This window comes from Podarcis bocagei, assembly GCF_964188305.1.
Source record: "Podarcis bocagei genome assembly, chromosome: 2".
In the NCBI taxonomy this organism is placed as follows: Eukaryota; Metazoa; Chordata; class Lepidosauria; order Squamata; family Lacertidae; genus Podarcis; species Podarcis bocagei.
Window position 1 is genome coordinate 55,806,552 of NC_138126.1, and position 72,089 is coordinate 55,878,640.

A 72,089-nucleotide genomic window follows, 5' to 3' on the forward strand; every position below is an offset into this window, starting at 1 on the left:
AAGAGGCTTGAGGATTGTGGCAATAGTTTAGAATGTGGGGAGGACTTTCAGGCAATCACATTTTGTGAGACTCATTTCCTGAGCCAACGCAGAACTCTGCAAATCTCAGATTCCGAGAATGGCAATCCACTGGGACCAATTACTCCCAGCCACCTTACCATTCATATCCACATAGTTGTGTCACTGGCTTAATAGCTCCTTCCCTTGCCATACGCATGCTGCTTTGTTTGATTTAGCATACAGGCTTTATCAAACAGATAATCTGTTTGTTTTAGCAAGGCTATTGTTCAGGAAGCTGCAGAAATAAAGGAAGGCTTCGGGGGTGTCAACTTTATCAGATACAGGTAGGTAGCCGTGTTGGTCTGCCATACTCAAAATAAAAAAATTCCTTCCAGTAGCACCTTAAAGACCAACTAAGTTAGTTCTTGGTATGAGCTTTCGTGTGCATGCACACGAATGGTATCTGAAGAAGTGTGCATGCACACGAAAGCTCATACCAAGAACTTAGTTGGTCTTTAAGGTGCTACTGGAAGGAATTTTTTTTATTTTAACTTTATCAGAGAAAAACTAGTCCAGCTTGAATTATGGGTTTTCTTATTTAATCAAACCCACTTCAAGTGACATGCTTGAAACCACCTCCCAACCCAACCCCAACCCCCAAATCTTGGAACAAACCTCATTCTGTACATCAGAGCATTTCTGTATCCATTAACTGGGAAATCAGAACAGAACATCGCATAGACATCCAGCAGGATTTACTTACTACTGGCATTATATTACTGTGGTGTTAACTCCTGTAACTGAAGAGAAGCAGATGTTGTTTGTTTAGCAATGCTGGACATGATGAGACATTGCCCTGAAAGCTTTAAACAGGGTAGAAAAGTCTGCACAGCACGACACTGGAGCATTGTAAAACTACCCATGTGTAAAGTCTGCTATTGCTTTCCCAGGACACTTATTTCTGGACTCCTCCTCCCTCCTTTCAATTCGAAGAACAAATTGGACTTTTCTTTTTCCATTCAACCTCATAAATTTGTTTTCGTGAAACAGTTTAACCGAGCTTCAACAGCATTGTTTTAGAAGTATATAGTTTAATAAATGGCTGGCACATTTATTTCTGGTGTGCTGCTGTGGCCCAGCCGCTTCTTCTGAATCTGAATGGCTTCCAGGCAGCAGCTGGTTTCATTTTTAGCTGGGTCAGTGTGAGCCTAATTCACAAGTAACTGTATAAATGTTTTTTATAATTGTTTAGCTTTGGATTCTTTAGGAATACTGTGGGGTGTGGTTGCTGTTTTTTAGCTGCACGGTAATATTTAAAAGTGATGTGTATTTGTGTAATAGGATTATGTGACGGGAAAAGGGTTTTCCATTATTCTAATTTATGGGATTCATCACTGGGAGATTAGCACACATGCCCTCCTTTCCCCTTTGCCTGGATACCTTCAGAGGAAGAAGATCCAGTCAAGATACCCTCCCTGGTTGCATATGCTGCTCCACCCTTCTCCTCTTGAATAATGACATATACCATATACATGTCCATTAAAAAGCAGGTCTTCAAAATTTGCTCGACACAGTTCAATGAATATTATTACTCTAATGACTAGAGAACACAAATGCAAGGTCAAAGAGAAAGAAAACAGAAAGAACTGATTTCTAATCCTAAGTATTAAAATAAAATGACAAAACGTCACAAAGTCTGTTCCTGAGCCCATGTTTGCCAAGGTAACTTAGAGGTTCAGGGGAGGATTTGGGTGGGGGGGGGGCAGCTGTTTAACTTCTGATCCTAAATCTATTTATGTTGCTGTGGGTTAAACCACAGAGCCTAGGACTTGCCGATCAGAAGGTCGGCGGTTCGAATCCCCGTGACGAGGTGAGCTCCCGTTGCTCGGTCCCTGCTCCTGCCAACCTAGCAGTTCAAAAGCACATCAAAGTGCAAGTAGATAAATAGGTACCACTCCGGCGGGAAGGTAAATGGCGTTTCCGTGCACTGCTCTGGTTCGTCAGAAGCGGCTTAGTCATGCTGGCCAGATGACCCGGAAGCCGTATGCTGGCTCCCTCGGCCAATAAAGCAAGATGAGCGCCACAACCCCAGAATCGGCCACGACTGGACCTAATGGTCAGGGGTCCCTTTACCATCTTTTACTGGTTTCAAGTTAAGTATGCTTAACACATAGTCACTACTAGGAGCTTTTGTACCCTCCACCAACTACAACTCCCATCAGCCCTAGACAGCACCACCATAGGAGCCCAAAATGTTTGGAAGACACCCAGTTGGAGAAAACAGATTTAGTAATTCTGAAAAGAATCTGTAGAGCTCACAGATTTCAACCCCTGTGTCTACCTGCCTGAAGTATTTATCTTCCTTGTTTTTAATTTCAGCATTTCCCACAAAGTTTGCCTCATTCCAAATTGTAAATATTGTCTGGTTGGCAGCCTAAGAACACACATTTCTGTGCTTTTTTGTGTAATCCATAAATGTATGGGTTGCACAGTGAAATGACACATGTTTGGCCAAGCACGACAGTAACAGTATACATTGGGAGCCTGTGAAAATCCAAAGCACAGATACAGTTCTTCTGTTACACACTCTCACTTTCCAATAATTCAAACATGGGACTGAATAGATGAGACAGTTTGTTTGATTTGGCCTCATGCTAAGCAATTTCTGCCATGCCAGAACTCATATAGAGCGAGAAACAACAAAGTATAACTCCCAGACGGGTAGCCATGTTGGTCTGTGGCAGGAAAAACAACAGTTCTGTAACATTTAAAAGATTTCTGAGACAAAGAATCTTTTTTATCCATTTGGAATTCTTTTAAGCATGACTAAAGAGGTCGTATGAATGACTTACCAGCAGGAGTGGGGACTTCTTTGAGCCTGGGGGCTGCTGTACCTTCCGGGCAACATTCCAGGGGTCATGCCCTAGCAGTGTGTAGGGCCAGAGACAAAAGCTAGCAGGCAACAAGTGTATATTTTACCTTTGTGCAATAGCCTGTTTTGATGAGCCTCTGTAGAGCTTGCTCAGAGTGCGCTTTCAAGGCATACAACTTCTCTTGGATAAGGACCAGCCACACTTTTTCCTTGGTGTGTAGACGTGTCAGGTTGAGCAGACCCCTTTGCTCTCTGGAATGGAGATACACTTAGTCTTCAGGCGTAGGACAGGGAGAAGAACATGCCAAAGAGAGTTGGGGTAAGAACACAGCCCTGTTTTACATCATTGAGAGTTATGAATGCCAAGTAAACAAGGCTGGGAGGCTACCTATGATCCCTGGGTCTAAGGTCCCCCTGCCCATTTAGAGATACACCAGTCAGGATGTTATACAAGAACTTTATCATCTCTCTCTTATATAAGATTGGAGAAGCACCATGCTGCATCTACAGGAGGCACTGCCGATCTCCTCCTACCCTTGCCCCCAGTGGAGATCTTAGCTCACCCTTCTTCCCTGGTCTGTGTGCCATTTCATGGTTCACCTCAGGTGCCAAAATGTATTGGATCAGCTCTGTGCATAAGCATATTTAATCATGTTCCTATATACAGGATTCCTATTGCATAGTTAAAAGGGATTTAGAGTCCTCTCATGCTACCAAAAGCAACCTGAAGAATGAAGTTGCTTTTTCCCTTCACTTCCTGTGTTTCATGTTATTCATTTAAAGAGGAGAGGGCTTTTCCCAGAACATGCTCTCCAGGACGAGCGTCAGGCCTCATTGCCGTTAGAAATGTTGCAAAGCCTTTGAAAAAGGTTCTTCGTTTTCACCCTTTTGTTGGGGCAAAAGGCTCTTGTTGAATAAATCCGATCATCCCATTCAATTAGGCTGTTGCTGGCTATCTATTATTCATAAAGTGCTTGATTGCCTTTTCATTGTTGACTGTGTAAGGTTGGATTAGATACGATTTCTGACTGTATTCTTAGTCTAACATTGCCCGACTTCTCGGAGTGATACAAAAAAGTCCCCTAGCTGGCTCCACATTAAGCTGTCATCACCTGCCTGCCCACTCACCGGTGATAATAGATACTGGATCATAGGAATGTTCACCATGTGCCATCAAACAAGTTCATCAAAAGCTTATCAGGTGGGAGCTTTCTCTCCTTGCTAATTTTGTGCTAAATCTGAATTAGGAAAGAAATTACTATGAGATATCAAGCAGAATAGGTTTTATGTGCACCTAATAGTGTTCCTTTGAGGTTCAGCCACCTGTTCTGACACTGAGAGTTGCTGTCTACCATTTGCCCTTCAGACGTGGAGCACAGACCCAGCAGTGCTGCAGGAGTTAAATGTACAGTGAATCACCATGTCTGACACTGAAAATCTTGAAAAGTGTGGCCCTCAAAATACACTGAAGACCAGTTTAGATGTCACACTTGCCACACCCAAAGCACACATTTAATGGGTGCCATTTTGTCTGAACGCACCAGCCACTTGCACTCAGGGCTGGCCCTCCCATGAGGCATGGAGAGGCACACACCCATCTATTTTATTTGCCACATATTTTGAACACACATTCTACATGCTAGCCTTCAGAATGATTTTTCAATGCATGACACTATATATACACGTTGGCCAGCATATTCCCAAAATAAAGGTTTTCCCTGGAGATGAAAAGTTTACAAGCAAGCATCAAGACTGAGACAGAGAAAAATGCCTTATTGGGAAAGAAAATAGCTGCAGTCATCAGATACATTAAGATAATATGTTTTTCTTCTTCAGGGACCTTTTCTGGATTTTATATCTGGAATTAAAGAGAAAAGCCTTAAGCTGCAGCTTCACCACTAATAAACACTAGTGTAATCATATTCAAGTCAATAGAACAGCTCTACAGTAAGATGACTCTATTTTCTTATCCTCCAACAGGCTTCAAAGAGATATTAACTGGGTCAGAGTTCAGCAGAGAAGTAATGTGGAGTATTAGCATAAAAAAATGAGAGACACAAGCTTCATGGGTTTGCTGAGTGGCATTCAATTTGTGGCAAGCTGTCCAGTTTTTCCAAACATGCTGAAAGGTGAGCCTTAGTTTGGAACAAACCATTGAGCTGTCCCTCTTGAACTACTAGCTGCAGTTCACCAAATTGTCTAAATCCTTAACAAAATGCTTGCCTTAGTTTTCGAGTGAAGTATAGCTGAGCTTCCCAAGTAAAATCATGTGCAAGGCTTCATTCAAGCAAGCCTAGAACTGAGGATGTAAATCTGCTTGCAAATGTTTTAGATCCAGAACAGCTGCTCCTGCTCGTACATGGCCCTTCTCATTTGCTCTGCTTCACAAGAGGAGCGGTGGGTGTAATCAAGATATTTTGCTTCTAGGGGTGATGGACAAGATAGCAGCCCACCCCATACCACAAAGAGAAGCTGATTTGACTGGCAGTTGAATCTTATCTCCTTGGTAGTGATGGGCCAGCATTGTCCACTGCTCCTGAGGGTAGCAAGCGAGTTTTAGGGGTGCAGGGCAGTCTACGTTACCCACACAGCACTGTCCTCACCTCAGTGCTAAGTCCCCACAATACCCAATGCCTGAGGTGGCTGCTTGACACTAGGTTCTTTCCCTGAAATTCCTTTTTTAGGGAGCCCCATTTGACCATTTATGAATTTTTAGAAAGGTTGTTATGGCCTTTAAAAAAAAACCAACAGCAACAAACCAATACCATTTAGGACTCTGGGTTGTTTTATTGCACTGTTCATTTTCCTTTCAGCAGCTGACTTTAAACAATAATCTTAGTGTTTAATTGTGTTTTTTATTGTACTGAAGTTATCTGATATATGCTGCTTTGAGAGATCCCATGGGCTAGTTAAGTGGGATGAAAATGGTTTAATGAACAAATAAAGAGAACATTGCCCTGAAAATGAGAGAGAAAAGAATGTATTTTTCTAGTCTTAGGGCTGGTTCACATATTCATATCAATTCCTTTGGTGACTTCAGAATCATGTGAAGAAATTTGACTCTGGAGTTCTTACACATAGGGTGGCTCTCAACCGGGATTGTACTTCTGTGTTCAAAGTAGGAAGACAATAGAGCAAGGATAGGAGAATACGTGGCTCCTCCCACTGTTGTTGGACTACAACTTCCATCATTCCTGATCTTTGGTCATGTTGGAGTCTTAATAACATTTGAAGGCCCCAGGTTCCCCATACTTGCACTAGAGATACAAACGAAAGGAACATTTCACTGACTGGTGGGTCTGCTTATTATATTGCAGTCACTGTGTTCCTCTAACTACAATACTAAAACTCCCATCATCATTGACTATGGACCATGTTGGCTAAGGCTGATGGGAGATGTAGTCCAAGAATATCTGGAGGACACCTCAGCTAACCAAGCTGTACTACTCTTAGAAAGCCATGACACAATGCTCGCTGCAATGAAATGGGAGTTTTCCAGTAGATTTTGAGGGAATCTTCATAATACACATGTCCTAAAGACAATAACTTGAAAAAATCATACTTAAAAAAATTACGAATGAGAACCTTTATATGAAGGATATACAGATGAAATAGGCATTAAGTGGTGGAAGACATCGAGTAATTGAAGTTACAAAAATAACTACCAGAATAGAATTCAACTGAGCAGTTCAACAAGGGAACAGGAGAGCATCTGAGAAGGAGGGTAATTGGCAGGCATTCAAGCATTCCATTCCTTTCAAACAACCACCAGTCCCAGCATGCCTTTTTTGGAAAATGAAGTGTTTTTTGTTTCCTTATTTGCATGAATTGATCCATTCCCATCATTTTCTGTAAATGCTGAACCAATGGTGTTGACATTGCAAATGTGCCATGAATCAAAATACATATTTTTCTCACAAAAATATAGATACTAGAAACAAATTATATTTTATTTTTCCCTTTACACAGATTGAAGTCTGATTCACAAAATTGCTTCTTGGGCCAAATCTATGACCACACAGTATGTATGTATTTCTATATTTCGGTGTGCATAGATAACTAATCTGTGTTCAGGAACCTAAACGAATCATACAACCACTGGAGCACAGTAGTCCAGAATGGACTGTGGCTCTGTACACATTAAAGGCATAAAACACAGCGAGTTTGCTCCAACCCCACCCCCATTGCATTTTAACTTGAATTTGCAGTGTTGTGCACATCAGAGAGGAGCAGGGATGTCTTTACCCAATGCTCATGGCCTGTTTTGTTTCCCTGCCCCACCAATGCTCCAGAACACATACCAGTACTCATGAAGTTCTTGTCTGTGCATGTGCCCTCCTCTGCACATGTGTGGCAGCTGTCTCAAATGTACACGTTCAGCTTAAGTACAAAGTGAATGTGACTTACGTTTTCTAGTCAGATTGAAGCTCCCTTGAGGGGAAAAAACATCAAAGAGCAAGAAACTATAGGATAAATGTGGATTGGGGCTAACCTTGTGTGTATGTGGCTTCAAAAACTAGCAGTTGAAGTGCGCTGGAGTAAGCAATGATGTATACGAGGCCTGAAAATAAGCCCCAGAGCTGCTTGAGTGAATTATCCCTAAGTTATGATTTCATTTGTGTGGTGCGTAAAAATATTAAGCTTTAGAATAAGTATCAATCTTCTCTAGGACCTGAAAACTTGACTACAGCATAGTTTAGGGTCAAAACACAAAAGGCACCCCCCAATTTTCCTGTTCAGATTAATGATTTTCTTGGGGGTGGGAGGGATGACTAATAATTTCCAAACTTTGTGCTTGGAAACATTACTAGCTATCCATTGCAGAAATGAACTTGGCTCAGTTATTATCCAGCTGCTACAGACTGGAGATTGAACAAAGGGGAAGGCTTTTGCATCTAGTATTTCAAGAACAGAATAGCTGGCCTAAAGTCAGCTCTCTTGGGGAGAATCTTTCTGCTCCCCTTTGGAACTAAAACCCCTCAAACAAAGAACTGTTCTCTCATGTAGTTTTTTTCCTTCTTGACGGAGAAATGAAACCTCTTGGATCTTTTGCCTGCTTCTTTTTATGCCTCTTTATGCACCAGCAGTTTCTTACTAAATATTTTAGTCCAATTTCTGTACAAGTCACTTATTATTAATTGTATTATTAATTGCAAATTTAATTGCATATATGTATAGCCCACATTTTGAACTAAAAGTGATCTCCATTCCAAGATTCTCCACAAATTTAAAGTCCAAATACATACATACATACATACATACATACATACATACAGAAACTACCACAAAAAATGATAGCAAAACAGAAACAGACTTCTTCTTTGGCGATCCCTTGAGACTAAATTACTGCAATGCACTTAGAATCATAGAATCATAGAATCCTAGAGTTGGAAGAGACCACAAGGGCCATCGAGTCCAACCCCCTGCCAAGCAGGAAACACCATCTGAGCACTCCTGACATATGGTTGTCAAGCCTCTGCTTAAAGACCTCCAAAGTAGGAGACTCCACCACACTCCTTGGCAGCAAATTCCACTGTCGAACAGCTCTTACTGTCAGGAAGTTCTTCCTAATGTTTAGGTGGAATCTTCTTTCTTGTAGTTTGGATCCATTGCTCCGTGTCCGCTTCTCATAGCACTTACTATGGGGCTGCCCTTTGTTCTGGTTCAGAAGCTTCACCTGGTGCAGAATACGATGCCTAGGTAGCTGACAGCATGTGACACCTCTGCTAAAATATCTGTGACGGAAAGGAAATTTACATACCAAGTTTATTCAGTGTCATTTCACTATAAATGATTACCTGAGCTCTTTTAAGTTTGACTCAACATAAAATTAGACACTGTAGAATGCAAATAAGTCAAATTAGGGAAGACATATTTATGGTGTCTTTGTTGATTATTTTTCATCCTAGTCATATAGTTCAGGGATGGCAGAACCACCATCTGAAAGCAGATCTTATTTTTAAATCTCTCTAGTTTGAATAAAGACACAGGTTTGAATAGATGATCTGCATCAAGAAAAAAGGGTATATCTTTTTTCCCTGAGCTGGCAAATTCACCTATCTGTCAAAGAGAATTTTTTACTTTTATCATTTAGCAATCTGGACTACTTACCACGTGAAATAGTTCCCTGTTATTTGAGCTGCGTGATCTAACCAAAGAAAGAGTCATCGCTGACTTATCATTTTTATTTGTTCATGTACTACCTAAGAAAGTACAGTATTGGAAACAAATTTATTGTGCCATGGCACCATGAGCATTTTCCAAAGGGGTATTATACATTTGCTGCTGATTAAACTCACTGAGCATGGCTACTTTAAAAAGAAAAGAAAAAGACCAGTGTTTTGATATCCAGTGCCCCAAGAGCTTCAAAAGATTACACCGTAGTTAAATGGAGGTACAGAACTCAAACAAAGGCAATGTTTGTTTGACTACATTCAAACTGGCTCAGTTTCAGCTCCTGTTCTGGTTCAGCACACTGCATGTTTTCAGTAATTTTCAGAAAATCTATGTAAAAATGAAGAAAGAATGGATGAAGGTTATAGTTAATCATCTTTTTACTCTGGCTTTAGGCACCTGAGGTGTATATTTTTAGGACCCACCTTAGTTTTGTGACTGTAACTTGTTTTTAAACTGTTTATTATTATTTAATGTTGTGACCTGCCCTGGGACCTTAGGGTGAATGGTGGGTAATTAACAACAACAATAAAAAATGCCCAAATGCCTGAACTATCCTGAAGTACATTATGAAGTATATACTCTTAGTATATAATATGCAACTTCTTACTTGTTCCCCCATGAAAAATGGGATACCATCTTTCTTTTGTACATATGGCCAAAATCCCCCACTGCTTCTGTACATTGTCAATCCAAGTATCATAGCTAAACGAGGAAGAAAGGTGCTTCAGAGTGGCGAACAACTCGGCATGAGGCTAGGAGGTGCATTAAGGAGCTAAAGCCTGTGAAATCTCCAGCACAAAAGCGAAGTCCATGCTTCAGAATTATCATGGGTTTTAAATCCAATCTCAGGGCAATGCCCTGATTAGAATGTTTTATAATTAAATATGTCCCCATTAATTGACTAGACTAATGCGCTATTGTGTTCATTACTTTGAGCTGTGAATGGATAAAAGGCCTTTCTGTTTTTGTAATCCAGTAATGCACTTGGATTTATTGTGTACAAAAGCATAAAATGAAGGGATAAAGCACTGCAAAGCAGAATTATGTGCCACTTGCTACAATTTGTTCCACTGATAACCTTCTTTTAATAGGCACTTTACAAAAGAAATTTATTTTATTATCATCCATTTGCTGTGCCAAGCAGGGTTTTTAAAACACTCAGATGTCCTTGCTGAGTACCTTGATGTGTGTTAACCACGAAATAAGATGTGGCTTTTAAATAGGACGTTAATTAGTGCATTTGGAGGAAATCTTCAGCGTTGATAGCTTAGCTGTCAATGATCATTGTCTGTCTCTTGATTCATGTCATCCATTTATATTTTCTAGAGGAAAAAAAGTAGTTTACGGGAAGGATGCTTACAAATATATAGTTTTATAAGTGAATCCTCTGCAGATACTACAATTTGGGAAAATAAACTTTGCCCCCTGTATATAGGGAAATACAGTCTTTAGGCTTTAAGCACAAGACAGAATTTCACAGTGAGGCACATTCAATGAACTTGGCATCAAATGTGAACTGACTCCATCAGAAGGCACTGTGTTGTGAAGAGCTGATGAGACTATTTTGTACCTGGTATGTGAACAAGTTGGTCTTTCTCCCTGTGCTCTGCTTTATTTCCTGTAGAGTTGGACTAAGTCCTGATTCATTCATGACCACAGCAGGTGTACCACGCCTTCAACTCGTTCCCAAGTGACAAGATAGTAATGGCTGTGTGGAGAAACTGTATGGGCAGGATGCGTGATATGGTTTCTTCCCACACAAGCATTACCCATCTGCCCAGAAGAGTGACACTTGCAAGGCAAGGAACTATGTAATTTGCCTGGCTCATGTAGAGATGTTTCCTGGAGCAGTGTGGGAGTAGATCACAGGGAATCAGCTCCCACACTTCTCCAGTGTTGCAGGAATCACATCTAGCATAAAACACTAACACAAACCCTCTATAAATTTACACATTGAACTTAGTAGAATTTATTTTTCAAATAAACAGAGCGTTGGGCTATATGGCTTGCCCCTACAACTTACCATGTGTTGGAACTATTCACCTGACCTGCTGCCCTGTTTAACTGTAAGTCCTTATTCATTTTGAACAATTAAAAAGTAGGACTTCCAGTGATAAGAAGGCATCCCTGTATTTAAGGTTGCAATCCTAAACACACTTACTTAGAATTACTCTCCACAGAAATACAGCGCAGATATATTTGTGTGGCTACCCATGTTCTGTGGAACAGCATTCCTGCTGAGATACAACAAGGGCTCACTATCTGCATTTTATGGAAACTGTAAGACATTTTTTGTTCTGGAAGGTTTTCCCAGTGGGACAAATGAATCTTCACCATGAGGGTCCATTTGTTAGAGTTGTACATGTTTTTTTTCTCTGTTTTTTAACTATTTTAAATTATTTTATGTGTAAATTGCCACAGCAGCAGCAACAACAACAGCTTTCTTCCTTGATACAACCATGAAATTAACATACAACAGGAAGGAAGAGTATGCCATGTATATGTCTGCCCTTTCCATACCATGTTATAAATGTGTATATCTATTTTTGTATCTACAGGCCAGTTGAAGACAATACTTCATCTATGTTTGTGCCCATGCAATCGGATGTAGTGGGTTCTAGTCCACAAAGTCTTATACCACAATGAATCGCTTAGCCTTTTAAGGTGATGCAAAACTCTTAAAACTATAAAAAGGAACTGAGAAAATGATTTGGTTACAAAGTTGACTATTTCTATACTGGGATTAATTTAGCTCAGCAAATAAAGCAAATCCTGACTAGCCCAGTAATTAGACTTCTGGCATGTGATTGTTTGGAGAACATGGTGTCTTCCTTTGCCTTAGCAATGAGATCCTGGCCATGAGTACAGTCCTCCATAATCATCGTCCTGACTGAGGAGGTTGTGGAAGGCGGAATTGCACAGCTGAGGTTTTCCTGATGGGTGGATGTATTTTAGGTTATCTTCATCTTTTATTCTTGAAAAGGCAGCTTCCACTTAGCTCTGCTTTAAAAATAAAACAAGGCATTCTGAACAAGTGTCTCCGACTGCTGACTGCCACAGGGCCTTCTTGAAAGTTCTCAGTAGAGATACCCCAGGCCTAGAGGGAACTATACAAAACCGTGTTAATAATCCTGTATTGGTGAAGAGAAGTCACTTTTCTGCTGTTTGCAAATGTGTCCACAGGCCCAAAAAGTTTGTTGTCAGGGTAGGACGACATCCCCAGAGAACTGTAACACAAGCAATGGTTTTCTATGGTTTTTGAAACTGGGAATATTGTAGAGAACTGGTCTACATAACGGAGGTGGCTATAGATAAGTACAGTGTGGAGCTTCTGGGATTCCAGAGCAGATGCCACCATTATTACTCCAATGGAAGACGAGAAATTTGAGACACCAAAGCCCACCACTGTAGATGAACTCAGCGTATGAAGAGGTTTCAGCTGGTTGCTTAAGCTGCATGGCTCTCACAAACCATGCTTGCGTTCCTATACCAATACAGTGGTACCTCGGGTTACAGATACTTCAGGTTACAGACGCTTCAGGTTACGGACTCCACTAACCCAGAAATCGTATCTCGGGTTAAGAACTTTGCTTCAGAATGAGAACAGAAATCGCGCGGCGGCAGCGGGAGGCCCCATTAGCTAAAGTTGTACCTGAGGTTAAGAGCAGTTTCAGGTTAAGAACGGACCTCCAGAACGAATTAAGTTCTTAACCCAAGATACCACTGTACTTCCATGCTTTACTTTGCTACATATTACATGATTTTAAATCTCTGCTGGGGTTCTCTCACCAAAAGAGTACTTGCAAAACTAGGATCTTGGCACCCAGGAATTCTCCTTTCTATATTTCATTTGCGCCAACAGAAGTAAGCTGGGGCCTGAATCCAGCACATGGCTGCTTGGTCATACACTACTGAGTAATTTGTGAGGGTGAGGTTCAAAAGATAGTGAGTGGACACTTTGGCTCCTGTCTCTGAAAATTTCAGGGGCACCCAGAAACAATTCTGACTCAGGATTGGAGGACTACAGGGGTGGTGGCTGTACTACCAGGCAGAGTTGGTTTTCTTTGGGTTATTATTACCGGTAATTATAAAAATATTTATTTATAGCCTGCCTTTTTCGCTTACAGGCACTCAATGCGGCTTACAGACAAAACAGAAACAGCTAAAAACATGGGGTGTGTGAAAGCATCACACACACACACCATTATATTATATTATATTATATTATATTATATTATATTATATTATATTATATTATATTATATTATATTATACTATAATATTATAGTTATACTATATTATTATATAAAACATAATCCAGGTCACTACAATAAAAAATCACAGTACCATCCCTTTCCTTAAATACCGTCAGTTCCCAAAAGGCTGAAGGAAGGATAACAAAGAAGGAGCCAGTCTAACTTCTCTAGGAAAGGAGTTCCAAAGTCTGGGAGTGGTTACCAAGAAGTGTTATCACACATGGTTTGTAGCCTAAGCAGAATTCTTTATACGTTGGCCATGATGAGATGAAAAAATAAACCACAAACCCTTTACATGGTGTCAGCATGGAATAGCACAGACTGTTCATGCTGCTAGTTTTGGATACGAGGCACAAATTCATTACATGTTGTGGAATGTCCTCTGCTGAAATGCAAAAGGACCCAGCAGTATTGGCATTCTGCCAGCTATTGGAGCCACACATATTTAGGCAAGAATCCCCCTGAATTTCCTAATCTAATTATTTTAACTGCTCTTTCAACTGTTTCAATTATTAGGCTTTTATATGGGCTTGTTTTATTGTAAATTGTAATTATGGATGCTTTTAATGTTTTGATGGAATTGTTTTATTGTGCATTTTAATTATTTATGCTTTTTTACTTTAAAATTGCTTAGAAGTCATCAAATTCTCAAACCTTTATTGACATACAGTCATACCTCGGGTTACAGACGCTTCAGATTATGGTTTTTTGGGGTTATGGACCCACCAAACCCCGGAAGTACCGGAACGGGTTACTTCCGGGTTTTGGGGCTCGCGCATGTACAGAAGCGCTAAATTGTGCATGCGCAGAATTGCGGAATTGCAACCTGTGCGTCCGCAGATGCGCCGCTGTGGGTTGCAAACGTGCATCCCGCACGGATCACGTTCACAACCCAAGCGTCCACTGTATATACATTGGCTCATAGTGGCCAGTTAGATGTCTGCAGGAAGCCAGGAGGCTGGACACAAACCTAACAGCACTCTGCTTACCTGCTCTCCTCACCTGTCCTAAACGGCACTTCATTCACACCTGACCCTAATTAAAGAGGAATAGCAAATACCACAAGAGAAAATCGACTTTTACTAATATATTCTAAATTTTGGGAACCAGTGAAAATATACATATTTTTTTCTTACTGAGTTTAGTTGGCTTCTTCCTATGTAACTGCATAGGAAACTGCTTTATACTAAATTCAGGTAGGTAGCCATGTTGGTCTGACGCAGTCGAAATAAAAATAATAAAAAATAAAAAATTGTCCAGTAGCACCTTATAGACCAACTAAGTTTGTTCTGGTATAAGCTTTCTTGTGCATGCACACTTCTTCAGATACCATTTTGCCTTATACTAAGTTAGGTTATTATCTAGCTTATTACTGTCAACACTGACCAGTAGCAGCACCACAGGATTTCAGGTTGGGGGATATTCCTAGCCCAAGCTGGAGGTGACAGAGATTGAATCTGGGATTTTCTGCAAAGCAGCTGCCCCCCCTATCAAGTAAATAAATAAAAATACTTAACTGACCAATCAAGTTGCAGATAACTTGGTTTTGCCCTCCCCGTTAAAGTCCTGCCCCCTAACATAAATCTGGGCTACATCCGTGCCCCATACTACAACTTTCCCATTTACAGGTTGTTGCATTTAGTTAAAACATAGTTTCAAAATAAAACACAATTACATTGATATGATAGAGAGTCACAAAAGAAAAGATGATGCTAGAATACAGGGTTGAAATAAGGCTGAGGCAGCAATTTTCCCTACTGATTGCCTTGAGGAAGGCTTGCCATCTAGTGGATCCAACAGATAAAAACATGTTGAGGAAAAGTCCCCTTAATGCCAACTGAAAGAAGTGAATTTAAGTTCTTAACTGTTCCAGTTATTCATTTCTCTTATTATACATTTTTCCTGTACTTTTAGAAAGTGTATGATGTGATACAGGACTATAAATCACAATATACATTTACTATAAATGTAAAAAGTACATTTGCTCTTAGCACCAACAGCTTTAGATGTCACAGGTTTTTTTCATTAAACTATCTGTTGTGACCATTTCTACCTGTTACGCTAAGCCAGAAAGTAAGGTTTATTAAGTCATACTGTGTATGAACTAAGTGCTAGTTAATGCAGCCTGAGCACTTCTGCCTTGCTCCCTCCTTTAGCAAGTAGGAAAACAAAACACCAAGTCACCAGTTTAGCATAGTGTGACATCCAAACACACAAAAAGTCCTAACTGCTAAGGTAATTCTTGCTTACCAGTAGATTCTTCCATTCTGTGTATGTGACCAAGCTAGTATGTGTATGTGACCAAAAATATTGATCATTAAAAAACACACAAAAACGGTTACATTGTAGAGATAGCGAGTTAACATGAAGATATCAGTTAACATGGGACCAAGTCTGACTGAACAATTGACTAAACATACATTTATTCTTAAGGAAATCAGCCCTGGAAGGAGGACAGATCCTGAAGCTGAGGCTCCAATACTTTGGCCACCTCATGAGAAGAGAAGACTCCCTGGAAAAGACCCTGATGTTGGGAAATATGCAGGGCACAGGGAGAAGAGGACAACAGAGGGCGGGAGGCAGTGGAAGACAGGAGTGCCTGGCGTGCTCTGGTCCATGGGGTCACGAAGAGTCAGACACGACTAAACGACTAAACAACAACATTTAAGGGTTGCATATGGGGGAAAAAAACAAGAGACTTTTGGGACGTTAATGCTGTGAACTCCTCCCTCGTAGGTTCAGGTTGCATATAGTGTAAATAAATCATGTCTCATAAGGCACCACAGTCGCTGCTGTGCCTCATTTCCAAAAGGAAACATGAACGCTGGGTCTTTCAGCCACATTATCAGGGCACCTTGCAATACTAAACTCCCGACCCTCTCCATAGGGATGACTGGCAGTCACTTGGGGGTGCAAGGCTGTTCAAATAAATCCCTGCTCCTTAACCCGGCTGCACCTGCACTTGTGTGTTCGATAAGGAAATACAGAACGAGCTGGGAACTGGCAAACAACTTGGACCCCCCCCCCCAAACTGTGGTGAGGCAGAGAAAAGTTGCCCAGCCGTCCTCCCGTGCCAGAAAGCACCGGCACAGCGTGGAAGGAGAGGGAGAGGCGCTACTGCAGGGGGCACACGGGCTTTTTGCGCGCCAAGAGCCTTCAGAAAGATGGGGCGGGGGCGGCTCATTTCCAGCTTTGCCAGCGTGGCTCCTCGCATTCCCCAGCTATGGCAGACGAGCAGCAGGCAGAGCATTCCTGCCTCACCCCATCCCGGCTCGTCGTAGCTGCATCTAAGCCGAGCGGCCGCCTCTTTCTCGTCCTCCCACTTTGGGCTGACGCGCTCGGAGCGCGACGGGGAGGAGCCATGTTGGGCTTCGCCCTCTGACTAGGAAGCGGCGCTCACCGGCCAGCAGGACAGGGAGAGAGGAAGAGGAAGGGAGGAAATGAGGCTGGCGGGGCTGCGGGGAGCGCTTTCCCCTTATGCACGCGCCAGCTGAGGCGGCGGCGGCGGAGGGCTCCTCTGTGGCAGGGAGGAGATGGAGGCGGCAAAGGCAAAGATGGGCTCTGAGGACGTGCTTCGGCAGACCAGCCGGCTGGCCTCTTCCAGCGCCCTCTTGCAGGTATCCGTCGTGGCAGAGGACGGAGGCGAGGCGGTGCTCGCTCAACCCTAGCCTCGTCCCTTTCCCTGGCTTCTCTTCGGTGACTCGTTTGCAGAAACGCCCTCTCGACCCAGTCATGGATGAGGCATGAGTTTGAATTGCTTGCCTCCTCTCTGCAAGAGGTTTGCGCAACGGACTCGCTGGCCACCCCTGTGGCTTGGTTGCGTTTGGTTTGCTTGCTTGCTTTTGCACCCTGTCACCTGTGCGTGTGAGAGAGAGACATCCACATATCTTTATTCCCTCGCAGAAAAGACCCTTCGCCGGCGATGAAAACATTACCTTGCTCAGTGGGTAGTCTCAGCTGTTGTTGGACCTCAGCTCCCATCATCCCGGACCGCTGGCGCAGCTAGCTAGGGATGATGGGAGTTGTAGTGCAACAACAGCTGGGTCCTCGAGTTTGAGAAACACTCTGGTAGAGCATGGGACTCTTAATCTCCGGGTCGTGGGTTTGAGCCCCACATTGGGAAGAGAATTGCTGGCAGGGGGTTGGACTAGAAGTCCCTTGTATGATCCTGCATTTGCATTTGTGGTCATGGAAGAATATGAGGCATGAATTTTTTTGGAGCCGGACCCAATTGGTGTAACTCCTCAGATAGTATTGTCTGTATGACATTGTCATACTGATCACACAAGAGTGTTCTTCAGCATATGTGAACAGGACTATTGGCTTCCCAGTAGTCTATTGGACTGTTGGTGTCCCTTTACAAGTACACACATGTATAGTATGGACATGCTCTATACATGGGGTTTGTGCAGCCGCCTTCACATGTATTTTGGAGCATCTTCCACAAAAATGCCTTCTCTAGGGATAAGTCGTATTTGTAAAATGTTCCTGAGCATCAATTTCCCAGCAATGCCCACTATTTGTTGTTAGAATAAATTCAGAAAGCTGTGAGTTCATGCGATTCAGTTAACTGCTTCAAATAATTTGTGACTTGTGGCAGAATATGTGCATAGGACAGAGCTGTTAATCAACAACACAAAATTGTGTAATTCTAGGGCTCTTCCTTATACAGTGGTACCTCGGGTTAAGTACTTATTTCATTCCGGAGGTCTGTACTTAACCTGAAACTGTTCTTAACCTGAAGCACCACTTTAGCTAATGGGGCCTCCTGCTGCTGCCGTGCCGCTGGAGCACAAATTCTGTTCTCATCCTGAAGCAAAGTTCTTAACCCAAGGTACTATTTCTAGGTTTGCGGAGTCTGTAACCTGAAGTGTATGTAACCTGAAGTGTATGTAACCCGAGGTACCACTGTATTCATGTTTGTGTTCTTTGCTTTCTGTATGTCTCAGCATAAATAAACAGATTATTTATTTAGTGTTTGGTTCCTTGTGTCTGAGTAAGACCTAGGTTCAAATTCCCACTAGGCCAATAACGCTCACAGGGTGACCTTGACTTAGTTACCTCTCAGCCAGACCTACTTTACAGGGTTGTTATGATGTTAATAAGGAGAGCCACGTACATCACTTGAACTCCTTGAATAAAAGTTGGGATATGAGTGCAATAATAAAGTGATTTCCATTCCAGGAATGCAGTTTTAGAAGCCTCAGGTCACAACCATATATATGTACACAGTGGAGACCATTTCCCCCCCCCCCCCAGGACTAATGGCATCAGGTAGATTTTCACTGGGATTGCTGCTGGACAGGGAAGGAACAAATTTCTCCCTATACTCTTCAGTCCTGAGGAAAATCTGTCCTTTCCTCACCTGCTCTAAATTAAAATCAAACAAACCTTGATGTGCTTTCAAGTGATGTTCTAAGTGTCCTGCCTAGCTTGGTACTGAGAGGAACATGCATAGGATTTTTGTAGTTGTGTAGTCTACATGGCTGTCCTCCCATGCTCAAAATTATTATACAAGAGAAAAGGTGCCTATGTTTTCCAAAGTTTGAGTTATGCTGCTGGTTATACTCTAGGTTGGAATGTGGGAAGACAGGGCCAAGTTCACACGAAATGCTAAATCATGATTTAAAGTTGCAGATCATGTCCCGCTCCCTCCCATGTGGCTGGGAGGACGAATTTTGATTTTAGTTTGGTTTTGAAGAATCTTCGCTTAGTGTTACCTATGAACCAGAGCTTCAGTGGGCCTAGTATAAATCTATCATATTGCAGCCTTAGTACTTATGGCTGAGGTAAAATTTGTATTCAAGACTTCCAGTTTACATAATTAGTAAGTTGCTCCTTGAATCTGATTTTGTTTACATGAGTTGAAAGCTGGTGTAAATTTATTTCCTGTTTCACTCTATTTATTTATTTATTTTTTACAGATACTGTTCCGCCTAATTACATTTGGGTTAAATGCTTTTACCCTACGATATGTTTCAAAGGAAATCATTGGCATTGTGAATGTAAGGTAATAAATAGTAATCTGTTTCTTTTAAGGTATGAGTGATTCATGATTCCAAATTACAGCAGAACTATATTCTGTTCTATTTGATTTCTTTTTAAACCTGGGCAGTGACAAAGTAAATTACTCCACTTAACGTTTTGCTTGGCAGGGATGCTGCAAAGAGACATTTTGAATGGTTTAGTTGAATTAATGTCTGCTGTGTTGTCTAAATGCAAATTTGAATTTGTGATTCGGTTTCTTGGACAAATGAATTTCCATCCTCTAGTATGCAAATCTATAGTACTATTGAGAGTGCTGTGTTTATGCAGTAGTTTATGACTTGGGTGGAGATTCAGTAATTTTTAGTCTTTCTTGAAATATGATGTGTGGTGTGTACCTCTCTGATTTTTATTATATTCTCATGGTGTTCTTCTGGGGCGGGCATTCCAATTCCACCAAATGTTAGTTTTGAAACATATATCTATTTTTATTGAAAATCTCATCTGTCTTCTGGACAGCAAAGTTCTCTGGTTTTTCTTTTCTTTTTGCTAGCAGTGAATTGAAATATTGAAGTTGTTTGCATGCTGTACTGTTCTTATGTTGTTGCTGCTGTTTTATCTTGAGGGTACTGTTATAACAATGCCAACATATAACAACGTTAACATATAAAAAATAATTGATACAAAATGTACTGCTGAAACATTTGTCTGTCTGAGGCAGCAACATAGTTTTGCATTTGGTGATATGTTACTGTAACTGTTGGCATTCCCTGCCCCCAACCACTTATAAGGGGACAAACAAAATTTGGATTGGTTGGTTAACCCAACCTTCTGTGCTGTTTATTATTGGAATTATTGGAATTTTTTGTCTCGTTGACAGTTAACCTTGTACTGAAATTACTCATTTTCCTTTTTTAAAACGTTTAGGCTGATGCTGCTTTATTCTACAGTTGTTTTCTTAGCCAGAGAGGCATTCCGAAGAGCTTGTCTGAGTGGAAGTACAAGGAGAAACTGGACCAAAACATTTAATCTTTTGTGGACAATGTATGTTTAAATAAGACATTGGAATCCTCAAATTAACTACTCAAATTAGCTCACTCAGTTAACCCTTCCCCCATTTCTCCTCTTATGTCTAAAGTACATAGTAAAAACAAAATACTACCATCCTAATTTATTTTCTCTGGCAAGGGTTTCACCTGTCATCCTGGAGATCATACTTGCATTTTCAAAGATTCAAAGCAGATGTTCCACTTGCTGTAGGGAGCTTTATTCCACAGCAGGCAGTGAAGTATTATAGGATACATTGGCTCATTTGGCTTCCTACATTTTAAGGGAACAGGTAGGATGCCTGGAATGACAGGTGGCCATCCTAGTTTCAGTTTGTAGCACTTCTGATAATCTCAGAAAGGTTAAATCGTTTTGAAGTGCCTGTTTAATTTATCTGAGTTTTACGTGTACTTTTGAAAAGGTAGGGCAGCCTCTTGCTTTCAAACCATGAATGAATCAAAGAGTGAGCAGTTTAGTTTTTTGGTTTAGTTAAGGTAGAAAATGGAATAAAGGTAAAGGTAAAGGGACCCCTGACCATTAGGTCCAGTCGTGGCCGACTCTGGGGTTTCGGCGCTCATCTCGCTTTACTGGCTGAGGTAGCCAGCTTACAGCTTCTGGGTCATGTGGCCAGCATGACTGTGCCGCTTCTGGTGATCCAGAGCAGCGCACGGAAACGCTGTTTACCTTCTCGCCGGAGCGGTACCTATTTATCTACTTGCACTTTGACATGCTTCCGAACTGCTAGGTTAGCAGGAGCCGGGACCGAACAACAGGAGCTCACCCCGTCGTGGGGATTTGAACTGCCGACCTTCTGATCGGCCAGTCCTAGGCTCTGTGGTTTAACCCACAGTGCTACCCGGTCCCCAGAAAATGGAATACTTATCGGTAAATGACTCAGTACCTATCTAAACTGCAAATGAAATATTTGAGCTTATCTGCGGTGCTGTGTTTCTGGGGATTTAACTCTTGTTTCATGAGAATCTAATGTATATATTAACTATCATGTCTACATGAAGCACATCTGGGGGTTGATGTAGCTTCTAAGTCAGTGTGCGGAAAGCTGCCCTAGATCAATGTAGTGGTTGGGGGTTTGTCAAATGGAAAAGTGTAGATTTCTTGAGGAATTGGGTATTTGTATCGGAAAGTTTTTAATGTTTTATGGTGTTTTATGTTTGTTGGAAGCCGGCCAGATTGGCTGGGGCAACCAGCCAGATGGGTGGGGTATAAATAATAAGATGGCTGATGAATGTCCCATGCATTCTAAGGGGTACTGTAAATAACTTAGAAGTAGCCTATAAATACAGATGTACAGAAAACAGATGCACATATTTTTTATGTTGGTTTTATTTGGACTCCTGGCTTGCAAAACCAGCTCATTTATAAAAATTGCAGAGAAAAGGACAACATGTGATACTGTCTAAAGGACTCATCTTTTCAATTTCCATAGAGTCCCCTTGGGCGTGTGTTGGTCTGTATTCCTGGGCTGGGTCTGGCTAGATATACTTGAAGTTCCTGATGAAAATGCTGTTCCTTACTACAACTTTGGAGTGGTTGCCTTTGGTCTTTCCGCTGTAATTGAACTTCTAGGTGAACCTTTTTGGGTTTTAGCCCAAGTACACTTATTTGTAAGGCTAAAGGTTAGTAAAATGTATGCAGCATTGTTCTTGTTTGGGTTTTTATTAATATGACATAACATATATATATATATACAGTGGTGCCTCGCAAGACGAAATTAATTCGTTCTGCGAGTTTTTTCGTCTTGCGAATTTTTCGTCTTGCGAAGCACGGTTTCCCATAGGAATGCATGTATTAACGGTTTTAAGAAAAAGGAAACAAACTTGCAAGACGTTTTCGTCTTGCGAAGCAAGCCCATAGGGAAATTCGTCTTGTGAAGCAACTCAAAAAATGAAAAACTCTTTTGTCTTGCGAGGCATTCGTCTTGCGAGGTACCACTGTGTGTGTGTGTGTGTGTGTGTGTGTGTGTGTGTGTGTATATATATATATATATATATATATATATATATATGGACTGATGAATGAAGCAGTGAATCTTTTTTTTTAAAGCTGTTTAGTGTTTGTTTTTTAAAAAGAGCTAGTTTCACTCTAAATTTGGAGAGCGTGATGTACAATAAAACATTTTTTTCATTGTCTAAGTATTGATTTAGGAGCTGATATAAATAATTTGTCTGACTTGCACACAATGCTAAACCATGGTTTATTTAACCATGGTTTAGTGTTGTATTCAAACCTTGCTCAGCAGCTTAAGTATGGCTTGTACGTGCCATACTAAACTTTACCTCTTATGAAAATAGGCTTAATTGCAGAGACTGTTTGTCACTATTCACAATTAAACATTCTTAAAGATGTTTGAAAGGGAAAATCTGATCACAGGATTTTTGAAGCTAACACATGTAAGAATTGCCATTAGGAACATAGTGTCTATGTCTAACATGCTTTTTGTATATTATTTGTAGGTAATTGCTGAAAGTCTCTCAATCATTTGCAAATGCTTTTTGACAGTTATTTTAGTAGTTACGTATCCTCACTGGGGGCTTTACATCTTTTCTTTGGCCCAGGTATGATTTCTGCCATTTTTACTATTGTCTCTTTGATCTGATATAATAATTTTAGTTGAAGAAATTAACATTATTTTTGCTATAGCTTCCATGCTTTGGTCCCTTCAGTTTTTCATGGATAAAAGCAATGTCCACACAATTAGTACCTCTATCCCAATATTAGGCTAGCTTAAGATAACGTCAGATCAGGGGCATAGTCATACACAAATGCACTTTTATTCAACAAATGTTTACTTAAAATCGACCCCTTATACATGGTTCGTAAGGCTGTTGGGTAGATCAGTTTAGAGTCAGTTGTATTTCAGTTAAGCATATAAAGAAAATAGTATTTTGGACTGTTAGGCTGCAACGCTTTCCTTGCATACTTTGGCGTAAGCCCCAGTGAACTGAGTAGACATATATAGAATTGTGTTGTTAATTTAGGAGGAAAAAACTATAAGAAGTTGACCTTTTTCTCGTCCATTTAAGTCCCCCACAAAAACTGGTGTGGAAAGGATCAGGAATGAACTTGAAAGAGAACTCATGAAAACCCTGGCTCTAATTTTTGAGAATTTTCTTAATTGTATTAATTTGGATTAATGGTGAGGATAAAAATGCAAGAAGTAACTTCAGAGCCTGGATAGCTCAGCTGGTTAGAGCTGGTCAGCTATTGCGCTGATTATGCCAAGGTCGCAGGTTCGATCTCCGTATGGGACAGCTACATATTCTTGCAACACATTGATGTGGACTAGCTGATACTCAGGGTCCCGGCCAACTCTACAATTCTATGAATTGCAATACATAAACTGAGCATCGTAATACCAGATTGTTCATTGAGCATCTTTGTGATAGCAGTCAACAGCATGTTAAGCTCCTCTATAACTGCTTGTATCTCAGTGCTTTGATTTAGGACTGCATGTCCTTAAAGGCCTTGTGAGAACTGCACAATCACCTGTGTTCTGTTGATGAGGTTTCTGCAGTTCCAGCAGTCTGAAAAAGGCCCACTGCAATTGCAGTTTAGGCAATGCCCACATGGAGGCGCTGGTTCATGCAAACAGTGCCAGTGCTGTGAGGCCTTAAGCCTAGGAGCTGCCATCATGTCTGAACTGGAGCTGAGTCCTTGGCAATTGAATTTTACTTGTATTTATTTTGTTGCTGAAGTGGAAATGCTGCAATAAATGGTATGCTGTGTAGCTAATGAGGTTTTGTTCTTGCAGCTTCTATACACCAGCGTTCTGGTTTTGTGTTATATAATGTATTTCATGATGTTTCTGGGTTCTCCTGAAGCAACCAAAAAATCATTTCCAGTTACTCGTATGATATCTGTTTTACCTAATTTTGGACAAGATGAGGTAAGTAAAACAACTTTATGGTAAAAACCAACTATTCATAATTTTGATGCAAGAAAAAATGATGATTATGTACAGCCATTGTCCCAAGTTAATTCTTATAGTGAATCCCATTATAGGTGACTTGCTTAGTGGCCATCAAATCAGTGCCATGCTGCCATTTTCAAAGTCTCTTTAACTGCATTTCCCCTGTTAAATTTTATTGCCTGGAAAAAATAATCCATGCTTTCATTTATACAACAAATACCTTTCTAAAACTTCATACCTCAAATGGTCAATATACAGACTTTGTTGACTGACTTTCATTTAAAAGCTATTATTATTATATTTCTATTTCCAACAGAGTAGCCTCTGTTCACCAGCTACTCACAATTTCCCATATATAATTTAACAAAAACATGTGTGGATTTTTATGAACAGCATATCCCAATATTTCTTGCATTACATTTATAAGTCTCTACATAATTTATATTAGTGTGTATTTTCACTTTGTCCTCTTTTTAGCATAGCATAGCTTTTAAATACATGTATTTATATTTCCAAATTTCTCTAGATATTAAAGTTCCATGTACCGTATTTTTCGCTCTATAACACGCACCCGACCATAACACGCACATAGTTTTTAGAGGAGGAAAATCCGTAGGCATGCCACCTGTAGGCATTTCCTCCATAACACGCACAGACATTTCCCCTTACTTTCTAGGAGGAAAAAAGTGAGTGTTATGGTGCAAAAAATACGGTAGTTTTCGTTTTTAAAATGTTTTCTTAGAATGTTGGATATAGTGGCTATTTTGATTTCCCTACATCTTTTGCTATATCTTGCTGCCATTTTACCACAGGTAGTGTAATTTCTTCTGACAAATTCCATAATAATACATTATTTCTGTGAGTCAAAGCAAAAATGTTTAAAAGAAGCCAACACTCTGGATGAAATAAGGTTTTTCTATATACATGTTTTTACTCCATTACGTTAAGCCAAAATATTATCTCAAAAGGAACTATAAAAATACAGTATCATCCCCAGTATTTTGATTATATGTGCCAGATACATTTATAAAAGACGACTTGCATGAATTGAAGATGCTGACTCGTCTGGTGCACAATACATTCAATAAATTGTGGAGCAGAGATTAAATTTAATATAGTTAAGAAATTCATGCATGAAAAGAAATAAAGGTCGCATTTTTCAGCCTCTGTATCATTGAATATATTAAGGTGAAAGCAGACCTAACTTTAATGGAACTTGACATTGCTCGGTTTGCATAAAGTTTGTAAAACTACTCTGAAATATTTCAGAGAGGAAAGGGCTGAGGTGGAATGAACTACTGTAAACTAGCCTTATTAAGTAAGAATACAGTTTCAGCTACTCTAATATTAGATTTAAATTTTTCCTCCATAGAATTCCTATTTATATAACCAAAGTATTACATTTAAATCTCCAGAGACTATTCTTGTCTCATAGCTCAGTAGATATATTCGACCCTCTTTTGTCTATAGCTGATCCTAGCTAAATCTTCCTTAGTGGGGATGGTATTGCAGGGAAGTGAAAGAAAATATTAACACTGTATTGTGACAAAAAGCAGCACACTTGACTTTTATGAAAAAGCATAAATTAGCTTAAATGGCAGTGAAGTATAGCTGCTTTGGTTGTTCTGTTAGGAATTTTGAAAAACAGCTTACCGACTTGTGAAGGAAACTAACAGTGCAGTAGGCATAACATTAGAAGGAATTTCCATATTCTGTACGGAAATATTTATAATGAGTATTTATAAGAATACATTTCTGAGACCAAGCTGCCTGGATTACTTTACTAGCAAAATATTAATTGCAGTTCAGAATAAGAGAATGAGAGTACAGGTTTACATAGCATATTAGATTGTATTCTTGAATTATATATTTGAGTAATAATAATAATAATAATAATAATTTTTATTTATACCCCGCCCTCCCCAGCCAAGGCCGGGCTCAGAGCGGCTTACAAGCAATAATAAGAACAAGTTGAATGATTACAACTTAAAAACAAAATTAAAATACAACATTAAAATATATTAGTAATTAGTTATAAGATTAATTGTACCTAACCAGATCTATAATATCATGCAGCAGAAAGTTTACCAGTCAAATCTCTAAATAGCAACAATTTGCCTTTTTTCTTTCTGCAAAGAATATTTCTAATAAATGCAAGCTTCATCAAAACTGTTTTTCAGAGTAAAGCTTAATGGTCACAAAAATATTGAGAGTGATCAAATACCAACAAGCAATTATCATTTCAAAAAGCATACTTGGCTAGAAACCACTTTGAGCAGACTTTAATATCAATAATTTTTTGCATCCTGCCATGGCATCAAGGTATAATTAGGCAACTGAAATAATTTAAATACCTTTCACTTCAAAAGGCCTTGTCTTACAAATGTCTGTCTGCTTTGCTTATCAGAAAGCTGAAGCTTGCTGTTCTGAGATATGTGTGTGAGGAGTATGTAATTGTTCCTATCTACAAAGTCAAGTGATTTTTTTGTTTGTATTCTTGGTGCAAAAATGTATGCTTTGTCTGATTTGGATGATGGAGCGCTGGTGTTGGAGCTGAACCAACCATGGCTTTGAGGTGGTTAGCTATCGCCTGCCCTAATTGTGCAGGGAATTTTGTGGCAGCCTGGAGGGCCACCGTGTAACACCCTGTGGGCTACAGGAAACTTGTACAGCCTTGAGCAGAGAACCAAAAGGTTATTGGGTTTGTAATTCTGAGTAGCCATCTCCAGTTACAGAGTTCTCACAGATGATAGTATTGTATGAACCGATGCTCCATGGATGCAGTTCTGCTGCAGTTGCTGTGATGTAGCATCTCCCAAAGTGCTGTGACTGTAGAAATAATGATAGGAGTTTATATGTGAAGCCATTTCAACATACTCCTTGCACCTAGAATGCGTGTCAGGGTGCCATGTCAAGGTTGTTCACCTATGCGAACCAGCAATAGATAGTATTACGTGCATGTTGTACACAATGTACTGGTCATATTGAGGTCTTAGGAGTATTAATTCCTTCAATACTTCACAGTAATTTTATATCTATTTAACTTTCAGGAATTTGTTAACTGGGAAGAGGCTAAATTGACTTGGAGTTTCTTTAAGCAATCATTCTTGAAGCAAGTTTTAACAGAGGGTGAGTATGATAGCCTCTTCAACATCAATTTAGCCCCTCTCTGCAAACACCTACCCCCAATATTTTGCGGTTTCCAGAATTGTTTGTTTTTATAGCTTGGGTTTAGACAGCTAGGAGAAACGTGTTTGTTGTTGAAAGATACCAATTTGGTTTTGCATATTCATTGGAATGTGAAAGTTGTAGATAAAATATTTAGGAAGGCATATACTTACTTTGGGTTTTCTCCTTGGTCCTTCATGCTGTGGTTTCATTGTTAAATATTCCGATATGGACTGAATGCTTAGTGGAATCATGTCCCTATGGTGAAATGATGACAGGGTATGTATATAATATTGCTTTATTCATATGGACAAGAAATTGTACAATTGGCACTTGTAACCTTCGGTAAAAGTTTATTAGCGGCTCATAATCATTATTGGACTTGGCTCTGAGCTGATGTTGAAACAATAATTGATCAGATATCTCTAACAAAAGCTGTCTCCCCCTCCCTTTCCCCTCTCAAGTATCTATCACCTGAGATACCTCTCAGATCATTCCTAGGGTTCTAGTTCCACAGCTTCAGAAGTTTTGTCATAGTAAAGTTGTTACATTATTCACTTTGCTTAGATCTTATTTTTCAACTTCTTTTATTTCCTTACGCGGTTAGCAATACGTTTACAAATATCTATTGCTCCAAAATGCAGGGCTGTAACAAATGCAGGGATGGAACTGCTGAGAAGCAGATTTTGGCAAAGCATTAGAAAAAGTCTGCTAATGGTAAGAGCTCTTTGACAGGGGAACTAACTGCCTTAGGAGGTAGTGAACTCTCCTATACTGGAGATAATTAAGCAGAAACTAGATAGTTATCTTTCAAGGATGCTGCAGTTGCATCCTCCTGAAAAATTCTCCTTTTAAAAACAATGCTCCACCAATTAATAAGAGAAGGAACCACATTTGAAAATTATATTAAGAAGGTTTAGTAAAGTAGATTTGAAAAAAATAAACAAAAGAAAAGAAAAGAAAAGAAAAGAAAAGAAAAGAAAAGGGAGATAAATCCTTACGGGTAGAACACAGGCTTTTTGTTGCAGGTATCTATCTTCTGAGATGGTCAAGGTGTGTTTTATTAGCATCCGTCCTTTCATTCTATATTTTGCAGCCTTCTCAAGTGCCTGTACTTCCTAAAAGTTCATTTGATTTCCACAGCTGGGCTTCCTTCTAAGAGCAAGCGGGTGGGGAGACTGCCTACTGTGTACCTGAAAACTGTTTGTTTGTTTTTAAAGTGATGCCTTTTTTACTTCTAAAGAAATAATCAGTACAGAGAGATTTTTTTTTTAAGATTAGAGGAAGCTCTTCCATTAAAGACAAAATCAGGAAGTGTACTGATCTCTGCAGCTAACTTCCCCAGCTTCACAAGTGTCAGTTAAAAGCTATGGGGAAGATATCATGTGGTAATGTCTCCCATGAGATATTTTGGGGTCAGGAAATGGAGGCTTCAGAATCCTGGATAAATCTGCAAAAATCCTAAAGAAATTCTGAAGTACCTTGAGAACGATGCAGAAAAAAATGGAAGCCTCTTTCGCAGGAGAAAAGAAACTTTTGAGAAATTGGAATACAAGATTCAGCATAGTGCTATCCTGCGCTGTGGATTCTGCATTGAGCAAGCTGGGAGTAAATGACCTCCAAGATGGCTGCCAGTTCTTTGATTTTGTGATACTGAATAGCAGTGACTGGGTCCGACATCTCTTGTGCTCAGGATAAGTTTGAAATGTCTTGTTGTGCAACCGCTTGTAAGTATAATAGAAAGATAAATAAATACTAATAATAAGTATTACTTTTGTAGGTGAACGGTATGTCATGACATTCCTGAACGTGTTAAATTTTGGAGACCAGGGTAAGCAAGACATTTTTTTTTACATTGCCTTGGTTCTTGAAATTGGAAGAAGCATTCTTGGCTTACTTATTGTGATTTGTTTGCACCAACCAGCATGCTTTCATGCTCTCCTTTAAACCACAGTTTATTCATGTGAATAAGGCCAGTAAATGGTAATCTGATTCCACATTCATTTAGAAAGTCCAACATTGGCTGGTGGGCCCCCCTGCTGGCGTCTTTATTTTCTTGGATCGACTCAACGGGTTTACTCCCAGATGGTTGGACTGAGGCAATAATTATCCCAATCTATAAAAAAGGACCCATGACAGATCCGGCGAGTTATAGACCAATCAGCCTTCTGCCTATACCCAGCAAACTATATGCCAAACATCTTTATACCAAGCTAACTAGCTGGCTGGAAACCGAAGCTATTCTAGCGGAAGAGCAAGCGGGTTTCAGGCAAGGCAGATCCACCATAGACCATTGCTTCACCCTAGCCTATTTAATTGACAAATATGCCAAAAAATCCCGTGGGGTGTTATATGCAGCCTTTATCGATCTAAAGGCTGCTTTCGATTCAATTCCACGTGTAAGACTCTGGGACAAATTGAGCACCTCTAGCATAGACAAAAGACTATTATTTCTGATCAGCTGTTTATACAAAGACACGGTGCTGCATGTAAGAACTTCGTTAAATGGCCATCTTATAGGACCAGTTCCTGTCAGTAAGGGGGTCAAGCAAGGTTGCATCCTGGCCCCAGTTCTATTCAACATCTACATCAATGATATGGTTAACTGTTTGTCATCTCCGGACTTCCACGCCCCCAAACTGGCTGACAAAGCAATATCAGTGCTTTTGTACGCTGACGATGCGATACTCCTATCTCGAACAAGAATAGGTTTAAATAGGCTCATAGGTGAATTCTCAGCATACTGTAGAAGAGAGCAACTTGCAATAAACTATCAGAAAACCAAAATTATGGTTTTTGCAAGGAAACACAGACAGTACAGCTGGAGGATGGATAACCAGACAATTGAACAAGTCAAAGCCTTCAAATATCTGGGTATCGTTTTCCAGTCGACCGGGTCCTGGGATGTCCATCAAAAATGTGCCAAAGAAAAAGCTGCTCAAAGCATCAAGATGCTGTCCCGCTTCTTCTATACGAAGGGGGGCAGATACATCCCAGCAGCCCTTGAAGTTTTTCAAGCAAAACCTCTGGCGCAGTTACTGTACGGGGCGCAAATCTGGACGGGGATCCATTGCTCCAGTCTCGAAACTGTCCAGTCCAAATTTCTAAGGCAGATACTCGGTGTCCCCTCCTGTGTTCCAAACGCAGCATTACGACTCGAGGCCTGCCTTCCATCTGTGGAAACTCGGACCTGGCAGAGAACATTTAATTATTGGCTTCGTCTTAATCTGAATCCTCCTGGTCTACTACCGCTAGTAATGCAAGACTCTCACAAAAGCAAGTGGTTTAAAACTGTGCAGCAAAAACTCCTTACATGCGGTCTGCACTCACAGTCCCTACTATCAATGGGCCTCATTAAAGCAAAGAGTCTAATAGGCCAGCGCCTGAAAGACATTGAACGACAAAACAACCTGACTATCTTAAAGAAACTGTGCCCATGGTATACCTATTTTCCCCCTTCTCATTTTGATTCTCCAGCTTCATATTTGTCTAAACTAACCATCCCAAAATACAGACGTGCCTTTACATTGGCTAGATGGGATGTGCTTCCCTCTGCTGTACTCGAAGGTCGTTACCAAAAGACTCCATTTGAAAAACGACTCTGCCCATGTGGAGATGGTAACACGGAAACAGTGTCCCACGTCCTTCTTACTTGCCCCCTTTATAAAGACCTAAGGAATGAGATTATTACTCCACTCATTCTCTCCAACCCCGGCCGTTCACCAGACATTACACTGTATTTTCTATTATCTGATACGGATAGTCAGATAACAGAGAAGGTCGCGAGGTACATCGAGAGAGCTGCGAAATTGAGGGCCACCATCTGAGTGACAGACCTGTTCACCCGACGGACCTCCTTTTGCCTGTTCTTTTCTTCCTTTTATCCCTATTCTCACTTTTAACTCTTGTACAGCTGTGGCCTGTTGGCTTTGCTAATAAAGTTTTGAATTGAATTGAATTCATTTAGAAATGTGGTAAGTCTGCAGATGAATGGCTATAAAATAAGTGCAAAGGCGGCAGCTTTCTTTTTAATTTGAATATGGAAATGCATTTAATTATGTTTGGAACTTTAAAAGTGATTTACCTCTTCTGCTAGTGCAGGGCTGTCCAACTTCTAAGAAACTGGCAGTGATCTACCCATTGTTGAGCTTTTTTTGGAAAAGCTTCATCAAAGTTGTTGAGCTATTTGGGGGGAGGATAAGCCAAAGTTGTTGAATCGACCAAGGGCATCCCGCGATCAACCGGTAGATTGACCTCTTGGACACCCTTGTGCTAGTGGAAGCCAGCACAAGGACTCTTGCTAGTGCAGTAGGACTTTCTACCATTCTACCCCCATGCACCCATCACACCACCCTCAACTCCACTCTGGAGGCCCAGAAGAACCCTCAAAACAATGCATGGGGGGGGGAGATTGGGGGAATTGTTCTGTTGGGCAAGTAGAAATGTTTGCACTGGAACGGTTGCCTTAAGTGCTGCATCCATTGAATTTTTTCCCTTCTTTTAAATCAAGCAATAATTTTACTATTAAACACTTAATTAGATGTTTCTGTTTATTTATAAAGGAGTGTATGACATAGTGAACAACCTTGGTTCTCTGACGGCTCGATTTATATTTTTGCCAATAGAGGAGAGTTTTTATGTTTACTTTGCTAAGGTTCTGGAACGCGGAAAAGATACCAGGTTTCAAAAACAGGTAAATTAGTCTTATTGTTCAGTAGTCTGAAAATGTACATTTAAAGCGAAGGATAAATAATGTTTATTGATTTAAAATTAGTGTATGCCAACTTTCACTGGGCATTTTACATAAATAGAATAATTCCTGGGGTTGGATCCAATGTTGTTGATAGGGAGGAGACTATTTTCACCTGCTTGACCCTTTTCTTCTCTTCCAAAACATCCCACACTGTTCTGATGGGTCCTCTCTACCAGATTTGGGGATGGCTTCAGAGGGGAGGGTGAATATATGGGGGGAAACCTTTTGTTTTCTGCTGACAGAAGCCTACTCTAAACCAAGAAGTTTTCTGTTATCAGGGTACCATTGGATAAAATCCTTTCAAAATACTAGGTTTGACAGATAATTATGGGGGATGAAGTGAGAATAAAAGTTAATTGTGCAGTCATTATCAGAGATAAGTAGATGATAAGGTTATGGCCGTTGTCTTATTTGTTTCAATTTTTAACAATGGCTTTTAATACTTTTTTTTCTTCATAAGTAGCCTTGAGTAAGATTTATCATAGAACGAGTATGCATGTTGAAATAAATAAATAAAAATAATGGGTTGTATTCAGCAAATATCTACTCACAGTAGAACTGTGGAAATTAAATGTTGGTTGAGTACAAACCAGTAAATTTAAATAATGCTGTGGTCCTGGTGTGTATATTTGTCAATCTACTGAAATTATATGGTTGGAGGGGGGTCTACGGTTTAAAAGGACTTGGGGCAACTGAAGAATGTGTATTTGAATGCGACTTACTGTGGTTAGGAGTGAGCTATTAGTGTCTAAAGAGACACTGTGCCTATTTTTAGTAGAGAAGCTAAGGTATGCTCATATATCTCACAGGAGGATATTGTAAATAAAGTATTAGATGAGTTCAGGGTCAAATGCTCTAGTTAAGCATAGTTTTAGTTCAGGAACTATATTCTATATCATACAGTATGATCTCTTATTTTTAATTTTAACTTATTTTCTGCAGAGGTAGAAGTTGCATACTGTTGTGTAATTTACCAGAAGTGTTAGTGTTCTTGGTTTTCTCTGATGCATTAGAAGCTAGTTTTTGTCAACCTGTTTCCTTTGTCACAGCAGATTCTCAGGCATTTCCTGATCTTCTATTTAATGAAGGGTTTTGTGCAGATTAATTAAGTTCTGCCTGGAACTTGCAGCACATTTGATATATAAATATGGCTGCTATTGAATATGTTCATACTTCTATACACAAATAGTCTACAATTATTATTGAAAATTATTATAATTTGCCATTAACTAGCCAAGTAAAAATAGTGAATTGTAAAATCTAATTATTCCACATATAAATTTAACACAGTAATCTGGCATATGTTGTTTTGTTTTGCCTATTAAATGAATGCAATTCTTTTTTAGGATGATATCTCCATGGCAGCAGCTGTATTAGAATCACTGTTGAAACTTGTGCTTCTGATTGGCCTGACTATTACAGTTTTTGGTTATGCATATTCCCAGTTGGCACTGGATCTTTATGGAGGTTCAATGCTCAGTTTGGGATCAGGTAATGTCACATCGCAGCTGCCTTTCTGAAAAGTAGCTTCATAAGCATCAAACATTTTGTGAAAGCTTCCTCACTTTGCTTTTTATATATGAAAATACTATATCCACATGGAAGAACTAACACAGAGAATCCGATCCATTCGCATTGCATGCCCTACGATGTCTGTTTCAGAAATGGTGCTTTTCCTTGTGTTAGGAAATTTCATTATGTATACCTTATGGAAGAGCAATCTAGGATGGTCGCAGTATGACATTTTGCATGTCACTTTTAGTGCTGAGAGAAACAGGACATCTCTTTTCAGCAGTGTTAATCATTGTATTCTTGAGTACTTAGCCCTCTTGAAGATAGTAATTACTACAATATTGGGATATAAATGTTTAAAAGCTCTAAAAAGAAGATAAGATGGATTCCTCAAAAAATTGATCCAATACTGATTAATAGAGGAACGTTCATTTTCTATATTATATGCTGTTGCTCAGCAGAACCCGTCTTAGGTCAGGCTTCCTGGCATGCAGTTTGAACTTTGTGGTTTTAAAAATTATCAGTAGAACAGTTAACTGGAAATAATCAGCAGCTACATTCATTTATTTATCCAGATAAACATGCATAAGATCAATCTGTATTAGCAAAGCTGCTATACTGTCTTCAAAAAGGCCTTTGAAACTGTGTGGCAGAGTTCCTAGTAAGAATTGTTGTCCTGTTCCAGTTAGGGGCGTGAACTCACTTCAGAGAAATTGTGAACCCAGACTGAATCAGGCTGCTTTGGAGAGATTTGGTAGCTGTTTGAAGCAAAGCAGAAGCCCTTCAGATTGGTTTTAAGCTAATCAGACTGTTCCTGAACATCCAGGCCTAATTCAGAGGCACATAGACACTGGGTCTTTTAAAATTCATACTTTCCCCGCAGCTCTCCATATAAGCAAAATGCCAGGGAGGGAAGGAGGAGGAGCTTTGAGATTGATAGCACTATCAAAAAATAGAGAAGTAAATAAAATTTCTATTTCACCCTTATTCCCAATGGAGCAGATCCCATCTTCACTCTTCCAATATCAAATTTAAATGTGACTACTCATCCCCTGTGCATTTCACCAATTTCCCCATGACATATCTCTCCTCTCTCTCTCTCTCTCTCTCTCTCTCTCTCTCTCTCTCTCTCTCTTAAGCAAACTCAAAACTTAAAGTCTACTTGCACAAACATCCCTGCACCTATTTTTTCTGATATTTTGTAGGCTTCATCCACTCACAAACTGCTACTGTTTCTGTCAAGTTCATCCAATTCTGTAAAAAAGCAAATAAGCTGTCACTGCTTATTGATTCTCCCGTTATAGTCAATGGTGTGGCATGAAGCTTCACATTTTCTAAAGTGAAGTTCTGATTCAGTCACAAAGTGAAAAGTGTCCTCCAAAGCAGTCTGAACTGAATTGACTCACTTCTTGAAGTGACATTGAAATTGAATTTTGTATTTGGTGCATGCCCCTAGTTTCAGTCAGAATTGGGTACAGTGGTATCAGATGGAATATACTTTTTGTGCTTCTGTTATTTATTTCAATAAAGTACCCATCTAGAAGTGATAATTCATCATGGTTGAAGTGAAAAGGGAGGAGGCCATGTGTCCATTTGAATTGTGAGACCGGGTGACTGAGTGGAAGGTAACAAAGCAGAAGAAAGAAAGGTCTTCTTCCTCTCTTGAACATATATTGAATTTTGCAGATGCCAAGAGTGATATGGGGTTGGGGAAAGAAATCAAGGAGCTCTCCAACGTATTGTGGTAATAAATTACTCCAGTCTCCCTCATATTGGTTGGATAAATGCAACAAAAACGGGCAACATTTTCTAGACTGGGTCTTAGAACTGCTTGTCATAGACCCACCAGAAGAGTGGCAACAACCCTGGACTAAATTCTAAATGTTGTCCGTGACTTAGTACAAAATGTCGTACTGTGGGTGATTTCTGACTAAGTCATGCTCAGAGTAGTGTCACTGAAACAAATGGACCTTCTCAGAGTATTACTAACATTGGATATTGGCCATTCTGTCTTGCTGCTCAAGAAACAGTAGGGATATATTTTGTTATGAACATATTTTTTTAAAAATAACATGGATTGCAAATTGACAGTCTGATGCTGTTATAATTCATTAATGACATGTTAAATTGCGTTAATGCACAGATCTCAGCAATAAGGGGTTTCATTTTACTAATCCTCTTGTCATAATATTTTCACAGGGCCAAGTCTCCTGCGTTGCTATAGTTTATATGTTTTGCTGCTTGCTGTTAACGGGGTAACAGAATGTTTTACATTTGCTTCAATGTGTAAAGAAGAAGTGGACAGGTGAGTTTAAAAAGGGCATAGTTCCATACTATTATTTAGCTTTTCTTTGATTTCATGTAACTTTGTATGAGGATATTTTATATAATACACACCTCAGAATAATGTGCCTGATAACTGCTTGATGTGTCCCGTTGCTAGAAAATGTAATGATATGAGGAATAAGTGCTTACATTTGAATATCTTACATGGTTGGGAATCCTGGGAACCTTCTGAAGGGTGTGGGTTATAATGACTCTTGAATAGGTATTTCTCTGAAATAGAATACATATATTCTGTTCTTTCTGTTTCAGAGCTACTTATCTTTTTTCTGACTAGACTCTCCCATTCTTGCTTAACTGATAGTTCAGACTTGTCCACTGTCATAGGAAATGGGATTTAAAGTGGTGCATTCTAAAAAAAGCATTGAAATAATTCAGTAGGTACTAAAAAAAAATCCTATGTTCAAATAATAATATACTTTAAAGTATATGTACTTACAGATCTAGATGTGTGCTTATTATTACAAGAGAGAATGCTGTTGCCCTCAGGTCCTGTTTGCCATAGTTGGCCACTGTGAGAACAGAGTGTTGGATTAAATGGGCCTCTGCTCTGATCCAGCGCATTCTCCTTACGTACTTAGATTATTATTATTTATTGAATTTATATACTGCCCTATACCCAGAGGTCTCAGTGCGGTTCACAAAATAAAATCAAAATATAAAACCACAAAATACATAATCAAAATAAAAACAACCAACCCAATTGTAATGATCTCTGGCAGACTCTCTGGCAGTTTTATGTACGTTTATTAACAAAAAGAAACATCCAGAACATAGTTTCTCGCCTGCTCTCATTGATTTTTTTTCCCTTATAAGTGCAGAGCAGGTCATAATCATAGAATCATAGAATTGGAAGGGACCACGCGGGTCATCTAGTCCAACCCCTGCAATGCAGGAATCTTTTACCCAATGTGGGACTCGAACTCACAACCCTGAGATTAAGAGTCGCATGCTCTACTGACTGAGCTATCCCAGATGATAGTTGTTCAGTCATTGCTGCTCCCACAGCAGGAAGGACGCCAAACTCCCACCTTTCCCCTCTTGCCCTTCCGTTGCCCTCTTATCCAGTCTCCTAGAAATGGGACTGAGAGGCTGCCCTCTGCACTTTCACTCGACACAGTCTCAGACTTCTGCTTATCTGCTGATTGCCTAGCAATTCTCTGGCTGCCTTCCAACTCTTCCTCTTCTTGAGAGCTAACAGTGTCTTCCTATGGAAGGGGAGTCGAACTGCCCTTTCTCGACTGTCAGCCAGTTCTCATCTGCAGTCTGTTCCTCTTCCACTTAGCTCAATTTCTGAGTCTGACTCTTCTTCCGTGCACTGGTGACCCACGTTCCTGACACCAATAAAGCCCCCCCCCCCACATTTTAAAAGGGCATAGGATGTCAATCAAATCAACCAAAGGCCTGGTTAAAAAGGAACATTTTTGCCAGGCACTTAAAGGGGTATAATGAAGGCACCAGGTGAACTTCTCTGGGGAGAGCATTCCACAGATGGAGCCACTGCAGAGTAGGCCCATTCTTGTGTTGCCACCTTCTGGACCTCTCGAGGAGGAGGCACACAAATAAGAGCTTCAGAAGATGATCTCAGAGATCCTGGAGAGCCAGTGTGGTGTAGTGGTTAAGAGCGGTGGACTCGTAATCTGGTGAACCGGGTTCGCTTCCCCGCTCCTCCACATGCAGCTGCTGGGTGACCTTGGGCTAGTCACACTTCTCTGAAGTCTCTCAGCCCCACTCACCTCACAGAGTGTTTGTTGTGGGGGAGGAAGGGAAAGGAGATTGTTAGCCACTTTGAAACTCCTTAGGGTAGTGATAAAGCAGTATATCAAATCCAACCTCCTCCTCTTCTTGCGGTTGGCCTCATGGTGAGCCCTCTCTTCAGTGTGTAGATTCTAATGCCATGTACTCTACAGACGTCTGTGTTTGCTTGGGGTACCTTCTGTGCTGCAGTAGCTGAAGGATCTTTTAAGTCCCATCTATCTTTATAGAAATGTCACATTGCTGAAAACAAATGTTGAGCTCCATGCTGTTTTGAGATTTTGAGTTACATATTTAGGGTAATGCAATGTACTTTGCTGGCCACTGTCACTGCAACTGAGAGAGTGAGAGAGAGGTTTTTTTTGTTATTTCATTTTAAATTTGCTTTTTTTCCAAGTACAATGCACTTTTATGGCTGTGGATTTGTAAAATGTGATTAATTGGAAACTACAGCACCAGTAAATGTATCCTCTAGTGAAAGAGAGTATCCTTGAAGATGCTCATTACAGCATTCTAGACGAAGATCAGTACAATGTTGACTTATCCTCATTTATCATTTTCATGAATTAGTTATTAGCTCACATTTCCTTTACATGTGTGTCTTTGTGAACTAATGAAGCCGTCTGACATAGTACAACTGTGTGTCAAGTAGAGATATGAACTCATTTGGAATAAAGTTTGGGATAATATGCAGGGATCTTGTGTCTTGGGAAAATATTTCTGCAAGTTAAATGTAAATGGAGAGGGGGAAGACGATGTTCTGAACTATCATAGAATTGTAGAGTTGGCAGGGACCCTGAGGGGCATCTAGTTCCATCCCCTTGCAATGCAGGAATCTGAACTAAAGCATCCCCGACAGATGGTCATCCAACCTCTGCTTACTTTCGTTTTGGGACATCCCAAGATACCATTATAAGCCTGCAACCACAGAGCAGAAAAATAAATATTGAGAGACAATAATTTTAAGACCCTTGTCCTGCTCTCCAGCATAATCAGTGTTATCTTGATACTAGCTGCTCTAGTTATCACATGTGTAATCTCACCAGTAAACAATGTTCTCAAGAATTTATTAGCACTTCCTTTTAGAAATAAAACTTTGTAGCTATTTAACTGAAGAAACCTTTAATGCTGAGATGAGAAGAGATACCAAATAACCATTTAAATATAAACTTGAGGTGTACATTTTTAGGCTCCAACATATGTATTTATGTGATTAGGAGTTGTTTTAAACTGTTTTTCATATTGGGTTTTTAATGTTGTTCGTGGTGAGTGCTGTGGCCTGGACAGATTCCCAGGAACCTGACAGAGTTCCCTGAAGGGCCACAGACTCCAGGCCTAGGGTTCCACAACCTTGGTTTAGAGTTACAAACCCCAGGTTTATGTGCCTACCCCCCCTTTCTTTCAGGTAGGCAGAAGGAGATCAGAACTTATTGCTTTCTTTTTCAGTTAAAAGTAGTTTGTTTTCTCTAAACTCAAAATCATGTTTAATCTTAACAATGGTATGTTTACCTGTCATTCACCTGATGTCACATAACGTCAAGTGATTCAGCTTGAAAGGAGTGCACAAGCATGTATTCCCAGTTCTTCCTTTTGAGCTATAATGCGGCATTTTTAAAGTTGGCATGTCTTTCTGTGGTAGCAGGTGCCCAAATTTACCTCTGCTCTGAAAGAACAACTACCAAGTTGGGGAGTGCAGTATTAGAAATATATATATATATATATATATATATATATATATATATATATATATATATATATATTCAGTGTAATCATGTTTATAAAGCACATTTTGTAACAACATAATTATATTTAAAAACAGCTTATTGTGTCACTAAAATAAACAAACATGAAGTCCTTTGTAACAATATTAGATGTGTTTTGACCATTACTTTTTAATCTACATCTCCAGTGTCACAATAATCACAATTTCATATATAAAAATATTGAAAGTAATATCCTGCCTCTTTGCCCAATATAGTATAATAACATCAATGGTATAATAGTGGTTATATTTGTAAAGTAGACAGAAACGGAGTGTTCAAGGTATTATGATTATGAAGAGCAGGCGGAAGTGATTGAATCTCTCTCTTTCTCTCTTACTATGTCTGGAGCACTCCTGCTTTTGCTCAGATGGATAAGTTGTCTGGTTAAAGAGGCTAGGGGAGAAAGTGGACAACTTTTGAATGTCATATTAGTTCAGAAAATAAGCCAATCTATTTCTAATTTGGGTGTGGGTGTGGGTGGGAGGTAGCTCGGCTTACTTTCTGAGCCAATGGTTGGGAGTTGATCCATCTCTATTGCTATTCTCATATTACCGATAGGAAGCTGGTATATAGTAGCTCATCTATGGCTATCTATTGAGTTAATAGATACGGGAAGATTTTTATTGGTGACTTGCTGATGAGTCATAAACAAATCTCTTAACTACTAACAATTGAGACTTAACATATATGCTACCAGATATGGGTCTGCAGCACTTTACCATTGATAATGAATTTTCCTCCTCCATCCCATTCATCTTAGAAAGCAACTTGTCAAGCTCGTAAAAGACGAATACTGAAACCATACAAACTGTTCCTTTTTTGTTTTGTTTTTAGGTACAATTTTGTCATGCTCGCTTTGTCCTTGGTTTTTCTGTGCATGTCCTATTTCTTGACCTATTGGCAAGGCAGCATAGGATTCATCTTTGCAAACTGCTTCAACATGGGGATCCGAATCGCACACAGCATCCGCTACATCCACAACTATTTTGCACAGAGCCCTTATAAGCCTTTAAAGGGCCTCCTTATATCACCATTGCTGTTGGTAGTTTATGTCATCTGCGGAGTGACCACGGGCTTTTCTGAGGTGGGTAGTGCTTTTTCTTTGTGCTTTTGTTCTGCCAGAACAAGTGAATAAAGTAGTCCTTTATTTTGCTAGTAAGTAACCGGTTAGTTAGTTCCGGTTTATGATGTACACAGAGCATATCTACAGATATGCATAAGATATTGAAACATACCCACATGTAGAGAATTAATTTTTTTACGCTTTGAAATGTTATTTCTTTCTTTGTGTTATTTATTTATTTAAAAAGTTTCTCACTCAGTTTATCATAGCAGTGCACAACTTATTTTTACGCACACACAAAAATATAAAACTCATAAAGGTGCAGCCTACAGTAGACATGAATGAGTGAGCTGATGATTCAAATGCTTGGGTGAATAAAATTGCTGGTGGAAACACTAATGAAGATGCTAATGAACAGTCTCTGAGGGAACACCGTTCGGTAAAACAGAGTGACAGAAGTTTGTAGCACCTAGACTAGCTTTTATGTGATTGTTTGGCCTACCTAAACTATCTTATAAACACAGGGAGGCTTTACTGGGTTGTAGTTTGGTAAGCATTGGTGCAAAAGTATTACTGTGAAGAGAATTACCAGGTCTGTCTGATATCTGAATCGGAGCATGAACCATAACTTAAAATAATATATTTCTTAAAACAGTAAGTTAACATTCTGCCTTTCTTTCTTCGTAGGTGTTCCTGTGCTGTGATAAAGGGTGGCTGGCCAGGTTAATTCACGTTGCTGTGGGAGCACTGTGTTTTGCAGCAACTCTTGCCACTATATTCTTCACAGAGACCAAGCTGATCCATTTTGTTAGGAAACACATTTTGTCAAGATATACCAAAGAAGTGCTAAAATAATCATGTACAGGCTAATTTCTGTACAGTGGTTCCTCTAGATGTGAATGGGATCCGTTCCGGAGCCCCGTTCGCATCTAGAAGCAAATGTAACCCGTGTCTGCGGGTCACGTTTTGGTGCTTCTGCGCATGTGCGTGACGTCATTTTGAGTGTCTGCGCATGTGCAAGCGGTGAAACCCAGAAGTAACGTGCTCCGTTACTTCCGGGTTGCCGCGGAGTGCAACTCGAACACGCTCATCCCAAAGCACATTCAACCCAAGGTATGCCTGTATATGAAATGTATATATTTGCTATGGAGGAGATATAGGGAGAATTAAATATGTAACTACTATAATATACAGGTGATACTGTCCATGAAACGTACACAACTGGTAACAAGGTAATTCACAGCAATTTAAGCTGATACAGTTGTTCAAAAGTCCAAAATTATACCCGTGGCAAGCAACTTGATAAGTTTACAGTGGAAGGTTACAGCTGCCCGGTATATGAATGCAAATATTACGCTTAATCCTCACTTGCGGAAACCAGTAGCTGGAAAGTACTGGGTGATGCTACACTAATGTCACATTGAACTGTAATATACTTTAGAGACTGGAGGTGCACATCACCTGACTGCTTCTTAACTCTTGACACTTAGTTTACTCCCAAATTTTATTCTAATCCCAAGACAAAAAAATAGTTAAGTACACTGGAGTCCAGCTATTTGCATTGGCCAGGGAGGAAGTGTTTTTTTTGGGGGGGGGGTGGATTTTGCTGTGGCAGCATGAGGCTGGTGCAGCAGAGAGATTGGATTAGGCCTATTTCTGGTAACAAACCAGAATGTCCCATTTGGGAGGTATATGCTGCTGGTATCTTTTGCTTAGGTGGGCCCAGCCAGGAGTTTGAGAGAGGTGGCGGCCCCCATGCCAGGACAGCCGTGCAAAACGTGGTGGATGGGACAGCTCTGCCTCATCAAAACACCCTGCAGTTGGGTGGATTGCTGTCTTTAATAGGTAGTTTGTCTGAAATGTCATGTAGCCATGCAAAATTGTTGTTGGACTATGGCGCATTTAGGTTTGAATTGCTTTATTTTATTGTGCCTGAGCCTGGAAGGCACTATAAAAGAATTTAAATTAATTTTTTTGCTGCCCTTATAAGATTATTGCAATCTAGACAAGCATCTCTGGCCCCTGTAAAAAGTGCTATTTGTAGCACATAGCAGAAAACCCCTTAACTACATTGGGACCTCTGAAGAAAATGAGATTTCCACCCCCCCCCCATGTATTCTATATATCATGATTTACCAGTAATTCTTAAAACAGTTGTTAGTAAAAATGGATGGAAGAGGCATAAAACAAGCACAGGATTTTCATATATTGATGCCTTAACTATTTTAAAAATAGTTTTGAGGGCTTCTGTAAGCTAATGTTTTGCTAGCCTTATAGGGGAACAGGAAGATTGGTAAACACAAAAGCCAGAATACAGTATTACAAGAATATATATGGACAAATAAGGTTTGTTGTCAGTAAAACTGAAACTTGAAAAGTATTAAGTACCTAACTGTTTACTATAAACATCTCTTATTTTGTTTAACACAAACAAATCAAGCCTAAAAGTGACTGTTCCTATTTCCTTCAGCTTGAGGTATTGCAATGTATAGGATTGCACTATAAAGGCCTCATCACACCTAAATTTTTAACAAGACTATAACAAGTGTGTGTGTGTGATGTGGTAAGAGTGTCAGCTGAATCATATTCTGCAGTATAATGAGACTATGGTTGAGGAAATATGTTCTGTGATTTACAATTAGAAAATGGTTCAGCTGTCTGTTTTGAAAACTGGACATGTAGGAGACATAATTTGAGGGGAGTCCATACAAAATTTTGGGGAAATTATTATTATGATGAATGAGTTAAACATTTGCTAAGAGAGTAGCATGTTGACAGATGCTGTGCATTTTTCTTTTATGGACTATGCTAGGGTATTTTTTAAAATAGCCATTTGTACTTCATCTTGTACTGGGGAAATGGTTTGTTGTGTTAGTTTAAGGGGCACATCTAGTATGTGCTGTTTTGACAAATAGTACTCTTGGTATGTAGTTTTTTTTCTTATTGAAGAGACATTTTTCTGCCCAATGTTAGTCAATAGACTTGATTATTCTGCTGTTGCCAGGTAACAGTTTTTGGCCAATCTTAGCCTCAGGAAGTACAGAAGCTTGCTGTTGCTAGGCGAGATTCACACAGGCCAGACCTCAGCCTTGAAGAGTTGTCCAAAATGTTAACAGTTAAACCAACAGGTTGTTAAATTGAATGTATTTTTTATAATATATGTTTTCTAGCATGTTCATGAAATGTTCTTGTGGAATCAGGATTGACTTCTGTTCTCTGCTCATAAGTATGCATACATTGCCAATTCATTGTTTCAAAAAATGTCAGAAACAAATTAAAAGGTTTCTATAGAGGCAACGCCTTTTTTTAGTTAAATGTATAATTTGTCTCCAGAGTTTGCAACTGTTTGTTATCTTGTATGGCAGGGATATACATTTAAGAATGCAGTAAAGTTGTAGGGGGCCAAAACATACCTGTGATTGTAAGCTGTGATTAATGAAAGTGAATGGGTCTGTTCTTCTTTGTTGTTGGTTAAAACTGTATGTCTTTTGGGTTGCTGGATTTTAGAAATTCTGCATTCCTTTCACTGTAATTCTAAACACACTAATGAGCAGGCTTTGTTGAATGCCATGGGACATACCTCTGGAGAAACGTGCTTAAGATTGTAATGCAAGACCCAAAATGAGTAAAAAAAATATTAATGTTAAAATTGAATAAGTCCTTAAATTTGTACTTCTGAAAGAAAAACATCCTTGGTTGCTAACTTGGGTGTGTGTGTGTGTGAATGTAAAAGTGCTAGTGGAAAGCACACTTGGTAGCAAATGTCAATCAACTTGTGAGGCAGTTGCTAAAGGTATGGTGTTGAAAGATGCTTTCTTCATTGCTATCTTTGACCCATTGACTTATTTACAGGCACACTCCTGATTCTGCCTTGTAGGGTCATGTGTAGGCACTGCACGAGTTGTAAATCAAATGTTTAAATTATTTAATTTTGATTAATTTTCCCATGTAATCTTACCTACAAAAATCCATACCACAGCAAATACGTATCCTACAAGATAGACTAAACAACACAAACTGCCTCTCTGGAATTAGTTTTAACATTTCTCCAAAGTTTGATATAATCTGAATACGTATTATTGAAGCTCTGCCTTATAAAACAAAAAGTTGGAATATTTTATATTCTGAAAGTGAAGGCAAGTCTGGTTCTATTTTCTTTCCTGTCTTAATTTTATTATAATAAAAAAGCAAATCTTACTCTGTTTTGATAACTCTTTGTAGTTTATATAGATCTCCTTCTCCAAAGATTCTAACTGTGGTCTATAAAGAAACTGTGGTCTCGTAATTCCTTAAAATGGGAATCAGGCCAGATGTTGTTGAACTACAACTTACATCACCTCTGGCTATAGTTGCTGGGGCTGGTGGGATTGTAGTTCAGCAGCATCTGGAGGGTTACATTTTTCACACTCATGCTATAAACTATGGGAGGCATTCACCCACCACATCCTATTAGCATTAAGGTTTCCAGTTGTGTAGTAGGACTCCCCCCCTCCTCCCCATGCATGTGACTTGCACCCTCTGAAAATCTGCCCCAGAGGGTTGGGGGACCCCAGAAAAGATTTAGGGAGAGGAGATGTGAGAAGAACATGCAATTGCACAAGGAGAAATCCTTGCACTGATGGAAGCAGAGACTATATTGGATCCCCCCCTTTGGAGTGTTGAAAGAAGAAGAGTTTGGATTTGATATCCCGCTTTTTCACTACCCGAAGGAGTCTCAAAGCGGGTAACATTCTCCTTTCCCTTCCTCCCCCACAACAAACACTCTGTGAGGTGAGTGGGGCTGAGAGACTTCAGAGAAGCGTGGCTAGCCCAAGGTCACCCAGCAGCTGCATGTGGAGGAGCAGAGACGCGAACCCGGTTCACCAGATTACAAGTCCACCGCTCTTAACCACTACACCACACTGGCTCTCCAGTGTGAAACTGGCTCTTCAGTTTAAACTGAAAAACAGTTTAAACAGTTTGGGGGAGAGCTGTGAAGTATTTATCCTGTGGGCAGCTATGGAACTGAGGCTAAAGTTCTAAATGGAAAGAACATGAAATAAGACAGAGCAGATACTGGGTTGAAAGGCAAAGAGCTTAGATAAACAAGAGTGAAAGGAAACTGAGGAAAGAGGAAAAGACTGCCTGCAGTCAGGACAATGGAAGTGAGTTGGTAAAGGAGTTGGAAGGCTGCAGACCAAGGAGGGGATGAGGGACGAGCATTGAATTTCATGTATTTTGATTCCAGACCTGTAAAACAGATGATTATCAGACTTTTCTCTGTGCCATATGTCTGAAAAGAAATTTGGGCTTAATAATAATAATTAATATTATTATAAAAATTGAATGTTGGACAGAAGGAAATGTGTTTCATGAAATTGAGAGGTGAGAAGGTTCCTGTGATTAATTTGCTTCATCTGTCACTGTTCAGTTATTTCATGGCCATCAGTTCCATCATTTTATGTAATTTTTCGATCAAAAAGCCATGGAATATGAAGAGGAATGCAGCAATAATTTAGCAAATGGATTAATTAACAAAATGCTCTTCTGATAGGTACGTTAAGAAGTTTGCATTAAAGCCCTTCAAAATGACGGAAATTGGCTCAAATACTGTCCATTGTTTATATGTCTCTGTTTTTACATGGTCAATTCATGAAGATGTTTACATTCTACTGACTTTGCCCTTGGCAAATGTTGTTCTTGGAGCAGTGAGCCGATTTGCAAATAGAAACCATCTGGCTCTGCTTTGTGGATGAATGGGTGTTAAGGAACAACCCCTACCCTTAATTTTAAAAGGCCTTGTGATTTTAAAAGAACTTTCAAGGTAACAATGCCTTTTTGAAAGGCTGATTCTGGACCTGAACTAAAGTTGGTGGAGCGAAAATTGCGCCACCTGGGTAGACTGGTGCTAAGAGATTAGCGATGGGGTTGGGAGAAAGTTATTGATCAGTGTTGGTTTTGTGATCACTCCTGTATTTTCAAGGTTGAGTAGACCTACCAACTAACTGGACTTGTAAAGGCAGGAGGGTACTGGATAGACAGGATCCTACTTGCAAATGGTTTGTATGAGTCCAGCTAACAACAATGAGATCTTAAAGAATTTGAGCTTATGGCAACAAATGGATTAAAATATTAGAGGCCAGAGGCTCAGGTCAAGTCTAAAAGCAACAACAAGATTTGAAAGGGCCAGAGGTAGACACCAAGACAGGCCACTGGTTGAGCTCTTAAGGTAGGGGCCAGACTTTCGTATAAATTATCCTCATGATTATTCTTTCTTGGGCAGTTTTGATGACTAGAAAAGAAAGAGCAACCAGGCTTTTATTCTTGGTGTTGTTGTAAATAAAAATTGCCCTTTTCCCTTATGGGGTATTCAAGAACCCATATAGAGTCCTTACATAGGTTCCCTATCGGTAGGAGAGAATAACAGAGGCCAACCAGAGAATATTGAGAAGCAAAGCAACTAGTAAGCTTGATCTTTATTGATCTGTTGCAACAGGGTGCTCCCCTCACCCGCAGGAGAGAGGAGGAACCCCCCAAAATGGCGTGCAAGGCCTTATAAAGACTTTTGAAATTCCCACCCTGTAGATCAAGACCACCCCCAGAAACATCATACACACATCAGAAGGGGTGTAACCTAAGACCACCCCTCAGATACATCATACCTACATTACAGAAAAGGCGGTCTTAAAACAGAAATTTGAATGTTTTTCTCCTGTCGTTGTTTATCTCCTGTCTGGCAGGTTACTTGATTGGATTGCCTGGGTAGCCTGGCCAGTCTTTTACTTACTAAATACTTAGTTCGTGGGCCAAGTCACAGGCTCACACCCTATTCAAACACAGACGTACTCTTTAGACAAGATTTGTGAAGGAAAAAACAATGGGGAGGCTTTTCCATTTTCCTTTGACCTTGCAGGGAAAACATTTGGTCAGTCTGGGACAGTTTGAAAATCAAAATGGTTCCAAGTCGGTCTTCCTGTGCTGATCTATGTATGTGCTTGGTTGGTACACTTATGAACATTTAACATATATCTAAGACCTCAAAATTCCTATCACAGTGTACAGCTCATGCACTCAGTTTCCAAAACATCATGGACCTTATATTATGGCCATACTTATTTTCCAGTCCTCTTTATGTCAGGCCTAAACGTCAAAACATTGGGATTAGACAATAAAATACGTAACAGCAATTGTGTTGCTATAAGTTATAAATGCCCTTAGAAAGTACATCAAGCCCACTGGAAGTATTCTTCACAAATGTTCCCTGAATATTTTCATGTGCAAATTCTGGTGGATTGTGGAAAGTAGAAATAAAAAATGAATGCTTTTCAAAATTTTAATAAACTTTGCACGGATGGCTTACGTGCTTTCAGTTTTGATGCCAAGTTGAAACCTCTACATTCCAAATTCTGTTTAATTACTCTCTTGTATGTGACGGACTCACTAATCCTTCTGTGTTCTGAAACTGTTCACTAGGAGAAAATGCGTTACAAATGCAGCCCTTTGTTCTGTCGAACTGTCAGCTGAAGTGAGGCTGAGTACAGCTAGAAGCAGAACATGTGCTAGTTGAGAGCTAATTACTAATGAGGACGAGAAGTGGTGTTTTTTTTATAAAGAAATAACAATGAACCTTGCTGCCTGGAAGTGTTAACAAGAGAAAACAAATAATTTCTTACAAGGTGAGAGGAATTGGCTTAATTTGTGGGAAGCAAGGGCCTTTTTTGCTACCCTTATGTAGCAGCATCTGCGCATGTGTGGTCAACATGCAATGTGTTCTTCTACCTGGAGGAAGGAAAAGCCCTGCTGAATCAGACGAAAGGCCCATCCTCTCCAGCATCCTATTCCCAGTTTTCCACACTGGCCAACCAGGTGCCTATGGGAAGCCCCCAAAAGGACATGAGCACATCACCCTCTTTGTTCATGTTCCCCAGCACACACACACACACACATAATATAACTCACTGCCCTTCCATCCTCATCTGAGTCACACACAGACTGCTGTCTCTACAAAGTATCTTGTCTTCTAGCTTGCTCACAGAGGTGAAGAATCACATCTCTCACACAGTATGATGGAAATGGCACCTGAGCAGACTCACAACAGCAGCATTATGCAGCATACAGATCCGTGATAATGTTTATCTATCTGAGTCACGATTCAGGAGTAGGAGGGAAAGTTCAGAACTGGATGGAAATGGAAGATATCCCAACAGTTTCCTCATCCCCCCCCCCGCCCCCCGCTGCCTAGTGGCATGCTCGCTTATGAGACTTGCCTTGTGGGAATGCTGAGATAGCAAGTGCCTGCTCTTGTCAGGACCAGTGAGTTTGCTTCCATCTGAGGAAGCAGTACCTGCTTTTAGGCACCTGGGGACACCCTGCAGTTCTGGCTCTGGTTCAGACATTGCTTTCTGTTCTGCTTCCCCCTCACTTGCTCAAAGGCCTTCCCAAAATACACTGAGGCTCTGTGCTCTGCAGGAAGGTTTGAGGGGCAGCCAGCATCCCTGCTCTCCCCCAAAGCGACTGAAGTCAAGGTGGAAAGGAGAGATCCTTCTTCCTCCAACTTGGGTTTCCACACTTCCATCCCAGTCTGTTTCCTCCTCCTGTAAACCCAAACCCAGTCCCAGTCCCTACAGCGCTGCAGGCTTCTACAGAATTCTGGTTCCAGCGGCCATTTCTAAGGTTTATTGATTTTCAGATTTAGGTCCTGTGTTGCTGCTGTTGTAAGCAGTCAACCAATTTGGCTCTTGCTTTTTTAATTTCTTGCAAGCTGGCGTTGGTCTTGAGGTGCTATCCTTCAACATGAGTGAGCCTGCTTGTTCAGAAAATAGAAGGGAAAATTGAACGAGGCATGTCAATGTCTCACTAGCATTTATCTAATGCTAGTGTGAATTCCAGTGTGTGATTTTTACTTGACATGGTAAAGTTTATATAACGATTGAAACACAGGACATGAAAATGATGTGCTGTGAAATCACAGGGCACTAAGCAAAAACACTCTTCCGGAAACAAATTGCTTCAGCCACCAGAATTGGGGTTGGGATGCTTAAGAATGTTTGCCTAATCATTTTCACCAGTTTCGTAAATTGCTTCAGCGGGTTTGTTTAGGTTTCCCTGCAGCTGTGAATTAGGCTTTAGAGGGCTGGGGAGAGAAATGCAGCAACCAAATATAATGTTGCTTTGTCACTAAAGCACTCATAGCTGCCCATGAATGCGGCTTGGAAAAAGAAGAAGAAAGAAGGCAATGACACCATATCTGGTTTGAGGAGAATATAGATAGCTATATTAGCGCCATGTAATTTGGGAAAACTGGAGTGCAACAATGACTCCCAGACTGATAAGGGTACCTTTCAGAGCACTGATCATCTTGCAGGGTTTTGTTAGCCAACTCAAGTCACGGGAGTGGAGGAAGACCACAGTGCTTCAGGCAATGGATGAAGGGCTGGCAGGACTATTAGGTAGAGTGAGGCAGCCACATCAAGTGTGGATGCTGAGGGGTTGGGAGTAATGGCAAGGTGTTGGAGAATGGAGCTGTGGGGGCCAGGCAGTCACCAAGCCTGCCACCCTCCAGCTATGGAGGATGTCCCCTCTCCAGGATCAAAGTTAGAGTCAGCTGCTGGTCCAGTTAGCCTTAAATGGGGAGCAGGTTGCTGCCTTGACTTTTGTATCAGGCAGCGAAATGTCTTAGGCTGGCTCTGGTTCACACACACACTAGTTCATTACTTGATGGGGTGGGGCAGAGCCAAGGGTGAGGGGGCCTGACTGACTCATTTGCAGGGTTGGTTCATGCAAGGTGTGCCTGTGTGAAACAAAATGCAGAGTGTGTTGGGACCATTCCAGTCAAACACACCCAACTATCCAGGGTTAGATACTGAAGTAAAATATGTCAATTCTCTCAAATATTCAGGCAATATTTTCAGCTGAGGTCAGACAGGCCTGACTGAACTTCTGGTGCCTACCAAAGGCAGCTGCTTCTATTTCAATTACAGCAGTTGAAGTTTAATTTTATATATTTATTTTTAGCATCTTTGTAAATGGCTTAGAGACTATTGCAGTTAAGTGGTATATAAACGGTTTAAATTAAAAACAACAACAATATTCACACATTCACACATTCAGAGAATGTTGTTGTTGTTTTAGTCATTTAGTCGTTTCCACAGGTTTCCAAACTAACCTGTGCCTTATACTGAGCAGTCTATTAGTCCATGTAGATCAAGGGTAGCCTCCTAGTGTCCTCCAGGGATGGATCTACACTGACTTTTTCAACGTTATTAGAATGCTATTAGATTTGTTGTTGTTTAGTCGTTTAGTCGTGTCCGACTCTTCGTGACCCCATGGACCAGAGCACACCATGCACTCCTGTCTTCCACTGCCTCCTGCAGTTTGGTCAAACTCATGCTGGTAGCTTCCAGAACACTGTCCAACCATCTCGTCCTCTGTCGTCCCCTTCTCCTTGTGCCCTCAGTCTTTCCCAACATCAGGGTCTTTTCCAGGGAGTCCTCTCTTCTCATGAGGTGGCCAAAGTATTGGAGCCTCAGCTTCACGATCTGTCCTTCCAGTGAACACTCAGGGCTGATTTCCTTGAAACTGGATAGGTTTGATCTTCTTGCAGTCCATGGGACTCTCAAGAGTCTACTCCAGCTCCATAATTCAAAAGCATCAATTCTTCGGCGATCAGCCTTCTTTATGGTCCAGCTCTCACTTCCATACATCACTACTGGGAAAACCATAGCTTTAACTATACGGACCTTTGTTGGCAGGGTGATATCTCTGCTTTTTAAGATGCTGTCTAGGTTTGTCATTGCTTTTCACCCAAGAAGCAGGCGTCTTTTAATTTCGTGACTGCTGTCACCATCTGCAGTGATCATGGAGCCCAAGAAAGTAAAATCTCTCGCTGCCTCCATTTCGTCCCCTTCTATTTGCCAGGTGGTGATGGGACCAGTGGCCATGATCTTCGTTTTTTTGATGTTGAGCTTCAGACCATATTTTGCGCTCTCCTCTTTCACCCTCAATAAAAGGTTCTTTAATTCCTCCTCACTTTCTGCCATCAAGGTTGTGTCATCTGCATATCTGAGGTTGTTGATATTTGTTCCGGCAATCTTAATTCCGGCTAGGGATTCATCCAGCCCAGCCTTTTGCATGATGAATTCTGCATATAAGTTAAATAAGCAGGGAGACAATATACAGCCTTGCTGTACTCCTTTCCCAATCTTGAACCAATCAGTTGTTTCATATCCAGTTCCAACTGTAGCTTCTTGTCCCACATAGAGATTTCTCAAGAGACAGATGAGGTGATCAGGCACTCCCTTTTCTTTAAGAACTTGCTATAGTTTGCTGTGGTCGACACAGTCAAAGGCTTTTGCATAGTCAATGAAGCAGAAGTAGATGTTTTTCTGGAACTTTCTGGCTTTCTTCATAACCCAGTGCATGTTTGCAATTTGGTCCCTGGTTCCTCTGCTCCTTCAAGATCCAGCTAGCACTTCTGGGAGTTCTCAGTCCACATACTGCTTAAGCCTGCCTTGTAGAATTTTAAGCATTGCAAAAATAAAAATATCAGAAGTGACTTTTGAAAGAACCCTTTAGAACAAATTCATTTTAATCGATTATTCTTCAACCCACTTTGTGTGTTTTCTGGGCAATGAGAATTCATTTCCTGGGATAGCCCAATCATGGCAGAAAAATGTTTGTTGTTTTAAGGGATTGGACTATTTCATTGTTTTAATGGTAAAGGTCTCTCCTTTAATTTAACCTGTCATCTATAGTTGCTTTGCATCTTCTTTCCAACTGTGTTTCACTGACATAAGATGAACAGTTCTTCTTCATCTCCAATTCTGTTTTTGGCAGCAGTGTAAATACGTATTGATTAAAGTCATGGCTTTCTCTTTAAAGTCAATAACCTTTGAATAACATTAGCTGGAAACTGTAACAAATGTGTCTGATGATGATGGATTGTATTTTGAGGTGAAGTGTTTTCTGTGCTGGAAGAGGAACCTTTTGCAGAAATCTTCATAAGTAAATTTGGGACAGTTGTGTATCAGGCAGCAGCAGCCTTCAGGTCTGACTAGCTCCAGGCAGCATGAAGGGATCCTGTGGATTCAAATCCCTGCTCAGCCACAGACCTTAGCCTATCAGGGCCAGATATGGGTGGAATCTGGAAAGAGTCGGGACTGAAGGGAAAAGGCAGGACTGGGAAACAAGTAGAGGTCACAACAAAGCACCACCAGCATCAGACAGCAAATGCTAACAATCACATACACCTCCTTGTTCAACCTCAGCTGGAAAAGGAAGCCATGTAGATCCTTTCCAGCCCAGCAGGAGCCAATGTTCAGCTTAGGTGCAGCCAGGAAGATCTGGGAGGTTCTTCCCTGATAGGTTGCAGTTATGCAGTTAACCACACGGGGCAGTGACCAGCAGTTCCCAACACTAACCTAACTCTAAAGCAGGGGTCGCCAACTCCCAAGAGACTGCTATCTACCCGCAGAGTTAAAAACTGGCAGTGATCTACCCACTTTTGGGGGGGTTCAGGTCAAAGTTGTTGAGCTTTATTTAGAGACGAGGAAAGCCCCATTTTCAAGGGGTGCAGGGTGATATTGTTGAGCCAAAGTTGTTGAGCTTCTTTGGGGGGAGCCAGTGATGTACCACAGGTGTCCAGTGACCTATCTGTTGGACGTGCCTGCTCTAAAGCAGTTGTGAGGATGAAGGGAAACTGCAGCGAGGAGCTCTTTAGAGAAAGGTCAGGATAAAAAAAGCATGTGAGAGAATTTTTTTATATACATTTTCCCTTCCTTGGTTCACCTCTGGCTGAGTGGCAGTGCATCCCTCCCCACTGGCCATTGCTGCATATACTCTTCTAGTCAAAACTTCTCTCCTATTGACTGTACTGTGAGTGGATGCACATGAATGATCTGGATGCTTTCTTGCTCCTCTTGACAAAGGATATAGAATTTGCATCTTGGAACCATTTTAAACGCTCCCTTTACATTCATTTCTGTACTTTTATGTTTAATTGTTTTTCCAGTTCTGTTGGTTCACATATGCAGAGTTGAAAGTTAACTCTGAGAAAGAAATGGAGCATTGTGTCTGTTCCTTCCCTTCCCCATCCTTTAATTCGCCAAAGATCATTTGTTTCATTAGTTTACTCCATAAAGCAACTACATAAGTTACCACAATAGAAGTGGAATAAATTATATTTACTGAAAATAACTATGCAATTAATTTTCAAATGATTTGCCTGCAGTGTTCTCCCACATATAATAGAATTATTCAAACGCCTGCAAACATTTTACATGCAGTACTGGAGTGAATTAGATCAATCAAAAATTAATTGCTTCCAAGGCATCAGCATAGTCTTCTGGGATTTGCTGAACTCCAATAAGTCACAATAAAGTCATAATAATTGATGTAGCATGGAATGTTACAAGTGCCACTTCCTCATAATGGAGGTTTTATTAGCTAAGCACACTGGGTAGAAAAAATGAAATAAAAAGATAAACAAAAAAATAAGTTAAATATCAGAAAGAGGCCATTAATATTAATTTTATTGTGTGGTAACATATTCAATCATATTGGCACTTTGCTTTAGCTAACCTGTCACTTTTTGGCTGATTCACACGGGAGAGCAAGAATGAATCTTTACATGGTCAGAAATCTCTGGGTGACTGTAGCACATATTTGAACAACTGGCAGAGCTTTATAGCCTTGGCTGGGTAGTCTGAAGGAAACCTCTTTCCCCTGAATGTGGCATCTGGCCAATGAAAGGACTGGTGACATTTCCTGCAGCTAGCTGCTTTTTCTAGGCAGTGGGGACTGCTTTGGGAAGAAGCTTCTCAGTGTTTACAGACCCTCTGAGAAGTCAGTGCTCCAGAAGACATCAGAGTCAGCTAACAGATGTGTTCAGGGGGTGTAGAAGATGTACATGGGAAAGACTGGGAATGGCCCCATCTCCTTAAGTCAGGGGTCAGCAAACTTTTTCAGCAGGGAGCCAGTCCACTCTCCCTCAGACCTTGTGGGGGGCCGGACTATATTTTGAAAAAAAATATGAACGAATTCTATGCCCCACAAATAACCCAGAGACGCGTTTTAAATAAAAGCACACATTCCACTCATGTAAAAACATGCTGATTCCCAGACCATCCGCGGGCTGGATTTCGAAGGTGATTGGGCTGCATCCGGCCCCTGGGCCTTAGTTTGCCTACCCATGCCTTAGGTCTTTTGTTGTAGGAGGCCTCTGGACCTGTGGATCTCTGGCCCAGCACCATGAGTTTCATCCACCTACTTCATCTCCACTGTGAAGGGATATTAAAAGAGCAGCTTTTGTCTGTCAAATACATGGAAGTGGTGCCTCACATCATTCCAAAGAAACATTACAGCAGACATGGTAAGAATAGGCTGTCAGAAATGCTTCCTTCATGACATGGGCTGCCTTATCACATGCCAGCTTATTCATCTCTTACACATTGTGCTATTTTCCGGTTCTTCTGTGGACTCAAAGACTGAGGAGCCATAGCCATCCCCATCAGCCTATGGTTAGGTCATAGGAGAAAACTCCTAGAGTCCTTAGATCCTTTTGCTCCCCCCTAAAATATTTGAGGGGGTGGGTCCCCCCCCAAAGTTGATGGGCATTGCTGATAAAATGGTGTGTGTGTGTGTGTGTGTGTGTGTGTGTGTGTGTGTGTGTGAGCCCTGCGTTTTGGGATCGATTATACAGGGCTTCCCTGCCTCCCTCCAATATTTTATTCAGGGTAGCACCCTGGGATGGGATAGCCGGGTGGAGCTGCCACTGCATGGGGATGAGATAGTTATTCAACCCTAAAGGAGCTTTCTTTTCCAAACCAGGAAACCTAGGAAAGGAACCTGGCATCTCAGGAACAGCTTATTTCTTCTCATCAATGCGTCACACCTTTTCTGGCCCTCGACATGCTCCCCCTAATCGTGGCCCACAGCTAACAGAATCATTGAGCTGAAGTGAAATTTTGAGCCAAATATAAAAGAGCAGGGAGCAGATAGCTGATCGCTTTGTCACCTGTAGGCTCCAATGAGGTGGCTTGTCTATCACTGCAGGCTAACGGCATATGCATATTTGTGTGTGAGTATCTATATCTATGAATGCGCCAACTACCGCACAATTTCACTCATTTCACACACTAGCAAGGTTATGCTTAAAATTCTACAAGGAAGGCTCAAGCAGTATGTGGATCGAGAACTCCCAGAAGTGCAAGCTGGATTTAGAAGAGGCAGAGGAACCAGAGACCAAATTGCAAACATGTGCTGGATTATGGAGAAAGCTAGAGAGTTCCAGAAAGACATCTACTTCTGCTTCATTGACTATGCAAAAGCCTTTGACTGTGTCGACCACAGCAAACTATGGCAAGTTCTTAAAGAAATGGGAGTGCCTGATCACCTCATCTGTCTCCTGAGAAATCTCTATGTGGGACAAGAAGCTACAGTTAGAACTGGATATGGAACAACTGATTGGTTCAAAATTGGGAAAGGAGTACGACAAGGCTGTATATTGTCTCCCTGCTTATTTAACTTATATGCAGAATTCATCATGCGAAAGGCTGGGCTGGATGAATCCGAAGCCGGAATTAAGATTGCCAGAAGAAATATCAACAACCTCAGATATGCAGATGACACAACCTTGATGGCAGAAAGTGAAGAAGAATTAAAGAACCTTTTATTGAGGGTGAAAGAGGAGAGCGCAAAATATGGTCTGAAGCTCAACATCAAAAAAACGAAGATCATGGCCACTGGTCCCATCACCTCCTGGCAAATAGAAGGGGAAGAAATGGAGGCAGTAAGAGATTTTACTTTCTTGGGCTCCATGATCACTGCAGATGGTGACAGCAGTCACGAAATTAAAAGACGCCTGCTTCTTGGGAGAAAAGCAATGGCAAACCTAGACAGCATCTTAAAAAGTAGAGACATCACCTTGCCAACAATGGTCTGTATAGTTAAAGCTATGGTTTTCCCAGTAGTGATGTATGGAAGTGAGAGATGGACCATAAAGAAGGCTGATCGCCGAAGAATTGATGCTTTTGAATTATGGAGCTGGAGGAGACTCTTGAGAGTCCCATGGACTGCAAGAAGATCAAACGTATCCATTCTTAAGGAAATCAGCCCTGAGTGCTCACTGGAAGGACCGATCCTGAAGCTGAGGCTCCAATACTGTGGCCACCTCATGAGAAGAGAAGACTCCCTGGAAAAGACCCTGATGTTGGGAAAGATGGAGGGCACAAGGAGAAGGGGACGACAGAGGATGAGATGGTTGGATGGTGTTCTTGAAGCTACCAGCATGAGTTTGATCAAACTGCGGGAGGCAGTGGAGGACAGAAGTGCCTGGGGTGCTCTGGTCCATGGGGTCATGAAGAGTCGGACACGACTAAACGACTAAACAACAACAATCTATATCTATATCATCTATAGCTATAGCTATAGCTATATGTGAACATACACACACATATGCAGTTCCTTCATCTTTTGAAATAGTTTCTTCCTGCTATCTGCTTGGAGCTGCTCTTTGAAAAGATAGAACAGTTTTAGTTTTATAGTTATCCAATGCTAATAATAATAATAATAATAATAATAATAATAATAATAATAATAAAAATAATAACAACAACAACTCAGAACCCATGACTTGTCATACACTTGTTAACACCACATGTACATTAATTAATTGGCTTATGACTTTGTATCCATTTGTACTTGTTCTGTTAATTAGTCTTGCAATGATTTTGGTTGCAGTAGTAAAAAATAAAATGAAATAAAAATAAAACCCAGCTATCTTATTGCTGGAAATTGATCTAAAAATATCTTGTAGGGAAATCTCTTGTTTTCCTTCTAAATTATTGCAGATCATGCTTCCCATTTCCCTCCATTCATTTCTTTCAGACATGAATATCCTTCCTCATTCTGCACTGGAGACGGCTTTAAATCATATTTAAAATCACAACAGCTACAGTAATGAAACCAGTCATGGCAAAATTATAAACAATTGCATATTGCTTCTGCCCATTAAAATAGTAAAGGGATAGTAAAGGGAATGTTAGCAGGAAAGATCCCCATCAAACTTTCCAATACTACTCACTCATCCCCTGAGTTCAGCACTGGACAGCTGCTCATCAAGTCTTCTAGGAAGAGGGTGGTCTTGGATAGGCTGGTGTGATGGTTGTTGTTCACACCAAAAGGTGCTTGTGGAACTAAAACAAATTCCACATAGCAATGGTAACTCTAACAGCAGTAGCTGCACAATTTATTTATTTGCAGGAGGACGGGAGTGGAGGATTAATATGTCTTACATATAACATGTAGTGCTGGCGGTGCTTGAAAATACAAATGAAGGCCTTCTGTATCAAATACCCGGATCTCCTGTGTTAAAACCACACACCCAGAGCAACAACAACAAGAAGAAAGTTACATGGAATTCCCCCCTATCCAAAATCTACAATTGTATCTACAACATGGGCATGGATTTTTAAGAACAACAATGGTATAAAAGAATTGCAAGGATTTCTCACTGAGTGTCAAGAATTTTACATTAAAAGGACCTTCAAGTTTACTCTTATACATATTGTCAGTAGGTCGGCCATGTTTATGAAGCCTGTTCAAAATTAAGAGTGGGAGGAATTTTTTGAAAGCAGAGACACTGTATGTACTTTTGTTGCCCAAGAAAATCTTCAATTAAAATAATTTGAAAGAAAGAAAGAGATTATATATAGAGAAAAATAGATAGGGTTAGATATAGTTTTAATTTTATCAATATGAGCATATTGTTCTCATTTGCATTATAATACAGAACGACTTAAGTAATAAAAATAAAAAACATTATTATATATATATTTTCTATTTAATGGGCTTCTATGTTGTTATTCAAGAAGTATTTCCAGGGGGCTTACAAAAGAATAGAATACAATGGTGATATTATCATAAAAACATTGAAACCAACCAACCAGGAAAGCAAAATAGGAGCATTAAAAACTCAGAACGTGTTAAAAGCTCAACAAATGTTTAAATGCCTGGTAAACAAAAAGTTATCAACTTAGATGAGTATCCCTGAAGAACAAATTCCATAGGGAGATCATCACTAAGAAGGCCCCCTTTCTAGTTCAGATAGCAGCAATGCCTGGAGGAGATCTCTAAAGGTCTCAGTCCGCAGACAGATGTGAACATAGCGTTGGAAGAAGACATTCCTTTCTCAGCTCCTTGGGCCCAAAGGCATACAGGATCTTAAAGGTAAGCATGAACTGTTTTGAGTTGTGTTCAGAAACATCAGGAGCCACTGAAGCTCTTGAAGCACCAGGATGACGTGTTCTCAAAGACTGGTCCCAGCTGGTAATCTGGCAGCTGTATTTATCCTAACCAAAGTTTCCAAAAGTCTTCAAAGGCAGTCCCACTTACGATGCATTGTGGAATGTGGAAGTTTGCTAGAGCAGGGATAACGTGGGCCAGGTTGGAGAATGGTAGCAACTGCTGAATGTTCCCGGTGCTTGACCAGAGAAGAAAAAGTGTCACAGAAGTATCCCAAGTGGTCAACCTGTTGTCAGTCCTTCATATTTGTTCAAGTGAATGCACCAGGGCCTCAAGATACATCACACGTCAATATACTTTGGCAAGGAACAGTATTATGTGGGGCTCAAAACTCACCTTGCAGGTGCTTGACTTTTTACTAGCCTAGTGCAGGCTCTGCCTGCTTTGGGTGGTTTCAAGGAGGGAACTCTCCTTTCTGAGCCTTCCCTGCTGCTGTCTTCGCCATCTGATCATCGTCCTACATATCCCAGCAGAGAAAGATCATTGTGTATTTGCATAGCAGGAAGTCCCACACCATCCAGACCTAATTCCAGGGACTGAGGTTTGCCTACATGCATTGAGGCTTTTGTTCATCGCTGTGAGTGCTGGACCATGGAACTGCTGGGTAGGAATGGCGTTTCCTCTAGGAGCCAGTGTGCAGGCTGGCTAGCAGCTGGCTTCAAAATGTATAATAGAATAGATCTCCTGTTAATAAGTTCAAAGAATGATCTGAAGTACATGAAACAGGTTAATTGTTGAGGCTAAGCACCTGGCCCCATGAAACTGCTCAGATGGAAGATCACCCAGGAATCATTTGTCAATCTCCTTCTGTCCCTTGAGGTAGCTATATAATAAATAAATAAATACAGTTAAAATCCTCCTACATAATTGTAAAAAAAACACACAAAAAACCTCTTCACTCATTATATTCTTACAATAAATAAAAAATCAGACATGCCTTTTGGTGTTTAAATATTTCAAAACTTACCTAGAGGTACATTTACCAGGGAAAAGATAGCATAAAGGTGCTTGACTTATATTAAATTTTAATGGAAAGTAGTCCCTCTTTAGTTGTGTTTGAAAACCCCTCCCCATAGTCATGTAGGTTTTCTTTTTTTTTATTTACACTTCCAAATGATCTGTATGTCCACAAATAGTACAGAATGTCTGCATAGCATAAGGAGTTTGTGTGTTTGGAATAATTTGCAGCCCAATTTTGAGACTTGCTGTGTTAGCAGATAAGTGCTTAGGCTGAGGCATACTAACTGCTGTGCCTTTGCAATGCAAGTAACAAGCTATGATGCTATGATGATATTGCAGAGACGTTGCACTGACATTGCAGGCAAATAATTATCATGCAAATGCTTAGGATTAGGATGGCAGTCTGTTTCTTTGAAGCACGAATAACAGTTTTTCTCTTTTTACCAGTGAAACCGGTTAAGAGTTTTGAGACTGACTTCTCTTCTCATGGGGTTTGAAGTGTGAGATTTGCAAGATTTTATGGTAAGGCACACATTTTTTATTATTAATTTGCTCATTCTTGCCTCCATAGCAACAGTAAGCGCATTTTAGCTGGCAGTATCACTGATGCATCATTTTGTACCTAAAGGAAGTTCCTGGTTGTACAAACAGATCAAACTGCATTTCAGCCCCTATAGGAGACTGTTCATCAACATATATAACATGGCATAAAACAAGGCCCCCAGTGCAACTAAAATAATATACTTTTTTCCCACTGATTTTAGTGCGGTTTCCCATGAGAATTAAGTGTTTGTTTCTGTGGATTTGGGGCTTACAGATGAAACCTGCAAATAGAATAAAAATGAGCTATGAAAACACTCTGTTTGATGCATTTCTCCATATGAAATGTTTTTTTAGTCCCTTATTGTTGCTTTTCAAATTTTTTATTCAATTTAACAGAGGCATACTTTTTTGAATCTTGATGAACTCTTCTTTTTTTTAATTGTGTGAATGATTCTTCAAGCTGTCAGTGCAGATGCCTTTGTAATGGGCATGCAAGACCTTTGTACAAAAAATTATCTTCAGCCATTAAAATGCTAAAAATAGTTTGGCATCTTTGATTTACAAGGATTTTTTTTTTACAATATGGGCTTTAACATGTTTCACTGCTGTTCTTTTACAGCTAATGAATTAATTGCAAACACAAAATGAAAGCTTGTAAAAGGCTAATGGCAAATCATTTACAACATGGTTCCCTTTAGTTTCTTCCAGTACAGTTTGCTCTTCCTTAATGTGTGTCTGGCTCAGCTGTTTTCCATGAGTGGGGCAACCCCGAGCAAGAAGAAGCTAGAACAGGTAGCCACTGCTGTTCTCAAGCAGCTTCATTAATTATGAACCCCAAAATTTGGGATGCCCTCCAAACTGGTGCCAAAGTCTTGCAATAGTTTTGCAGTGAAAACTTTATGTTAATAATAATAATAATAATAATAATAATAATAATAATAATAATAATAATAATAATATATTTATACTCTACCCATCTGGCTGGATTTCCCCAGCCACTCTGGGTGGCTCCCAGCAGAATATTAGTAATAATAAAAAAGTGATACAACATCAAACATAAAAAACTGCCTTCAGATGCCTTCTAAAAGTCAGGTAGTTGTTTATTTCCTTGACATCTGGTGGGAGGGCGTTCCACAGGGCGGGCGCCACTACCGAGAAGGCCCTCTGCCTGGTTATATAATAATGTAATAATAATAATTTATTATTTATACCCCGCCCATCTGGCTGGGCTTCCCTGTAACCTCACTTCTCGCAGTGAGGGAACCGCCAGAAGGCCCTCGGAGCTGGACCTCAGTGTCTGGGCTGAACGATGGGGGTGTTTTGCAGTGCCCCCTGCCAAACTGTGTAATTGACAATGATTTGGAAGGAATCCCAAATTTGGGGGGTTGTAGTTAATGAAGCTATCCCAAGCCCTGCCCCAATGGGTACCATGCTCAAGTTTCTTTACTGGAAACGAATACAGTGGTACCTCGGGTTACAAACACCTCGGGTTACAAACACTTCAGGTTACAGACTCTGCTAACGTGGAAGTAGTACCTCGGGTTAAGAACTTTACCTCAGGATGAGAACAGAAATCTCGTGGCGGTGGCAGCGGGAGTCCCAGTTAGCTAAAGTGGTACCTCAGGTTAAGAATGGTTTCAGGTTAAGAACGGACCTCCGGAACGAATTAAGTTCAGAACCAGAGGTACCACTGTATATGCTAATTTTTCCACAACATGACTCTTGCAGTGTTTGGACAAACACTTGAAAGGTTCTTCATCTTTAAAGGCAGGCTGCAGATTGGGATTCTTAGGGCATCGACCCTTCAGTAAACCTATTCTAGAGAAAGTACGGCAATCCTTTTTTTATGGCATTTATATCCCACCTTTGTCTCCAAGGAGCTCAAGGTTCTCCTGCTCTTCATTTAATCCCCACAACAAGCCTGTGAAGTAGATAAGGCTTGGAGGCCGTGACCAGCCCAAGGTTACCCAGTAAGCTTAATGGCAAAGTAATGCAGCACAAAAGCAACATTAGAAAACCAGGACAGAAGCACTAGCATTATTGTTAGGAAAACACAATAAATACCATGTATGAATGCACACTTAGACTAGAACCACACCTTCCCGATACACAGAATGGATATTGTTTGCCATGTCCTATGAAGAGCAGGCAAATCAAAATCTATATAAAGAACAATAGTTGGACTGTGGCATCATTTGAGATCCCCAAGTGAAGAGGTGGGGTGTCAACATAGAAACTCCAAAATAACCTCCACAAATAAATACAGCTGGAAGAGGAGGACTGTTCCAGTTATTCTGAGGGGCTGGAGGAAGGAAAAGGGTTGCCAGGTTTGTATTATAATTCTTAACCCCATCAATGGCTTGGGGGGCTCCTTCCACTTCCACACGATGTGTCGCACCACATTTTAACAGTCCATCAGAACATCTGCTTCTCTGTGTGGGCTGACAATGTATGTGAGAAGAAAGAAAATAAAGATACACAATTTGTAATCTAGTTTCATCTAGATTGCAACCCATATTATTGTTATGGTTCTAAAATGGCTGAGGGCTCAGTGGAACATGGATACAAGTCGGGTGGAGATTACTTCACAGAACTCTCGACATTCTTTGCAATATCTGAATTTATTTCAGTGAATTCTGTGTGTACTTTCTGATTTGGCTAAGATGAATATCTCTTGTATCTAAGACCCAAAATGATTCAGTCAGAATATTTTGTCATTTTCAAAACCAACAGTGGAAACATGGTTCCTTACAGGTCATGTGGACAAGACCTTGAGTTTATGGAGTGCACTTTTATTGCAAGTTGAGAGAAGTAAGAATAAACATAATGGGACTGCACTTCTCTCATGACAGTAGGGGGAGCAAGTGATCTGCAAAAGACGCTATGTAGTTCACTGGTTCCATAAAGGAAGCCTTTTGTTGTGACACAGAAAATGTGTTTTTTCTGTTTCCTTATGCTGCACCTAATATAATGAGACAAGTCTTCTTAATGAAGTGGCCAAATTGATTGCTGACAAATGGGATCAGGAGAAGGAGCATGTAATCTATAGCTTCGTTTTAAATTATTTTGGATGCATTTGTGGAAAAAGCACCTTCAAGAATAGCTCTCTTTCAGGAGGGAAACACACTTGTTGCTGAAGAGAATAAAATGGCTTTTCTGTATGCCTAGGGATTTAGTTTGTTTTCTCTCTTTCTAAAAAGCAGTTTGCCATGAGTGGGTCAAATCAGTTCACTGTAAGACAGTAGCATGTGGTTTTATTTTTGGATTATGGGATTTGTCTTTAATAGCAAACAGTTATAATCCCCCAGGCAAACAAACCCAAGGGAAAATAAAATATAATTTTACATGTTTTAAAACCACATTTTTTATATGTTTAAAAGCATTTTAGACAAGTTATGCTGAATGCTGTGTTTTCACTGACTTGAAAATTGGTTTGTGTGCAGCAGGTATATTGGAAATTAGATAACATGTTTTCCACTGAAACCTTCCTTCCTTCCTTCCTTCCTTCCTTCCTTCCTTCCTTCCTTCCTTCCTTCCTTCCTTCCTCTCTTTCTCCCTCTCCCCATTTTGGATTTTTTCAGAGCTGCGCATAGGACTTCATCAAGCAAGGGTTTGTGGGGCAGGATTGAATGAAAGTCATAAGCTGCCTCCTCTCACCACCTGTTGACATCAGGTACATGACACTCCCTTTTGCTGACGAGGATGATCTAATTACACCAGCCAGCTGTGTCAAAAGCTGCAACATAATTGTGGAGTCCTCTAGAATGGTAGACATGTGTCACACTGAGAACTCAAAGCACAAGGAAAACAAATGGTCCTGTAACCTGTAGGATTTTATCACCAAAATAAAATACAACAAAAGCAAGAGGAAAATCAGAAGCAAACACTCTTTTTCATACTGAAAAAGAAGCTTTCTCACTTCTATTTTAAATATGGGTATGTCACTTGAAATGTCCATATACTAGCAGAGATTAGCTGGGGCTATCCAGGAATTTGAAGAAACTGAAAAATGTTTGTGATTTTTAAATAGATTGGGGGCTGTGTGTGCACGCACATATACACACCAAACCCAGGGCTCTGATCCGATCCAGGGAGCAACTGACTCAGTCTTGAATCAATTCTTTTTCTGTAGGGGAGGGAACAGGTTTAATTAATTTAATTTCACCCTCCATCTTGATTCAGAATGGCGCCTAGCATCCAAATGTAGCAAAGACCTTGGGAACATTCAAGCGAGCTTTTGTGACAAAATCTTGAGAGATATTCAAATTAGTGCAGGTTAGAACCATCCTGCCAAACTGGGCTGGATGCCCAGAGCTGTCCAAATTGGTGTAGTTTAGACATGTTGTGCCCCCAAAAGGGTGAAATCACACCAAAGTCACATTTTGGTCCACCATCTTGATTCAAAATGCAGCCTGTTGTTTAAATGTTGACAAGCACCACTGCCCACACCTCGGGAATCCTCATGTTGAGTTTGGTGATGATATCTTGAGAGGTGACTGAACCTATACAGAACAAATTGACTTTCCAAAATATTTAGTAGGTATGCATTTGAAGGCACCTATTCAGGATCAGAACCCAAAGGAGAAACACTTCCGTTTGTGCTCAATACCAGAGGAATGTAGAGCTGTAAAAATATGAATTAATTCCATCCTACTTTTTCAGTGCAAATCTACACCAGCCTAATCATAAGGTTAGGCCTTCTGAATGGTGTTTGCACATGAAGCCATGAGCTTTCTGAACCTAAGCAGGTCTGGACCTGGATGGATGGCCACCTGGGAACCCAGGATTGCATGACAGAAGAAAGGTGCTCCAATTAATTCAAAGACAGAACCACAACATTGTTTGAATTGCTGCTGCAGTTCAGTTGAGAAGGTCCATGGAACACTGGTCTTCACTGTAAACATATACTGTTTTCAAGAATATGACACCCCCATGGATAAGACGCCCCCTAATTTTCGGGACTCAATATTCCTCCCATTCTCAATATTCCTCCCATTCTGGACTATCTTCCCCCATTTTCTTAATATTAAGAAAATGGGGGGAGATAGTCCAGAATGGGAGGAATGCCAAAAAAACCTCACCCAAATTCCAAACGCTTGCGATTGAACGCAACGCAGAAGCCTCCTATCGGATTCCGATCGACACCAGCAGTCGCCAATCACACACCCAATTGCCGCAGCAGAGCCCAATCACCAGCAGCCATTGTTGTAGCAGTGGCCAATCGCCAGCGGACATTCTCGCAGCAGCAACCAATCGTAAGCGGACATTGCCACAGCAACGCCCAATCACAAGCGGACATTGTCGCAGCAGCAGCCCAACACCACAATAACACCAGTGACAATCTACTACTCAAGACAGAAATCATTTCCACTGTCCCCCTCTGCACTACCCATATATAAAACTACCCCAATTTTTAAGCATTGTTTTAAGGTAAAAAAAATTGTCCTATAGATGGAAAAGTACGGTAATATCAAATTGTTGATCTACCAACAAACAATATGCAAATTCTTATCAAGATTTGCCTTCCTTTACTGGATGATTAAAATATTTGAATTGTAAATATTTGGATTGAAACCAAATACTGATTTATAATAATAAGGACATTTCAGACCAGAGAGTGTAACAGATATCCCAAGTAAATTGGTGGAAATCATGCGTAAAGTTGAAACTAGTCAACTTATAGAAGAACAATAAGTTGACAAATCAGCATGGCTTCTCAAAAGGAAAGATCCGCCTTATCAGCCTTTGGATTTTTGGGAGAGTGTGAACAAGCATCTGTATGATTTTGTATGATTTTTACTTGCATTTTTACAGACACTCTGAAGGAAGCTAGTGAAACACTGGTGGCATATGAACCAGTTGGAGAACCCCTGCAGTACACTTATAGCTTCTGACAAAGTCTGTCACAGAGGACTTCTTACATAGCTAAGTAACCATGGAAGAAAAGGACAGGATCCCTTCTTGACTGCTAATTCATTAAAGAGAAGGTGAAAGTAAATACATATTCTCACAATGGAAGGAAGTATGCACTGGGATCTCTCAAGGATCTGTATTGGTACGCTTTATTCCTAAGCAACCTGAGGTCAGGAGTAAGCAGCGACACGTTTTCACAATCCTGAAATTGTTCAGGATTGTGAAAACTGAAGCAGACTGCAGACAATCATAAGGGGAAAGGGAAAAACTGGGAGAGCAGAAATGGGGATTTGATGTGTGTGTGTATGTATTCGTGTGTTTGTGGGGGGTGGGATTGGCAAGCAGGTAATTATTATTATTATTATTATTATTATTATTATTTCTATATTGTCCTTCATCAAAAGATCACCAGGTGTTTCACAATATAAAAACACAAAAATGCATATCATTATAACCCCCCCACCGAAACAGTTATTATCATTTAATAGTAATAGTAATAGTAATAATAGTAATAGTAATAGTAATAGTAATAGTAATAGTAATAGTAATAGTAATAGTAATGCAGGGCTGTCTTAAGCATATGCGGTGCTGGGGTGCAAAGATCCACCCGGTGGCCCCCCCCAGGTTGCCCAGTCCCAGGCACACAGGAAGGCAGAGTCGGCTGCTGCCTCAGCGTCTTGCTGGCTCAGTTGCCCTCGAACTTGCAGCGCAGAGCCACCTGCAGCAGAAGAGCCTGCCGCAGCGCTCCAACCGACCGATGGGGGGGCTCTTCCCCAGACTCAACTCTTGGGCCCTGGACTCTTGGCCTGGCGCCCCTGAGAGCCTGCGCCTGGGTGCCCTGCACCCCTAGTGCCTATGGGTAAGACGGCCCTGTAGTAATGTAACAGTAATAATAATAAGAGCTCTCGGGACCTAGTGATAGCCTCTCCACAGCAGTCCTTCTTTGTAGCCCTGTGTATTGATTGTGTGGGAAGTAATCTCTGCTTGCTTCTTGTGTAGCCTACTAAATTTCTCAGTCTCCCCGAAGGGCCTGGAGCTGACACTGATGTGCTGCCCCCTACTGCAGGAAAAACGTGTGTTCTGGAGAATTTGGATGTCTAGATGGACAGGGAGCATAGACAGGGTAATGGTTCTCCAACTATAAGGCAGAGATTTCGGCTGAACCAGACCAGCTGTTAAATAGCCTCTTTCCTTAATTATGGCATTTTTGTTTCTTTAAACTGGGAGAGTAGTTGTTACAACTAATAGTTGTTTAAATAGCACCTATTTAGTGCCATAGACAGTAATAAACAACAACAGCCAAAGAAGCTCACATTCTTAAAATAGACCAGAGACAAAGGGATGAGCAAAGGGAAATGAAGTAACAGGAATAAATATAATTTTAATGTGTGGTTTCAATTGGTAGAGCATGAAAACATTAAAAATATTTATACTAGTATTTCAAATTAGCACTTATTTGTGGAAAGCATGGAACTGATCTCCCAAATCTGCCTTTTAAACTTAAAATATTGACAGTGGTGTAATCAAAGTCTTCACATTTTACAACCAGTTTCCTGAGGCTGTCCCTTAGAAACCTATTAAATGTGAACAAGAAACTAAATCCCAGTGTCCCACTGGGTGGAATTAAAGGGCTGTGCACAACCCTGTTCTCTACCGAGAATCTTCTTCATCTTAGACATAAAGCTGTCATATTATCCTATTGGCACCTTCTGGGTCCTAACATTTGTGGCTATCATTTACTTTGGATAAAGCATCTCATTTTAGCACCGTGGGGGGAAATGCTGGCTAACATTATTAAATGTATATAGCTATGGCTTTAAAGTGTAACCATTATTTGTGTGTCATGTGTTTTTGACTATCAAGACAATCTGTCCAAATATGACTTATTTATTGCATAACTCCATGCCACCTTTCTGCCATGGCACCCAAGGCAGTTTACCGTTTTAAAATACTAAAACAAAAAATGGTACAAAATATAGTCCTCTGAAGTAGACTGAACGCACAAAGTCTTCGGCTTCCTCACTTTTGCCATAGCACAGGAAACAGACACAGGTCTTAAGTACAGGCTTCCCCTCCACTTACCTGGGGGTTACGCTTTGTGTGTGTAAGTTACATCGTATAGAGTAGGGAGCACCCTCAAAAATAAGCTTCCAAATGCCTATTTTCTCTGGCTTTCCAGCTCTCTCTCCACTTTTTCTCCACACAACTCTTCTTCAACTAGAGTTGAAGCTCTGGGGGTGGCTGGAGGCCATGTGGAAAAGCAGCAGGAAGGCTGCTGAACAGGGAGGTTGAGTGGCCTAAACAAAGCCTCGCTGGTGCATCAGATCTCTCAGAGGCTTTGTCCGTCCACACCAACATCCTCTTTGGGCTCTGGGGAGTGTCTCCTCGTGAGTCACAAGGACTCTCTAGCTGTCTCCCACCATTTCCTGGTATGAGTCTATTAATTTAATTATTTCCTGGCACTGCAGGTACACACAGTCATGCGCGACAAACACTCATAAGGGGGGGAGGGAGGGATATGACACTGGTTACCAGTTAGTTTCTGGGCCCAATTCAAAGTGCTGTTTTTGACCTATAAAGCCTTAAATGGACCACAACACCCCAAGGACCGCCTCTTTCCATATGAACCTACCTGGACCCTGAGATCATCTTCTGAGGCCCTTCTTCATTTGACTCCTCCTCGAGAGGTCCAGAGGGTGGCAACACGAGAACAGGCCTTCTCTGCAGTGGCTCCCCATCTGTGGAATGCTCTTTCCAAGGAAGTTCCAAGGAAGCGCCTTCATTATACACCTTTATATGCCAGACAAAAATGTTCCTTTTTAGCCAAGCCTTTGGTTGATCTGATTGACATCCTATGCCCTTTTAAAATGTGTTTTGTTTTGTTTTGTTGGGGGAGTGTTGGGTTGTTGTTTTAATTTTTATTATGTATTTCATAGATTTAAATCTTGATTTCATTCTGTGAACCGCCCTGAGACCCCCGGGTATAGGGCAGTATATAAATTCAATGCATCATCAACAACAATTTTCATAAACATCTGTACTGGCTGCTCTTCTGCTGCTGTCCCAGGCTTAAGGTACTTGTGTTGGTTTCTGCTTTTGATTAACTAGTCACTTTAATGATTATGTGTATTTTTATTCATTAAATGGTGCTTTGTGTTTTGACGTTGTATACCACCCTGCAGTGTAGAAATACTTTTATAAATAAACAATGTACTGGAGGAGTTTCTCAAGGCAGCAGTTCATGGGTTAATTCTGTATTCCAAATCAGTGTGCTGTTGTTGTTACTTCATGCAAACTGTACATCATCTTGATATTGGGTACACGATTCATTAGGCTTTAAAATAATATAAAAAATCTAAGCATACAGACATGCCCAGCAACTATTGCCATATAAGGGTATTTCCATTATCCGTATCTGTAAAATAACTTGATATAGAACTTAATGAATATTTAAACAATAACTAGCAAGAAAAATAAATATTGCAAAACCTTAATAACAGAAAGAAAATACAGTATCAGATTATAGTAGATTGAAGAGAGGGGGTTAGGGTCTAGAATTTGTCATACAAAACAGAAATATCAGCCATCTCTGTATAATGACTATGTAAACAATAAATGTAACAACAACAACATTATTGTTGGAAATATTGCATTATATAAAACCACTATGATAAAAGAACAAACTTTTCCTAGTAACAGGAAGTAGCAACTGTTGCTACCAGAGGTTACTTGGATGTCCGTTTATTGCAACTGAATGAAGTAAACAATTTTAAAAATGCATTCAGGTGATATGTAGGCCTTCTATATAACAAGTCTGAACCCTAAAGTCTTTAAAATTAATGACATTTTAAAAAGGGAAGTGATCTTCAAAATGCTGGTAGTGGCTATGAATTAAATTAGGAATTAATTTCACTTTGTATGGGGTGAGGTACATTGGTCATGTATTTTGAAAATGTTTTATTTCAAGTTCATTAATTTTACAGGCATTTTCAGACCTTTCTGGTATGACTACCTCTTTTTGTTTTATTTAAAAGAAACAGCTGGTCTTTCAGTCCAGAGATTTGACACCGAATAAATTTTCCCTATTAGTCCTCCATTAGTGACCGTGTTTTTCTTATTTAAAGCAGGACTTACCTCATTTAAAAAAAGAGAGAGTTTTGTTCCAACAAACTGACTCTTGAGAACAACTGTTACTCTATTTTAAAAGCATTCGTCAAACCTAGTTGATTTCAAAAATCCCACCTTTGGGATTTGCTCCAAAATGAAGTCTTGCTCAAACTGTTAACAGCCCCAAGCGGGTGATGAGCTACAGAATCAGAGGGCCACAAAGCAGCACTATGAACAACTGGTTTTCACCTCCGTCTCAGAACATCAGAGAATCACGAGCCCAGGCTTCAGCCATTTCCAAAATGGCCAACAGGGCTCAATGCAGTGGGGGGAAAACAACTCTGAGAGACTAGAAGCTCCATTTGACACTTCTCCCTATTACCACTCATCATTGTTTCACCACGCAGAATGTGGCTCTGAGACTTCTTCCCTTGGGGGTTCCCCAGCTGGTGACTCCCACCACTCTTCTCCATCCATCTAGGCCCTCATTTTTTCAATAGTTTAAAATGTTGTATTGCTTTTCTTTGACAATAGGGGGTTGCCCTGAGCTACATTTTACTTTAAAGGAGTGAAGCCAAAAGGAAGGAGTGTGGTTTGAGGAGGAAAGCCAGGGGACCACTGATATCCTGTGGCCAAGGGCCCCCAGAATCTGCCTAACATTTTCTGTCTTATGACTCTGCATGGCACAACAGTGGATATAATAATAATAATAATAATAAATTTTATTTATATCCCGCCCTCCCCAGCCAAAGCCGGGCTCAGGGCGGCCAACATCAAATAATCAGTCAAATAATCACACAATCTAAAAATATTTCATTATAAAAATTAATTAAATCAAATTGATGGCAACCAATTAAGCAGAATTATGTGCAGGTTGCCAGAGGAGGGAGTCAGGCTGCGCCCTGACCAAAGGCCTGGCGGAACAACTCTGTCTTGCAGGCCCTGCGGAAAGATGTCAGGTCCCGCTGTTGCAGGAAAAAGAAATGGTTAAGGCCAGGGGTGGGGGTGGGAGGAGGAAGTCAAGACGTGCAAATGCTCCAGTGATGTGGTTTCAGTAAATTCTGTTCGGCATTGTGGCTGCAGTCAATTCCGCTAGCAGCATTTCATCATCAATCTGCACCTTTACTTTGGTTCCAATAGGGAGATTGGATGCTGTAGGTGTATTGAGTAAAGAATTGATTCTGTGTGCTTTCCTGAGTCAAGGTGAAACTATTAGGCTCCACTGATGGTCCACCAAAGGCAGTGTATATTGAATCAGTCTATTGATCTATCCAAAATTGTCTACTTGTGTGAAGTGTAAGGCTGGTTAGTCCCACACCATCCATTTCATACCGAGACTTATTAAGGAGTAAGAGAATTTTGTTGGATGGCGTCGATAATGTAGGCCTATAAAGTCCATAATAACAAAAAAGGTTACACAATGGTGCAATATTATTGTAAGTCAATGGTATCTTCTTGCAGCTAGAACAGTATTTTACCATGGGCCCCTCTGGGAAGATTCAAAACAAATCACTAATGCTGTCATAGACTAAAGCAGCCTTCTTCGACCTGGTGCTCCGCAAATGTTTGGGACAATATCTCCCATCAGCCGCAGTCCACATGGCCAATTCACATTTACGCTGTTTTATCACAGGGTGTATGTAACACAGTGTAATGGAACGT

The 72,089-nt window shown here is 40.4% G+C and overlaps 1 protein-coding gene across 5 annotated transcripts; it reads left to right on the forward strand.

Moving 5' to 3' along the window:
• Positions 1-16,647: 16,647 nt before the first annotated feature.
• Positions 16,648-44,836, forward strand: RFT1 (RFT1 glycolipid translocator homolog). Of its 5 annotated transcripts, XR_014005561.1 has the most exons (14): positions 16,669-16,922; positions 19,230-19,315; positions 20,218-20,334; positions 21,785-21,974; positions 22,812-22,913; positions 24,110-24,244; positions 27,319-27,397; positions 29,217-29,267; positions 31,999-32,129; positions 33,536-33,680; positions 35,901-36,006; positions 40,397-40,646; positions 41,313-42,975; positions 43,011-44,836. XR_014005561.1 is itself a non-coding variant. In XM_081185155.1 (13 exons), the coding sequence occupies exons 1-13, from the start codon at positions 16,839-16,841 to the stop codon at positions 41,478-41,480; spliced, it is 1,644 nt and encodes a 547-aa protein (XP_081041281.1). In that variant the 5' UTR covers positions 16,669-16,838; the 3' UTR covers positions 41,481-44,836. The 5 variants fall into 5 exon arrangements, 4 of the variants coding, with proteins under 4 accessions (XP_081041282.1, XP_081041283.1, XP_081041281.1 ...); XM_081185155.1 differs by having other exon boundaries at positions 41,313-44,836; XM_081185158.1 differs by having other exon boundaries at positions 16,864-16,922; positions 19,230-19,310; positions 41,313-44,836.
• The last annotated feature ends 27,253 nt before the right edge of the window (positions 44,837-72,089 follow it).

Excerpts from the sequence above, each read along its gene's own strand:
- RFT1 (XM_081185155.1), top strand. The coding sequence starts at position 16,839 with ATGGAGGCGGCAAAGGCAAAGATGGGCTCTGAGGACGTGCTTCGGCAG. Across the intron at positions 19,316-20,217 it reads ATTGGCATTGTGAATGTAAG|GCTGATGCTGCTTTATTCTA; the intron begins GTAATAAATAGT and ends TAAAACGTTTAG. Across the intron at positions 29,268-31,998 it reads GTTAAATTTTGGAGACCAGG|GAGTGTATGACATAGTGAAC; the intron begins GTAAGCAAGACA and ends TTATTTATAAAG.